The 72,089-nt window shown below is 34.1% G+C and overlaps 2 protein-coding genes across 2 annotated transcripts; both read right to left on the bottom strand.

The window, feature by feature from the left end:
* Positions 1-29,315: 29,315 nt before the first annotated feature.
* Positions 29,316-30,224, bottom strand: LOC141686198 (adenylate isopentenyltransferase 3, chloroplastic-like). Its single transcript, XM_074491248.1, has one exon. The coding sequence runs from the start codon at positions 30,222-30,224 to the stop codon at positions 29,316-29,318; it is 909 nt and encodes a 302-aa protein (XP_074347349.1).
* A 10,892-nt stretch (positions 30,225-41,116) lies between these two features.
* Positions 41,117-57,180, bottom strand: LOC141683094 (uncharacterized). Its single transcript, XM_074487792.1, has 18 exons — positions 57,060-57,180; positions 56,099-56,327; positions 55,236-55,353; positions 54,454-54,605; positions 51,573-51,656; positions 51,420-51,482; positions 49,214-49,345; positions 48,955-49,125; positions 48,146-48,265; positions 47,688-47,737; positions 44,661-44,823; positions 44,418-44,555; positions 43,849-43,971; positions 43,631-43,729; positions 42,473-42,562; positions 42,312-42,393; positions 41,923-42,053; positions 41,117-41,779 (listed from the first exon to the last, which is right to left on the bottom strand). The coding sequence occupies exons 2-18, from the start codon at positions 56,213-56,215 to the stop codon at positions 41,642-41,644; spliced, it is 1,971 nt and encodes a 656-aa protein (XP_074343893.1). The 5' UTR covers positions 56,216-56,327; positions 57,060-57,180; the 3' UTR covers positions 41,117-41,641.
* Between the last annotated feature and the right edge of the window lie 14,909 nt (positions 57,181-72,089).

Below are 72,089 nucleotides of genomic sequence, written 5' to 3'. Positions count from 1 at the left end.
TTGTGAAGTTTGTAGCTGATCCATATCTTGCAGGGTACTAACAGCAAAACCTGTGTTGTATCTCGATGTTTTAAATGAATTATGGAATAGTGCTATTCTCACCACTCATGTAGATGACAATCAAGTAATGATAGTGGTGGTGAACTACACAATTAAGGGTGTAGTTGTTGGTTTAAATACAATTGACATCAACAAAGCACTGGGCATTTCTACTGACTACATGATTGAAGCTCCTAGCTCTCAAGAACTGGTTGATTTCATGGACTTCATCAAATACAGTGAAAAGGTTTACTTGGTCAGGCTAAATAAGATAACCTAAAAAGGAAGTGGTCCTTTGTAATTGACACAATCAAAGGACTTTCACTTGCAGGAAGACAGGTTATGATAACATTTCCAGTTTGGTCCAGAAATTGGTGTACTCTATGGCTCATGACAAACACCTAGATGTTGCAAGCCTCATCTTGGGAGAACTAGGAACAAGACTAACAATGCCTTTGGTAAGTAGAGATAAAGAAATTTTCTTCCCTAGATTTATCATGTCTGTATTAAATTACAAGGTGAATGATATTCACAAAACATTATACATAGATGCAAATCAAATAGGCATTTGTAAATCAGTCTCCAAAGTTCTATTTAGAATACTAAATACATCAAATAAGGTAAAGGTAGGCCTAAACCTCACTGACTTTACGTTGGAAAAGTTTAGGACTTACCCTTACCTTATTTCTGATATGAGAAGTAGTGTCATATCTAGTGAAGCTATGGCGCCTGGTCCTGTAGCAGCACAAATATAGGAAAACCCACAGAAGCCTACCAAAGCTGAGATGACCTCTTAACAACCCTTAGATGCTAGCAAACCAACTGTTTCATCCTCTCAAAAGGGTGGAGTTAATAAAAATAGGAGAAAGTAGACTAACCTTATTGTAATAGGTGAGAGTGGAGAGGAACCTAGTGAGAATGTGTCACCCTTGATCAAGAAACCAAAGAAGAAGAAAAAGATAGAGTTGACCACTCAATTGACCACCTCTACATCTTCCCAAAAAGATGCAGTTATAAACAAAGGGACTAAACAGACTCTAATGACATCTTCTTAACAAGATGTCACTATTAAATCAAGCACTCTCCCTAGTGCAATTTATAAAGATTTTGCACCCCCTCTTGAGAATGGTGAAAGAAGAATTCTGGATGGCACATATATAAGTGAGAGTACATCAATTGAAACTCAATCTTTTACTCATGGGGAGTTTCCAATACTCAATACCGAAATCACTAAACTTATATCCCAAATTTCTTCTTCATTTACTGAAAGTATTGATTCTACTTATCAAGTATTTCCAAACTCAAGTGGCACAATTCTTAAGATTGTGATCACCACTCAGAACCCATATTTGGATGGTGAGAGGCTACATGTTGAGGTAGACCTTGATGATACCATCACAAATACAGGGGTTTCATTAGTTCTTACTGAAGACAGTGTGATTACAGATGTCAATGCACCTTCATGTGCACAATAGTCTTCACAGACTGCAAGGTTCGAGGGTATTTCCCTTAAGGGGGAGCTACTCAAATCTTCTCCTATTCTATTAGAGGCTTCTCTTGAAGAAACAACTCCCCTCAAAACCCTATCTGAAATTGTACTCATAATTGAAGCTAGGAGTCCAATTTCCAATGATCCAGTTACTGGGGAGGCAAGTACAATGGCACATTCAAGTGCCAATTCTTTGCAAGAAGAACAAGGGTTTGAGGCCATGGTACTTGACTTTGCTAGATGTATACAGGTCTCACTAGAATTTTTTAGGGCTAGAAGAGCCTCATAATTGGATATTTTAATTAACAAAGTGTTAGGGCGAAAACACGCGCTAATATTCATGCAAGTATACGCGTTCGCAAGTAATATAGAATATTTTCTAGTTCGTTCCCTCAGAGACTCAGACTAAATTATTGTCTAATTAAACTCACTCACCAATGTATGATTACTTCTCAATGTTAAGATAATAACACTTAAAATTGTTGATTAAATATTAACTATAATTAACTACTTAATTAACCACTTAACTAACACTTCAATTTATCAATAATAAAACACTCATGAGATCACAACTTCATTATTACTTCCTTCTATAGCCATTGTTATTACCTTTAGCATGTGACAGTGATGATATTAATCGAATAACACGAAATTGATAAAAGCCAACTTTCATTGTACTAATACCATTCTACCAAGCATCCACAATTAAGATAGAAGTCGAATAGTCATCAATTATGTTGAGTTCCTATATGTCTACAGAAATTGACAACACAACGATTTAAGCACAAGTTATTCCTTTTTGATTACATAGGGCAAATAAAACTGTTAGAGTTACCCACTAATCATGCACAACGTACATGAACCTGTGCTAGCATGGCAAGTTCTAAATCTCAAGATCCACCGTCGCTTCACAAGAGATTAGCACCCTATCTCATATGTTCGCGACGCATATAAGACGAATACGCACAACCAATACTAGATATCAAGCAATCATCACACACTAAAGTATTAAACAATTAACTAAAGAATTCCATAATAAATCCGTTGCAACCCCATGATCACGATTAGCCCATAATAGAACTTATCGCCATCATGGGTTCATATGAAATCATGATAAACAAACACAAGAAAATAATAACTAAACTAATTATATTAAAACAGAGTACGTCACAAGAGTAAATAAGTCAAAGCAAGAAAACTAGCATCCAACGTTACAACGAAACAAGAATCACAAGAAAATATGCTTCCTCTTCGTTGCGGTGTGCTAAATCGGTCTTCTTCCTTATCTCTTTCGCTTCTTGCGTAAAACACAATCTTCTTCTTCTTAATCCTCTGTGAAAACGTCTCAAATCTACTTATATAATAGTCCCATAAAACTCAGATTACATAGAAGTTGGAAGCCAAACAGAAGTAGAAGTCTAAATAATTCAGCAAAATTCCCGACCCTGCACGGCCGCTCAGCATAGCTGCGCGGGCGCGCAGGTTGCTGTGCGGCCGCTCAGCATAGCTGCGCGGGCGCGCAGGCCTCCACTGGAAAAAATCCAAGTTTACTCCGTTTCTCCGTTTCTTCGCTGTAATCTGCCCGTTCCTTTCCTCTCGCAATGGTGAACACATGCCAAGGCTTATTCTTGATGATTCCTCCCCCGAAATGTAACTAATACCCTGAAATGCATAAACACTAGAAAAACGCATCAAATACACAAAATACTTGATTTCAAGACACCAATTTAAGCCATTTTAAGACGTTCTAAGTGGTATAAAATGCCACTTATCACAGAGTCAACGTAATGATCCGTGAGGACACTCAGTTGCTCAAGGAACTTAGAGCAGGCCAAAAGGGAGCTTTTCATGAGGTATATCTTAAACCTGACAAAGGATTGGCCTACATCTTCCCAAATATCAAGAAATGCAGACACTTTCATATTCCTAAGCATTGTGTCATGAAGAACAAAAATATTATAATGGTGATAGAGTCAGCACTAAGGACAAAAAAAAGTGAAGACCGTAGAGGATCTTGAGATGATCACTATTCTTTCAAGATATGTGAACAATATTGATGTCGTCCAACCAAAAACCGATATAAACACAAAAGCTACTGGTCAGGATGATGATAAGAAAAACGAGAGTGAACCTAAATTTTTTGGCTCAAATCCTAGTCAATCTAGCAAAGGTAGTGGCAGTCAGAAAGATGCTTCTAAGAAAGGGGATGACAAGAAAGGAAAAGATAAAGGGAAGAAGAAGGAGAAGAGTGGAGATGTTGGAAATGAAAGCAAGAAGACACCAATAATCCAAATGCCTGCAACTCTACAACCAAAAATTCAAACATCTAGCCAACCAAAACCTCAAGCCTCTCAAAACTCAAAGCCTAAATATCTATACAAACTCACAGCCAACTCCTTGTCCAAAATAACTACTAAAACTAGCCAAACCATCTCGAAAAAAGTAACCAAGCCTACATCATTCAAATCACCAATCAAAACTCACTTCAATTTTATTGGGAAAAAATCAAAGAAAATAGAAGTTGGAATGGGTGCTTTATGGAACTACTTTAATCAAGATGATTTTCTACCATTTTCAGAAGAAATATCAGATGATGACTTTAATAATCAACTAGCTGAAGAAATAGTCAAAGTCTGTGTGGAGACTCAGGGAGAGGTGAAAATTTATTTCAAGGATGGCCCATTCAAATTACTCAACAAAGAAGTGATTGACACTAGAGCTTCAAAGAGTAATTGGTTTGATGACTAGGAAGGATGCTTTCACAAAAATGAGGAAGGTTGAATTGGCTAGGAGGTTAAAAGAAAGAGATGAAAGACATGCATGAGAGAAGGCTGAGATGGAAGCTAATACTATCAAAAAGGCTAAGGAGATAGAGATATTTGAGAAAAGATCAAATGAACTGAAAGCTAAAGGGTTGAGTAGAGTTTCTCCAGATGGTGTCTTTCTGAATATCAAAACTCACATATTCTCAAGGTACATAATCAAATATCTTGAAAGTTACTCAGTAAATGAATGGCTGAAGCTAGGTAAGCTCTCAGGGGGACTGAGATAATTGAAAAGTTTGAGTGTCTTGGCAAAATCAAGGTTTTGATTAGAGGGCAATCATGATATGAAAACTTTAGCCAATCTGTAAATCAATTCTCAATGTAACTGCAAAATGAATCTCATGTATAAAAGCTTGTACTTTGTTTATCTGTTAGTTTTTAATTTTTGGCTTGGGGTTATTCTTCTTATCATGAATTCGTGACAAGTAATCTTCTCATAAATTGGGGGAGATTGTTGTGCAAGACATGCCTCTACATAACAAGACTAAGTCACTTTGACAATCCTAAGATTTAAGTGTATGATAATCTGCTTATATTTTGTAATTGCATTTTTTAAGTCTGTAAAAGTGTTAAGGAGATTAGACTGGAAAATTTTTCTATGAACAACCATCAAGCTAAGGAATAAACTTTGGAAGAAGATTGTTGAGTGGCACTTATGTCACTTTATAACGCTCTGTAAAGCTTTGAATTGGTGTTTTATACTCAAGTTGTTGGTGTTTTTAACATGTTTTCTAGTGTTTTTACATTTCAGGCATTTAACAGGAATTCAGGTGAATTGGCATTATTTTGATGCTAATATGGTGTTAGGATGGTGTCTAAAATAAAAGCTCGTGAAAAGACCAACTCAAACCAGCAAGAAAAGAAGAATTCAGAATTTTTTCCAAAGAATCAGCGCACCCGCGCTGTAGTAGTGCGCGGCCAAGCCAAGAGTACAGAGTTGCAGCGCGCCCACGCTGGTGAAGCGCGCGGTCGCGCCGGGTCGAATTCAAAGAATCTTGTTTCTACTTTGATTTTGATCTAAAAGAATTCTAATTTGCATGGGCTTCTATAAATACATAACTTAAGGTCATTTTTCATAACAAGACGTACCAAAGCTTAAGGAGAAGGCGTAAGAAGACCGTGAGCACAATCCAACCAAGGAGAAGAGGATCTAGTTTATACTTGTGATTCTTTATTTTAAGATGTAACTTTGGATGCTAGTTTTCTTGCATGTGAACCTATACTCTTGTTCCGTACTTGGTTTATTATTTATTCAGTATAAAGACTATATTTATTATACCATGCTTTCATCGGAACCCACGTTGATGATGAGTCTGATAATGGGGTAATCGTTATCGTGGGGTTCTAACGGATTTCTTTAGTTAATTTGTTTCGATGCCTTAGTGTGTGGTGATTGTATGATAACCTAGTATTGGTTGTGCTTATTCGTCTTATGAGCGTTGCGAACTTATAAGATAGGCTGTAATCTTTAATGAAGTGAAAGTGAATTTAAGGGTTTAGAACTTGCCATGCTAGCATAGGTTCATGTATTAGTTATGCATGATTCGTAGGTAATTTTAACCATCTTACTTGTCCTATGTAATCACGATAGATAACTTGTGCATTAAACCGTTATGTTATCAAATTCTATAGACATATAGGGTCTCAATATAATTGGTGTCTATTCAGCTTCTATCTCTTTTGTGGATGTTTGGTAGTATGGTATTCGTACAACGAAAGTTAGCGTTTATCAGTTTCATGTTATCTGATTAGTGTCATCAACATTACATGCTAAGGTTAAGAACGAAAATGCTATTGAATGAAGTATTTTATGAAGTTAGAATCCCATATTTATATCATATAGTATTCAATCCTATTTATTCTCTTAGTTTATATTCTTTAGTCTAATCTCTTATTTAAGTATATTTAAAACAACCTCAATTTGTTATTCGTCTTAGCATTGGATAATAGCCATACCATTGTTGCATAAATACATTGATTGAAATTAACTTAAACCAGTCCCTGTGGGAATGAACTAGAATTAATTCTATATTACTTGCGATCACGTATACTTGCGTGAATATTAGCGGGTGTTCTAACCCTAACAAAGATCAAGCTTGATCATGCCTCCGAGAGAAGCGTAAAAGTTTGGAATTGAATAATGTTGTTTTTGGAAAAATGTTCTAAGTCATATATCGATAAGTCGCATATCAACATGTACAGAGATGCCTATCGAGAAGTCAGAATAACTTGTAGAGAAGTCACTCTACTTGTAGAGATGTCATTATACTTGTAGATAAGTTATTCTACTTGTAGAGATGTCATTCTACATGTAGAGATGTCGATAAATCAAAACTGCATGTAGAGAAGTAAAGATGTCAACAAATCAAAACTGCATCCAGAGAAGTAGAGATGTCGACAAGTCAAAAATGCATGTTGAAAAGTGGATGTCGACAAGTCAAAACTGCATGTAAATAAGTAGAGATGTCGACAAGTAAAAACTGCATGTAGAGAAGTGGAGATATCGACAAGTCAAAACTACATGTAGAGAAGTGGGGATATCGATAAGCCAAACTGCGTATAGAGAAATAAAAATATCGATAAGCCATTCTACAAATCGACATGAGACAACTCTACATAGTAAGGAAGATATCGATAACAGCTCATATTAATATAATACATACAACTTGAAGATCCAAGATTATCAGTCAACAAACTGTTTAATCACTGAAACAGAAAGTCTACAAATGCAGCTTGAAGAATACAAGATCGAGGGCCAAGATGAACTAGACAAAGGAGGGTCACAGACCTAGTGAATTCTACACAGATGTGCTACACTAGAATGAGAAATAGACAAATTAGCTTCAAAAAATGTGTTCGTATATTTTAGTGCAAGTTCCATAAACTGTGTATGTTGATCTATAAAACATGTCACGGGTCCTTTGTTTAGTAAGAAAATGAAAATAGATCTAGAAATCTTGTATTCTCTCAAGAGAAGCAGTTGACTTCTTATTTTTCAAGAACGCGGATTTGTAGTACAACTAATTTGATTTAATATAAATCAGGTGAATTTTGATAAATCGCTTGTGTCCTTTACATTGAGTTATTTATCACTGCAAATTCATAACTAGTTGTTTAAGTTCCATAGCCTAAACACAATCTGATTTTTAAGATAGTAGAAGTCAAGAAAGTCAAGAAAATACATTCATCCCTCCTGTGTTGTACTTCATACCTAACAAGAGTCTCAATCAAAACAAATAAAACCAGTTAAACTCAATAAATATCAAAATCTATACCCCCAAGAAATTCAACCAATTTCAAGTATAAAAGATACGGCAAATCATGATTATAATTCAAAATCATCCAAAAAAAGAAAACAGGACCCAATTTGGAGAAGAATACGAAAATAAACAATAATCGAAATACATGTCTTAAATCCAACATGTGGAAGCCACCCCGATATAAATCACAATCAACTTATCCCATATCGAACAAACTTAACTCTTTATAAGATGATTAAGTATAGATAAAAGGGGGGAAAGTAGGGTCTTATTATAATTCACTTTGTTCTTGATTACGATAGAAGAGGAGTTTATATAGCCAAAACAAATAATAATAAAGGAAATAATAAAGAATTTATCCAATTATAATAATAGTATATATGTTAACAATACTAAGCCACATAATCTACTGATTAAATGAAAACTGGAAATCACCTCTATATTGCTATATATAATGTTAGGTCACACACACTCAAATCGAACTTAAAGAACTTGAGTAACAGAAAACAATCTTTATTGAAACAATAAACTCTGTTATAATATAGAACTGTTACCTCTCAGTGATGAACAAATATCACGAGAGCTGCTAGGGTTATAAAGAATAATAACTTCGATAATGATAACACTTTTAGTGTAAACCCTATGCCTGTGTTTATATACTACACAGTTACAAGATAATCGCTAATTGATATGGAATATAATTCTGCTTCCTAAAATATATCAATCAGATATCTTCTATTCCAAGTATTCCATTCTTCATGGAATTCCTTCTTCATGCATATCTCTTCTTATGTTTTATCTTTATCTTCTTTCCTTTAATCAGCTACTGTCCTTATCTGATTGTCCTTCAGCACTTAAGTTCTGATATCTATCTTCTGATGATTATCTCCTGATAATATAAGTACTGATATCCTTAAGTCCTGACTTCCAGTATAAGTACTGATCAACAGTTAAGTACTGATCTATCCTATTCACACAAGATCTGAAAGCTAAACATAAAACATATTAGCCATGACATTATCAAATATATCTAACAATCTCCCCCAACTTGTAAATTAACAAAATATACAAGTTAAACAGATATTTGATGATGTCAAAAACATTAAGTACAAATGCATGAGAAATAGACTAGATAACTACAACTTACAGTCCTTAAAGTTTTACCAATTTCAACTTCTAATAACAACTTCAATCTGTATAAATATCAGAATTTAAGCAGTTGTAGATCTTCGACTTGGCTTCATTAACTTCTGATCTCTCTGATGTCAGGAGTTGTTCTGAGATAGTTCTTCAACAAACATTTCTCAGCATATCTTAGTTCATCAATCATCCTCCTTTTAACACCTTTAAGCTCTGCAGTATCTTCACCAGTTTGAAAGATTGCAGCTCTGAGATCATTAATCTTTGCTTTCCTTAACTCCTGGTCTAGTCTTATGACATAAGCTTTGTCAGATTCAAGATTGAATTCAAGTCCCTTAATACCAAGATACGTTCTGATCTGTGCAGTATTAGGCTTCATATCAACAATATCCCCATTGTGATCTCTGTACTTTGAAACATATCTGCTGTCAGACTTAACAGAATAAAGCCTTTTCTGTCTCTGAATCTGTTCTTTTAAGTAGTTTACAGCAGTCTCTGTTATTCTGTCATCCACTTGAAGTAAGAAAAGTACATGCTCCAATTCTTCAAAATACTTCAAAGGAATGGCATTTTGTCTTATATGATAAACCCTACCATCTGTCATGAAATACAACATGATGTATTCTTTCAAGTAAGTATGGTAAACCATCTGTACAGATTCTAGTTGATTCAATCTCTCAGGAGTTGCTCCAATACCTGGTTCACTCAAGGAAGTTGGATCATCGGTAGTGTTGTGTACTCTTCTTTCATCAGCACTTCCCAATCCAGTTTTATCTCTAGCTTCCTTTCCAGTAACTACTCTTGCTTCAAAACCACTTGGAGTAGTCTTCAAAGATTGAATCTGTTTTGCTTTAGTGAATCCTGGTAGGAGTGTTTTAGATCTATTTTCTGATATCAAGTTAACTTGAGCACTGTCAGAGGTTACTTGCTTCTTCTGAATATCAGAACTTACAATTTCTTGACTCTGAACAACTTGAGCCATGTCAGAGGTTGTTTTAAGAACTTTTCTTGAAGTCAGAGCAAGATCATCTTTTCCATCAGTAATTTCTTCTTCCTCAGGAGGTACATAAGGCTTGATAGGTTCACCAACCTTTTCTTTACCCTTGGATCTTGGATCTATCTGTGGTTGTGATCTAGCCAAAGTTTCTTCAGTATGTATCCTTTCTTTGATCACAATGCCTTTAGGTTTTGGAAGTAACTTTTTACCAGAAGCTTCAGATTTAGATGTGACTTTCTCTGATTTAAGTCTGGCTTCTTCTTCCTTTAAACTTTCCAAGTCCATCCCTGGATTTTCTTGAAGAAATAACTGTCTTGACATTTCCTCATCAAGATCTAGAAGTTCATCAGAACTTATCCTTTTACCAGCAGCAGAACTTATTCTTTTCCCAGTATCAGAACTTGTTCTGTGACTAGCTTGTCTTGATGTAAACCTTCTACCTTGACTATGACCACTACCCATTCCAGAGTTTCCTTGGTCATCTTTTCCATCATCCTTTCCTTGCAGTGTCTTGTTGGTTTTGCATTTGGACTTAATTACCTTCTCCCCCTTTTTGGCATCAGCAGGTAATAAAAGAGAGATAAGTAATTCCACTGAGGTCTGGATTTCAGTAAGTTGCGATTGCTGAGAAGCTTGATTTGTCAGAATTTGATCAATCTGAGCTTGTTGCTTCTCTTGAGTTTTCTCAATATAAGCAACCCTGTCAATGGTAGGTTGGAAGAACTTTTTCTTATCAATTTTCCAAACTTGTTCCTGTTTGATAAAGTTCTCCTGAATCTTGTGTAGCTCTGCATGAGTGTTGGAATGAAGACCTTGTAGATGTTTAGTACTCAATGCAGTGACTCTTAGCTGGGTTTTAAAATCATCAGAATGTAACATTTCATCAGCTTTAGTCAAGTGCTCAGCAAGATGTAAAGCATTTGGAACACATGAAACTGAGTTCCATTCCTTAGTCCACTCCTGACCTGCAGGAGTTTCACTCCAAGGTACTGGTGCATCCCTGATAACAAACTCCTTTACCAGTTCAGACTTAGGAAGAGTCAGTGGAGGAGTATGTCCTGAAGGACCTGCTTCATCAGCATCTACAGTTGTAGCAGCCTCACCAGTATCTCCAACATTTGCAGCATCAGAACTTAGAGAATCAGTATCTTCTGATAAGACAACAGTGTGAGTAGCAATGGAGGCTTCAGCATCCTCTAATTGCTGATCTGATACTAAGTTCTGATCAACAGCCACATCCTGATGCTCACCTAAAATCTGATCATCAGCATCTTGATGCAGAGAAGGTGTTAGTGATAACTCAGGAGTTTGAACAGCATCAGTAACAGGTGTTGTGGAAGGATTATTTGCTGTTGGAGCTTCTAAGAAAAGTATTTCAGGCACAACCAGGTTCTGAATATCAATTTCAGCACTTGTGCCTGGATCAACAAGAGACACAGAAGGTGAATTAGCCTTGTCAGATACAGGTTCCTGAGATGGAGTTGATGGAGAAGAAGTGACTGGAGCAAATTCCTTGTCTTGTGAGATCAGAGATTCCTGATCCCCTTCCTTAGTTGCTTCCTCCTCATCATCTGAAACTGGCCTTTGTGCCCTCTGTTTCTTGTACTTCCTTGTTGATTTGGATTCCTTGGGAGTTTCAGGAACCGTCATACGTCTAAGCCTCTTGAGAAGCCTAGAACCCCCAATTGCAGAATCCTTCTGAGAAGTTGCCTTCTCAGCTTCATCTACCACAGGTTCTGAAGAAGGAATCTGATCCTCAGAATCTGATTCATCTCTCAAAGTAATTCTCCTCCTCTTTTGAGGTGTTTGAGGAACAGTCTTTGTTCTCTTTGGCTTAGAGGATGTAGGCTTCACAGTAGGTGCTGAAAAAGAAGGTTGACCAGTCTATGAAGTGGAGAGATAGGATTTGAGATAAGTTCTGAGGGTAGGTTGAGTAGAATGAGAGGTAGGTACTGAGGTTGATGGATTTTGGTTATGGTGAGTTGGTTGAACATTTGAGTAAACAGATTTGTAAGTAGCTGGATCAGCATTTACCAGAATCTGTTTCACAGACTGAGGAATCTGTAATTGTCTCACCATTGATTTCTTTGTGTCAGCATTTATCAGGTTGTTAAAGTACCTTTTTGCAACCTTAAAAGGTGGGGTTTGAGTGCTGACTAACTGAGGTTCATCAGTACAATAAGTGTAAATAAGTTGACAGAATCTAGCAAAATAAACAACATCTCGATCCTCTATCATCCTATCCCCAATAAAACCAATTAAAGCAGTTACAAAGTCAAAATGAGTTTGATTGATAATTGCATACCCGATGTGCTGACTCATAATGGGAATAGCATCAAAATTTGAACACTTGTTGCCAAAAGCCTTGGTGATGCAATAGAAGAAGAAACTCCATTCTCTTCTGATATTAGCCCGTTTCAACTGTCCAAGTTTCGTCAGACTCTTTTCATATCCCAAATCAGTCATTAACCCCCGAAGTTCTGATTCCTCTGGTATAGAGAAGGTACAATCTTCTGGAAGATGTAATGCTCTTCGTACTGTACCAGGAGTGACCACATAGGATGAATCACCCACTTGGAAGATAATACTGGGAGTTCCTCGTTTACCACCAACATCAAAAACTCCAGTCCTCCAGAACCGCAGAACTTGTTGACTTGAAAATAATTCAGGCTGAGTTAAGGCGTACCCAACCTCACTATGTGCAAGAAGATCTTGCACAAAGTGCAATTCAGATGGAGCTTCAGCATGATCAAGAATTGCAGCAAAGTTGTTTGGAACAAACTTTGCTCCATCAATGATAAAATCCTTTGGTGCCATGTGAAAAATATTGAGAGTCAAGTATGCTTGTTAGGTGTATGAGATAATGTCTGTATGAAAAACCAACGTGAGAAAGAATGAGAAATAGAGTAAAAGTAAGAAGAGAGATAAAGTATAAAGAAAATAAAAGATTAAAGAAATCTTCTCTCTGTTGTTCTTATACTCTGAAACAAAATGTTACCGTTGGACACCTGTCAGACATGCAGTAATAACGGATAGTTACTGGGCTCGAGAAAACAGGAATGATTACTTACCCAGTTGCCTTGTTTCAAGGAAAAACCGTTCCATTTACCAAGAGACACAGTTTTAATTCAAAATTTAAACCGTTAGCACTGATTGAATTATTTTTCACTGCAATATTAATATTCTGAAAATGAATCATGTTAAAAATGACCGAGATAATTTCGATGAATAAGTGCTGACAGAGAATCAGAACTTAAATAAAGACAAAATTTAAATGGTCATCAGAATATTAAGCAGGATTTAACAACACAAGATAAAATAACTCATAGATAAAATCTTGAAGTAAAAACAGTTTTCATTAATATATCAAGTCAATACATATATGAAATAGAAATTACATCAATACAAGATTTTCCCTAAGCTTCTAATCCTAACGTCAACAGCTTTAGTCCTAGCTAAGAAGCCTGACAAAGCTGAGGATGAAGAAGAACAGGAAGAAGACGAGATTAAGTCATCTTCCTCTTCCTATCTTCGACGAACAAGATGGCGAGTCGTATGATTCGCTCTTGCTGACGGATAGCTTCCCGCCTTTCCTCCTCCAGGCGCTCCAGATGGCGATGATAATCCATCTCGAAGAATAGAAGGTGAGTCAGCACCTCCTGTGGGACAGAGTCCCAGATCTCCTCAGGAATGGCTGTTATATGCCACTCCTGCTGCCAGTCGGCACAACTGAGCTCCATTGTGAAGGTTTGTGTGTTCAAAAACATGTTGTATCGAACCATTGTGTTTTTGACAGAAGAAGGAGGATAAGTGTGTGAGAAGAATGGGATGGAGAGACTGATGTGAAGTGGTTGTTTATATAGGCAAAAGAATGCCAAGAGACGCAAAGATATTTAATGCTGACAGGTAGAATTAATTCTACCTCGTCTCCCTAGACTTTGAAAAAGAATAACAGTCATTGGAAAGAGGAATCATGGTCTAGACCGCACAAGACACAAGAAACAGTGGACTGTTCAAGTACAAAACCATTAATCCTAATTATAGTGACTATTAATCTTCCACTGCAACATATACGAGTACAAACTGAGACTGTTATTAAATTTCATTCAAAGATAAGCCAAGTAAAGTATTAGACTGAGAAATCAGAACTTAGACCTATACCAGAACTTAACAATCATCAGAACATAATTTCTTAACTCGAAAAAGGAATGCTCATCTTAGTAAATACTCATACAAGTTCTGAGTTATGAATGTCAGAACTTAATCATCAGAACGTGTAACTTAGAACTTGTCCTCAGAATTTGTGCAATAATGACACAATGACTGTTTATCTAAAATAACATAGACCACCACAGAAATTTTCATCATTCAGATGGAGTGATTAGTGTGTGCATTAAGCTAAATAACAGACAAAGAGTAAAGTCTGATTCACTTCAGTACATCTTAGAAATAAGGCATAACTAAAATTTTGCTAAAGATCTGTCATGGTCCTGAAACCTACTGAAGAATGAGTTTATGCTTGAGTCCACCTCAACTGTTTTGTGTTAATTTTATGCATCTTTTGAAATTCTATTTTACAGTGGCTTCTCAGTGTAAGTGAGTCACAACTGTTTATCAGAATTTATGCTATTATCAGAGTATTTCTCTAGTAATCATAGAGTGTGAAAAGTCACCAAGAAAATATTTTGCTTTTCTAATGCATATTTACTTAATACCAGCAATGCACTTGGGTCGTCCCTTCCACATTTTTACTCTAGATCTCAAAGGAGTACCTGATTTTATTCTTTGATCTTTTTGCTTTTTCTTTTGATAAGAGAGGTTTATCAGCACTTAGTACATTCAGCAGTTTTACTAGTATCAGAACTTAACAGATGAGTAGCATTATTCTAATTTGTGACTTAGTAATAAGATATACAAAGTAAACTTAACTAAGCTCAGTTATCAGAATTTGCTAGTGTCATAAGATTTCCACTGAAATAATTACTTCTTCCATGGAATCATTTGTTTATTGAAGATTACTCGGTCAGTATCTAGCACAGTTATCCTCATAGGATTGAATAATTACTGAAACAGACATATCACTTATCAGAGTTTAGAAACATATATCAGACAACAGTCAGTACTTAAAGACATTTATCAATTAAGCACAGAATACACAATGAGATTAATTCTGTAAATACTGAGCATAAAGTCTGATAACACAGAGCAAGTCTAAGCAGATTTAGAGAAAGAACCTGAAACCATTCCAAGTTCATTTACCAATCTTGTAAAAGTAGCTTCACATAATGGTTTTGTGAAGATATCTGCCAACTGTTGATCTGTGGGAACAAAATGCAATTCCACTGTACCTTCATCCACATGTTCCCTGATGAAGTGGTACCTGATGCTGATGTGCTTTGTCATTGAGTGTTGAACTGGATTACCTGTCATAGCAATAGCACTTTGATTATCACAGTAAATAGGGATTTTGAAATATGTTAACCCATAATCCAGTAACTGATTCTTCATCCAAAGAATCTGTGCACAACAGCTTCCTGCAGCAATATACTCTGCTTCTGCAGTTGATGTGGAAATTGACTTTTGTTTCTTGCTGTACCAAGAAACCAATCTGCCTCCAAGAAATTGGCAGCTTCCACTTGTGCTTTTCCTGTCAATTTTGCAACCTGCAAAATCTGCATCTGAGTAACCTATTAGTTTAAAATCTGATTCTCTAGGATACCATAATCCCAGAGCAGCTGTTCCTTTAAGATACTTAAAGATTCTTTTTACAGCTGTCAAGTGAGGTTCTCTTGGATCTGCTTGAAATCTTGCCCAAAGACAGGTAGCATACATGATATCAGGTCTACTAGCAGTTAGATAGAGTAGAGAGCCAATCATACCTCTGTAGTCAGTAATATCTACTGATTTACCGGTATCCTTATCCAGTTTTGTTGCAGTGGCCATTGGAGTGGATGCACTTGAACAATCTTGCATTCCAAATTTCTTTAGCAAGTTTCTGGTGTACTTGGTTTGACAAATAAAAGTGCCTTCCTTATTCTGCTTGACTTGAAGGCCCAGAAAATAGCTAAGTTCCCCCATCATACTCATCTGATATCTTGACTGCATTAGTTTGGCAAACTTCTTGCAAAGTTTGTCATTTGTAGATCCAAAAATGATATCATCAACATAAATTTGGACCAGAAGTAAGTCCTTTCCATGGTTGAGGTAGAACAGTGTTTTGTCTATTGTCCCTTTGTTGAATCCACTTTCCAGAAGAAACTGAGCTAAAGTCTCATACCATGCTCTAGGAGCTTGCTTAAGTCCATAAAGTGCTTTATCAAGCCTGTAGAAATAATCTGAATGTTTGGTATCTACAAAACCTGGAGGTTGTTCAACATATACCTCTTCCTCCAATTCTCCATTGAGAAAAGCACTTTTCACATCCATTTAAAAGACAGTAAACTTTTTGTGAGCAGCATAAGCCAAAAATATCCTTATGGCTTCTAACCTAGCAACTGGTGCTAATGTTTCATCATAATCAATTCCCTCCTGTTGAGAATATCCTTTTGCAACCAGCCTTGCCTTATTCCTTGTAATTATGCCATCACTGTCAGTTTTGTTTCTAAATACCCACTTTGTACCAACAACAGATCTATTCTTTGGTCTTGGCACTAGGGTCCAGACTTTGTTTCTTTCAAATTCATTCAACTCTTCCTGCATTGCTTGCACCCAATCAGCATCTTGAAGAGCTTCTTCAACTTTCTTTGGCTCAGTCTGAGAGAGAAAAGAATTGTATAGACACTCATTTGAAGTACCTGTTCTAATTCTGACACCTGCATCAGGATTTCCAATTATCAAATCAGGTGTATGTGATTTTGTCCACTTCCTTGCAGATGGAATGTTTTCTCTAGAACTGGATGCTCCCCCATGATCCATGCTATCTTCATTTTCATTTTCTGATGCTCCCCCTGAAACTATGCTCTCTGAGTTGGATTCTTCAGTATTTAGATTTTCAGCACTATCAGAACTTGGCTTATCAGAACTTGACGAATCAGAACTTGAAGAGCCAGATACATGTTCTGATGTTTCTTGAGATGTGGTAGGATCTTGAGTATGCTCCCCCTGCATAGGTGCATCTTCCTTTAACGTAGTCACCACAGTTTCAATAACATCAGAGTTTAATCCGTCAGAGTTTGTAGTATCAGGACTTAGACTGTCAGGTTTTTCAGTATTAGAATATGAGTCTTCATTTTCAAATCTCAGCTGATCATGGTCAACGAAATCTTTAAGACCAGTGATCTTCTTGTCATCAAAAGAGACATTGATAGATTCCATGACCACTTTTGTTCTCAAATTATAGACTCTGAAGGCTTTTGTGGAAAGTGGATATCTAACAAAGATTCCTTCATCATCTTTTAGATCAAACTTTGATAGTTGTTCAGGATGAGTCTTGAGAACAAAACACTTGCATCCAAATACATGAAAATATTTCAGATTTGGCTTCTTTTTCTTCACCATCTCATATGGTGTTTTTCCATGCTTGTTAATGAGTGTTGCATTTTGAGTAAAACAAGCAGTCTGCACAGCTTCAGCCCAGAAATAGGTTGGAAGCTTTGCTTCTTCAAGCATTGTACGTGCAGCTTCAATGAGAGTTCTATTCTTCCTTTCAACAACTCCATTTTGCTGTGGAGTTCCAGGAGCAGAAAATTCCTGCTTTATTCCATGGCTTTTGCAGAACTCTTCCATTATCAAATTCTTGAACTCAGTGCCATTATCACTCCTTAAAATTTTCACAGAATCTTTGACCATTTTATCCAGCTGTTTGACATGATCAATCAAGATAGATGCAGTTTCACTTTTTGTGTGCAAGAAATACACCCATGTGTATCTGGTGAACTCATCCACTGTGACCAACGCATACTTCTTCTTTGCAATAGACATGACATTTACTGGACCAAATAGATCAACATGTATTAGATGATAAGGCTCAAGAATTGATGATTCAGTCTTGCTCTTGAATGAAGATTTTCTTTGTTTGGCTTTCTGACATGAATCACAAAGACCATCAGGAGCAAATACTGTGTTTGGCAATCCTCTCACAAGATCTTTCTTGACCAGTTCATTTATATTGTTGAAATTTAAATGAGAGAGTTTCTTATGCCAATCCCAGCTTTCTTCAATTGATGCTCTACTTAACAGACAAATTGCAGAGCCATCAGTACTTGTTGAAAGCTTAGCTTCATAAATGTTACCACGTCTATATCCTTTCAGAACAACTTTGCCTTTGGATTTACTCACAATTTCACAGTGTTCTTCAAAGAAATCAACATGATAACCTCTGTCACAGATTTGACTTATACTCAGAAGGTTGTGTTTAAGTCCTGAGACCAGAGCTACTTCTTTAATGATGACATTCCCAAGATTGATATTGCCATATCCCAATGTTTTTCCAATGTTGCCATCTCCATAAGAAACACTTGGGCCAGCTTTCTCCACAAAGTCTGATAGCAGGGCCTTATTTTCAGTCATATGACCTGAACATCCACTGTCCAGAACTAGAATATTTTTCCTGTTGCCCTGCAATCATAAAGACCACTAATTATTAGTTTTAAGGACCCAGACTTGCTTGGATCCTTTGGTCTTATTAAGTTTGTTAACATTTGCATCGGATTTAGCATCAGAGTTTATGTTAACATTTTTCTTATCAGAATTTACATTATCAGACTTTGAATCAGAATTTATACTAGAAGGAACAATGGAAACTTTCTTCAAAGAAGGTTTTATTTGATAATAATCATAGTACAGACTATGATATTCCTTACAAGTATAAATGGAATGCCATAAACTACCACAATGAAAACAAGGATTTTGTGGTTTGTATCTAACTGACTGACTCTTAACTCCTGATTTCGAAGGTAAGGAGTTAATATTCTTATTTTTCCTGCAAAAAGAAGCCAGATGGTTAGAACTTCCACAATTATGACATGTTTTCCTAGGTGCATCAGGAACAGGTTTATAATCATTGCTTTTATTCACACCTTCCTTTCCATTCCTATTTTTCCTAGGTGATTTTACCTTGTTTGCATTCTTGACATCTTTCAGCTTATGCTTAAGCTGCTTCTTTGTCATTAAGCCTATGTTTACTTCAGCTGTCTTTTCCTGTTTTAGTTTGTCAGAAGTTAATTCCTCTTTAACTTCTGATTTCTCATTATCAGACTTTACAGTTTCAAACTTAACAGGTTTTAACTTTGGCTTTTGCTTAACAACAGGCTTAATTTCTTCAGTTCCTTTATCATTCTTATTTTCTCCATAACCTAAGCCCTCTTTCCAATTTTCACTACTTAGCAAATTTTGAGTTGTTCTGCCAGAGTTAGTCCAAGTCCTGATTATCTCTTTTTCCTTTTCTAACTCAGTTTTTAGAGATTCATTCATTTTTAGCACTTCATCCCTAACATAAAAAGCGTCATCTCTATCCTTCTGAGTTTGATGGAATATGACTAACTCTTTTTCTAAGAAATCATTTCTTTTCTTATATGCAAGATTTTCAGAAGTTAATCTTTCACATGTTAAAGTTTGATCTCTATAGCTAACAAACATGGTTTTAAGATATCTTCTCAACTCATTAATATCACCAGTATGAAAAGCATAAGTAGTCTGAGGTACCTTTGTTTCAGCAGCTTCAGAACTGCTCTCAGCACTTTCTTTATCAGCATTTGCCATTAATGCATAGTTTTTCTCACTTTCAGAGTCTGAGGTGTCTGTCCAGCTTTTCTGCTTTGTGACAAGAGCCTTGCCTTTGTCACCCTTTACCTTCTTGCAGTCAGGAGATATGTGGCCTTTCTCACCACAGTTATAGCATTTAACATTGGTGTAATCTCCTCTGTCAGACTTTCCTCCTCTTCCTTCAGATCTTCTGAAATTCTTCTTATCAGAACTTATGCTTTTCCTGGGAAACTTCTTTCCCTTCCTGAACTTCCTGTATGCAATCTTTGTGATTCCTTTCACCATAAGAGCACATAGTTTCATCATCTCCTCATCAGCATCAGTCTTAGGCAAGCTTTCAGAATCTGAGTCATCATCACTCTCAGAACTTGATGACTCAGTATCAGACTTTATGAAAAGAGCTTTACCCTTGTCTTTCTTTGAGGAAGCTGCTTTGGGAAATTCTTCTTCAGCCTTAAGAGCAACTGTCCTTGACTTTCCTCCTTTCCTCTTGCTTCTTTGTTCCATCTCCAGCTCGTGTGTCTTGAGCATTCCATAGATTTCGTCAAGAGTTGTTTCATCAAGATTGTAGTTGTCTCTTATTGTCGTTGCCTTCAAATCCCAGCATTCAGGAAGAGCTAACAGGAACTTAAGGTTTGAATCTTCAAGATCATACTCTTTATCAACCAATGTCAAATCATTCAAAAGTTTGACAAATCTATCATATAAATCATTCAATGACTCATTAGTCTTTGAGTCAAAGTGTTCATACTCTTGAGTGAGTATTGTCTTCCTGTTCTTCTTAATTGTGTCAGTTCCCTGACATCTTATTTCCAGAGCATCCCATATCTCCTTAGCAGTCTTGCAGTTGATTACCCTGTTTGATATTACATTATCAATGGCACTATGCAGTAAGTGTCGTACCTTAGCATCCTTAGCAATTGATGCTATGTCCTCAGCTGTATAATCATTCTTCTCCTTTGGTACGGTCATTGCTGCTTCACCTGCAACTACAACAGCGAGTTTGGTTGGTTTGTGAGGACCTTCCTTGATTCTATCCAGGTATTCTGGATCTGTTGCTTCCAGGAACATGGTCATCCTTACCTTCCATATGGGATATTCAGATGGTCTCAGTATGGGGACTCTGATGGTCTCATACCGACTCTGAATTTGTGTCTTTGGTGGTTCCTCAGTTGTGGTAGGCTTAGTTGGAGTTTCTGTGTCCGACATGATTGTGTTTGGATCTTTAACTGTATGTAAGTTAACAGATTAGCTCTGATACCAATTGTTAGGTCACACACACTCAAATCGAACTTAAAGAACTTGAGTAACAGAAAACAATCTTTATTGAAACAATAAACTCTGTTACAATATAGAACTGTTACCTCTCAGTGATGAACAAATATCACGAGAGCTGCTAGGGTTATAAAGAATAATAACTTCGATAATGATAACACTTTTAGTGTAAACCCTATGCCTGTGTTTATATACTACACAGTTACAAGATAATCGCTAATTGATATGGAATATAATTCTGCTTCCTAAAATATATCAATCAGATATCTTCTATTCCAAGTATTCCATTCTTCACGGAATTCCTTCTTCATGCATATCTCTTCTTATGTTTTATCTTTATCTTATTTCCTTTAATCAGCTACTGTCCTTATCTGATTGTCCTTCAGCACTTAAGTTCTGATATCTATCTTCTGATGATTATCTCCTGATAATATAAGTACTGATATCCTTAAGTCCTGACTTCCAGTATAAGTACTGATCAACAGTTAAGTACTGATCTATCCTGTTCACACAAGATCTGAAAGCTAAACATAAAACATATTAGCCATGACATTATCAAATATATCTAACATATAAGTCACCTCAAAGCTCAATATTAAGCTTTGTTGCACCTCTATGTTGTTATATACAAGTGACCTCAAAGCCCAATTTAAGCTTTGTTGATAATTCTTTAATTTAAATTAAGCCAAACACGATATTTAGTAAACAAGATCGAGTTGTCTTATAAACGAGCCGAGTCGAACTGCTCGTTTAAGTTAAACAAGGTCAAAACTTTGACAAAATGAACTTATTTAATGAACGAGTCGAATTTAATTATGATCCAAACAAGTCGAGTTTCAACAAACTGAGATGGATTTGCTCACCAGATTAACAAAATAAAAACATTTTAAATATAAAACAAAATAACTATTTTTTATATATTTTTAAAAATAATAGTAAATTTTAAAAATCATTTATTTGAAATTATAATCAAGTTTCGAGTCGAGTTTACAAGTTCGTGTCGAGTTCTAATCAAACGGCACATACTTGACTCGTCTCGTTTAACTAATCGACTTTGGAACGAAGTACGAGTTCATTACAAGCTCGGCGCGTATACGAGATCGACTCAAGTCGAGCCTGATTAGATAGGTTTGAGTCCGAGCTACTCAAGAGTAGCCCGACTTGAATTATTGACCTACCCTAAATCTAACAATTCAACCAAATACACACCCTTACAAATTCATAATGATACCCTGATGAGTGACCATACGCTGATGACCCCCTTGTGTGTGGTGTACAGTGACTTGTAAGAGTAGGGCTGAGCATTCGGTCGGTTCGGTCGAAAACCGAACCGAACCGAAATAACCGAAAACTGAAATTCTAAATTTTTCTTAATCGAACCGGACCGAAATAGCAATTCGGACCGGTCCAAAACCGAACCGAAATATTTCGATTTATTCGGTTCGGTTCCTGTAAACCGAATTTTTATAAACCAAAGAAATTTTGCAGAGTATAAATTTTTTAAAAAACCAAAGAAAATTTGCATTACAGATTCGTAAATGAAAAGCAAGTTCTGCAAGTCGCTAATTGGCATATGCCATTTTACAAAATATTAGTAAAAAGTAGCAGTAGCACAGCCACATGTGCTCAGCAACATAGACTCCTAATCAATTATACCGGTTTAGTGTTGGCTGAAGACTTTGTTTGAAAAAGAATCTGAAGAGTAGTTTAATATAGGTATGGAAGAAGAATTTAGTCGTTGGTGTTCAAATTGAATCGGACATCGATGGGATGAATGACGATGATGACTGAAGGCTGAAGCTGCTGAAGAGTGAATTAGCCAATTTGGTCATCTAGTCTATTGCTGTCTAATTTTGTTTGATATTTATGTTTTACTAAATTATTATATACTATATAAAATAATATATACGTATATATATTTCAGTTATTTCGGTTAAACCGAATTAATAGTCTGAAAAACCGAACCAAACCATTTTAATTTCGGTTTTAACCGAAAAACCGAATTGACCGGAATTTTTTAAAAAAATGAAACCAAACCGAACCGAAATGTCTCAGGTCGGTTCGGTTTTTCGGTTTCGGTTCGGTTTTGCTCAGCCCTATGTAAGAGTGCTTCACACATGTATATTTTACGCATGCGCGCCTTAGACCCGTACTAGCTATTTTGAAGGCCTGAGCTAAATTAAAATACATTACACACCATAAACGGCGATCCGGTGACCTAATATTTAGATCATGCTTTTGCTTATAAATATATAATTCAATTCAACAAAAATATTTTAGATTACAATGGATATTGCAAAATCTTAATACAAATTTAAATTTGTATGAATCAGACATTTAAATTCAAAATTTAGTATTCGAATTCAAATTCTTCTAGTTTCCATTCATATTGGATTTTCAAAGTGTCCAAAATAAAAAAAACATGTAGCTAAATTTTAAAATAATTAGTACACGTCAACAAAAATAATTATATTTTATAATACCAAAAACAAGAATAATTAAATTAAGGAGTTAGTCGGATATGACTTATCGCAAAAATTGATTTGTATTATGTATGACAAGTCGTTCTTTCATTGGGTTCACATTCTTTAATTGTAACACCCCTTTTTAAAATAGAAGTAGATATTACTTAAAATCCATAAACCTGCAAACAGTGCACTAACATACTCCCTAAATAAAAATTAAACAGTCTAAAAAAAATCTCCAAAAATAATATTAAATCTCCCATCTCATCTAAATAATTAAGTATAGATAATGATAGAGTCCAAAATCCTAATCAATAAATGGGGTAGCTCTCCATCACACATTCTCAGATCCCCCTAAGTACCTGCAAAAAAAAAGGAATATGGCATGAGCCAAACACCCAGTACGAATTTGGAGTACAGTTATAAAACTAAGAGATTAGAAATACAATCTGCAATTTATAATAAAACAAAAATTTTAAAAATATGAAAGGCTGAAGCAACGAGGGGTTAGGATATTTTATACCGAGATCAGAACAGATACAAATACACACATCATAATGTACTTAATGTGTGCAACAGAATGGATAACGTGTACGGCATATACAACGTTACCGTAAATCAAATCACAAATCAAACTCTGGGTGCACTCACGTATCCTGAACAAATATCAAATGCGCAAAAACTCCTCCCAAAAGCTAACAGAAGGATACGCCGTGACCAATCACACTGTCACGAAAGTGTCATACCACTGGTATCGTAATTATATGGTTGTAGTACCCCTACAGCTGGTTAACTCGGTATACCCTAAATTACATTAAGGGTCCAAATGAAAAATAATATTTCTCGCAAAAATTAAAATCACCTGAGACAAATAATTCAGATTTCCAAAATAGAGGGTGTCATAAATAATTTTAAAAAACTGCATAAACAGATATCTAAAATTTTTAAAACAATTTTGGAAGTAAGATCGGTCAAAGCAAATATTAACGGAACGAACAAAAAATAGAACAGAACGAATCAAATAAATATAATGGACAAAAAGAGTAGCGCTGAATAAAAAGGGGATAGAATCCGTAATTCAAGTATAATAACTAAAATACTACCAAAATCTGCAACGATTCTCAAACTCCCCAACCCGTGATCTAAATACAAAATTTATGATTTATTATTAACACAAGTTCTTTTATTTTATTAAATCAAGGAAACAATCACTCCCCGTTACCGAAAAGAGACTAACACGGAATAACATTAGCATGCTCAAAGTCCCTAACTTTTATTTATATAACACATTATGAACATGATCACTCACTCGGTGCTATAAATAAAATATAAGAATCATGAAATGAACATTCATTTAACAACTTATTCTATACATGTGACCACTCATGTGCTCTACTAACCATGCATATATATCCCAACTACACACATGTCCCTGTCCCATTTAACAACTTATTCTATACATGTGACCACTCATGTGCTTACTAACCATGCATATATATCCCAACTACACACCTGTCCCTGTCCCAGGAGGAGACCAATCCTAGGAGGAGATCAATTATATTACACTAGTTTAATAAAACCAAATACATGAATATAATAAAATTATAAAATAAATGGACATATCCCTTGTACCATAATACTAACCACGTGACCATATACTAAATAATGGTGTTAAACTTCAAAATCAAAACCAGCCTAATTGGCCTACATTGTTAAATTATAAATACCAATTATTTAAATTTTACGGTTTATACTAACACACATGCAAAAATCATATTTATATATATGTATTGATATCGAGTAATGCACATTGACACGTTCTCATGTAGCTAATTTTAAGTAATCAAAATAAAATATTTAGTAATTATCCTTAATTAACAAGATAATAATTATACCATTATACAACAAAGAAAGGAGGCAAATTGCATATTCGTTGAACACAAATCAGAAGACATGGCATATATAGATTGTTAATAGTAACCTCGGCTGGTTAACAAAATATTCATCTAAATTTATAATTGTAAAATAAATAAAAATAATACGCTAATACAAGGTCATTAAAATATTAAACAAATAATCACAAGCAATATTAATATACAGAGCACACAATCATGGTTTTTTTTGCCCCGACTTGCACAGACAATAATATATAATTATCTAACTCAAGATACTATATTAAATTTTGAAAATAGGTTGCATGGTTATAAATTCCTTGTACAAATTGAGGCCCCGCAAGCAAATCACATCTTATCCCATACGACTATATAATAATACAACAACATAACAAGTTTCTAAAGTGGATTCATAACTAGCAAGCTATATCTATAAGTATAAAGTAATTACGACTGAAAAGGAAGGTACCTCGAAACAAAAAGAAGGAACTCTAGCATCGGTCTCATTGCTTAAAGAGTTTCATTGTCGAATTTTTCTCATCCCAATACTAAAGCCTCTGCCTTTCCTTTCTCATCCGGCCACCTAGTATATTTTAGGGTTTGGATAATAATGTTTGATTGATGATTAGGAAGTGGTTCGATTATATATATATATATAATGTATAACTCCTCTAATTTAACTACTAACTCAAAACAAATTATTTTATAAATTTTATTCTAATTTAAATCAATTTCATCACTACCTATTATTATTATTATTATCTAAAATTACGGATATTATATTAATATTATATTGCAATAGTCGTCATATTAACATTTAATGTCAACACATATTTACATTTAATATTAATACATTTAGATGAAGTTTAAGTGCGGCTAGGATATTTTATATTCTTGGGAAAACGAGGGGTTCATCTACACCATTAATAAAGTTTGGAAGACTGAGATTGATCCTGAAAGGAAATTAATGAAAAAATAGCAGTTGGATCAACGAAGGGTTTTAAAAATATTTCATTCTTTTCCAATCGTTATAATTCGATGTGTTTATTTATGAAAGATCACGTAATCGTAATAGTTTTGTTTCATGTGTCAATGTGTTATCCTTTTTTTTGTTTTCTTGCATGTAGATATCCGAACTTTGTAGGCCTGGTGGGACCTGGCAGGCTATGTAGATTTTACGGTTATTGTTAATCTTGTAGGTTTTGTTTCGTGTTTGGAACGACAGTTGCTTGTAAATAAAATGCAGCCTCAAATACTATAAAAAACAATTTTAATTATTTTTTTAATAAAAGGTAAGAAAAAAGTTGTATTTGGTTATAAATTCTTTCTTTTTTTTCTAAATAATTTCAGAAGATGAAAATATCGTAATTTATTTTTAACAAAGTAGATAGAAAGAATAGTAAACAACAAACAACCGTCTTAACCCAACAACTAATTTTTGAAATAATTCTGAGTATGATCGTTTTGCTTGGCATATGTGTGTGTTGCGTATGGGAGATTGGGAGTTCTTTGATTTTCTATCTCTATTTGTGTTTGTTCGAATCTCTTTCGGCCTCACTCTCTATCTCTGATCAAACCCACATAAACACACCCCGCACACACATTTACACAATAGACCCACATCAAAATCTTCATCTTTTCCCATTTCTTCCAATTCAAACGAGTTTTACAAAGTTTAATGGTTTTAGATGCCTGCCAGAATTTTGTTTGATGGTTAGCGTGCGGTTATTTAGAGACTTCACAGTTAGGATCGCGCAACACAAACTTTTACTTAATCATCCATTTATGCACCAGATGTTAACTTCCTGCATCAACCCTTGAACCCCCAAATCAGACAAATTCAAATCTCCCAAAGTTTTTGAAAATTCGGACCCTAATTTCTTTAGCCCTAATTCAAAATTACTTGAACCGAGAAACTACACCATTATTTTCTATCATCGATTTTGAAGTACTTGGGATTTATGGTTCATTTTTCAATCTTCAAAGCAGTTATCTTCTTCCCCATATTACAGTTATTTTCGGGTATTTGAGATATGTTAATTGTATTTGGCATTAGTTAAGTCCTACGTGAATAATACCATAGGTTCAGGTTTGTCTCGGCCTTTTTTTTAATTTATGCCATCAAATTTTATTATTTTTATTTTTTAGTTGAAATTTTACACTTTTTTATATATTGCGCACATACACACACAAGTCCAAGGGTCTTTCGAAAACAGTCTCTTCATTCTTATGAATAAGGGAAAAACCGCGTAAACCTTAACCTCCCCAGACTGCGAAAGCGGGATAAACTCGGTATGTATGGTTTGGTTTGGTTAGATAGAAAGAATAGTCTATTCCTACCGAAGATTTTTTTGATAATTTCCATATCTTATATACTAGCACAAAGAAAAAAGTTCATGTACAATAAAGAAAATTAAAAATATAATAATAAAATCTTAGATCAGTGATGAGAAATAATAATTTATAGAATAAGTATTTCCCATTGGTGTTAAAATCATAAAATAAATAAATATGACTGATATGTATTACATCTAAAATATTATTTACATCGAATATAACATTATATTAATTGTGAATTAGATTGCAAATTTTGGTTCTTGTATCGATTCATTACAACTGTAATCACTCATATACAAACTATTTTGGGTTAAAATCTAAGTAAAATTTTGAAATTTAATATTAAAATTTGAATCAAATATCTGTAAGAACATATTAATTTATCACTCATATATCACTTTTTCAAAACTTTAATATTTATATTTATGTATACATTTCCCTTCTCTTATACTTTTCTCAACCGAATCTAGAAATAAAAAATTAAATTTTTTCGTACACCATATATTTTTCATTAAAACCAAAAGAATTATATTAATATCACATAAATAATTAAAGGGTTGACTCGGTTGATTAAATAGTGTATAACTATCATGTTGATCACAGGTTCGAATTAATGGGAGGAGAAACGTGATTTGCAAGCTATTACGTGAGCCCGTAGGATTTACCCGGTACGTACCCAAAGGATAGCGACTGCGGGTTATCTACGAGGTTATCTACGATAAAAAAAGTAATATTTAAAATTTTAATAATAAGTTAATAATCTTCCTTTTAATTTTTTTTATACGGTGATTAGTGTTTATTTATGCACTACTACTGATGGAAATTTCAATATTTCCTTTTATCAATTATAATTTTAAATTCAAATTTCATCTTTTTATTTTTCAATTATAATTTTATGTAAAATTGACATTTATAAAAGAATGTGATTTTTTTTATGTCCATCAAGCTGAATTATTCAATTAGAACGGTCAATTTCAGGTTACCGGTGTCGGGTCATATTTTTAGGTCGAATTTTAGGTTCGACACTAACCCGACTCAGGAAAATTTTGATCCGCAAAATTTTGACACTAAACCGACCCGTTAATTAAACGGGTCACCCGACCCAACCCGCTAATTCATTTATTCGACAATCATTTTATCTACTAATGATATAGTTATTTAAATTATTTAATAAATTTAATTGATTATTATATTTATCAAACCATTAAACTTGATAATTTTTTAAATTGTGTAGTATATTGAACAAAATATATTTTAAGTTTAAAATACTATTTTTGTGTTACAAAATTATTCATGTCGTAATACTTAATTATAATTCATGTATACATTTCGTTCAAAATATAAAAAAAATAATCAAAAAATGATTTAATAGTTATAAGTTTATGTTTAAATGATCAATGATATTAGTAGTTTATTATATATATGGTTGTAAATTCGGAGATCGGGTCTAGTCGGTTGACGTACCGATTAGAGATTAATTAGCAAATCAGGGATTAGTCGGAAGGATTAATCGGAAGGATTAATCGGAATATATATTTAATATTAATTTTTGAATATTATAAAAAATACACACATGTATACAAAAAGACAAATAATAATCGGGTATAATTATATGTTAATAAGTTTTAATACTTTATTTTTATTAAAATTATAAACAATAAAAATGAAAAATAAAAAACATATTAATGTAGAGGTCGTGAAGCTAGCAATGTATTAAACAAAATTAGATTGCGAAAGAAAAACGTTTTGGTTGAGATGGTGCAGTTTTAGAGAGCCCTGATTGCATATAATTCCTCTCGTCTTTTATTACAAAAAATTAAAATAAAGGGAAGGTTGCACAAAGAAATTTAGTTGAGATGGTGCAGTGTTCGAGAGCCATGACTCGCAGCATTATCTAATTATTGAGAAACTGATTGATGATCTCCATGCTTGGCCTCAAAACCAGCTCCTCCCATGCCTTACTGGACTTCTTGCCACGCTTTGGGAATACGTTGGTTGCGTCAAGCCTGTGAATGTTCCATCCATTGTCATTTTTCAGAGCTAGAATCTTCTCTACTTGGCGACGAGCCAATTTGCAAGAGTTGATCCTCATTTCATCTAAAGCTTCTTTCAGCAGCCTTGCTCGAGTTTCGTCATCTGCAGATGCCTCCACTCGAAAGTAATGATCAAGTTCTCGTCCGCCAATGGTTCTCAGCACCCCCTTTGAATAATCAGCATTTGGTTTGAACATTTTTCTACCCTCCTCAACCAATCCCTTCTCGACCATCTGATCAACACGATGCGAAAGGACTTGACAGAGCACAGACATTGAAACATCAACCCAAAGATAACAGCATTCATACTTGGACCGAAATCCATAAATTTCATCCTCAATGAGAGCTTTGATGTAACTATTCGAGCATCCAGCAATGATGGGAAGACGACGTCGAGCTACAATGTCATCCATTTTATCGTTAACCATGTAACAAAAATCAGCGTGCGTGAAATCTGCATGGGAAGGTAGTATTCCAATGAGATAGTGCGGTACATCATTCATCTCTTCCTCAGTAATCTTGTTTGCGGCTATGTCTAATCCTTCATAAACTTGCATTTTGTCAGAACTAATGATCTCTCCGTTAAATCGAGTAGCGAGATCAACAGAGAGTTTGGTCTTGCCTGTACCAGTCGCTCCCATAACAAACACAACCTTCTCTTTTGGTTTCGATGTTGTCCGAGAATTGGGCAATGGCAAACCCAAGCTGGTGGCTCGGATGTGGACTGATGGATGAGTTTGTGTGCCAATAAGCATGGACATCATCGCCATATTTCTGCACGTAATTGGATAATTGAAACAGGTTATAGCAAACGAGTTTTTTTTAAATCACTACTGGCACATGAATTGAGCATAAGAAAAAAATGGGCAATTTCGTAACATGAAAATTATGAGTTTGATTTGACAATTTCCATACATAAACACTAAAGTATATTAAATAAATAAATATTAAAACAAATTTATTAAAAATATATGGATATATATCTTAAAATAATAGTTTACATATGATTTTTATAAAAGATAAATACAAAATATATTCAAATTTAAATTTCCCAGATACTTGCCCACACTTAATTCTATTTGACTTTTTTTGATAAGACTCACTCGTAAAAGTTTAATATTTAAATAATTTCTTATTTTATTTTTAATTTAAAATTACAGGCAACACCACACAAAACGTACACGAAATAAAAAAATATGCATGAACATGACGAAATGAAATGAATCTTAACGGGTCGATTGACTTTAGGTTAAGCATGGCTACTACTCTACGAAAAAATAATAAATTTATGATACAAAATACGAAAATACACGAAACCCAAATGAATTAACGTTTATATGAAAAAAAAGGTGTAAAAAACGAACCAAGACAACTTATAATAAGTCAATATAAAACTAAACAATCAAAACAAAGAACAATGAAGAAAATTAGTTACAAAATTAACAGACATACCTGCAAACTTGGCTTGGGACAACGTTTTGTTACTCCAAATTATTTGTTGCTCTTTAGAAAGGTTTATTTCTGATGACCAAGATGAGTATTTATATGCTCTTCTCTATTTGTTGTAAACATGCCATGTATATTGAATGAATCTTTCAAGATATCTTTAAGAAATGAAATATTTTATTCACCAATCGATAGGATTACATTTATTTTTTTCGTAATCTTGGAATCCCCAGATAATATTTGTGGTCTTGTGATTGTATTCATATGATCATTATTTATCTTTCTGAATTTTAAAAATATCCATGGGCATCTAATTGGTATATCTATCAAATTTATTTAATATTTAGTAGCATTGATTTTCGAATTTAAATTTTAGAAATAAACACACAAATTTGGGGTTCAAATCTAGTTATCTCCGTATTAAATTTAAACTTAAGAGAAATTATTAAAAATATTTGTTTTATTTTTTTTGCGTTTTTTCTTTTTTCCCAAAATATTTATAAAATACGATTTGCAACCAAAAGAACCAGAACCAGAAGCAACTTTTTTCGTGTTTTATTGATATACAATTTAGGTTACTTTGTTTTACATTCGAGATTGCACTTAATTGCAAAATCGTATTATTTAGAAAAATTAAAAAATATATTTTTACAAATTAATTTAAAAATTCGTACTTTTGAAAACATTATAAAATTAATTGTTTTTCTGAAATACATTATAAAATTAATTATACTTACAACTATCATTATACGTATGGAATTTCGTAATGTGATTCGAAGTGCAGACCAAACTTTTACAGATCATTAATAATGTTATTATATATTTTTTAAATAATTAGCTCTTAAGATAGTAAATTGTATATGAAATGATTACTAAATTTAAATGTATAAAAAGAAGGTTATAAGATAAGTATTAATAATACGTACATATAAAACATATTATTATGACGCATCATGTAAACATTGAAAAAATGATGCACATCAACGAAATTATAAAATTTAATTTATAAGCGCAAAACTAATTGATAAATCTTATTTTAAAAACTTAATTGATAAATCTTAGAAGTCACCTGAGTTTTTGGTTTAACGATTGAAAATAAATAGTACTCTTCAAATTTTAATCCAATCAATTAACATTTGAACCCAATAATCCCAAATTTGTAAATTTAGAGGTTATATTCAATTGGGATTTTAAAGAATTTTTTTGGATTTGGAGAATCCGAGGATATTCAATTTGAATTATAAAAAATTCTTTAAAATTTGATGGTATTCAATTGGGATTGAAAAAAGTCTTTTAAAATCTGTGGTATTCAGTTTAGATTTTAAAATGTTCATTAGAATCTGGTGGTATTCAATTTGAATTTTAAAAAAATCCATTTAAATCTGGTGGTATTCAAAAGTCCATGGATTTTTTTTATTATTTTATAAAATTGTATATTTTGGTGAATTTGCTGGTGTATATTATGTTTTCAAAATTTTAGCAAAATCAAAAAGATTTTGATGGATTTGTAGAAATCACTATTCAAATCAGCAATACTCTACGAGATTTATTCAACAACTCCGTTAAAATTCGCTACAATTAAAATCAGCCAAAATCAGAAATAATCATTCAAAATCAATGAATTGATATAAATCCTCTAAGAAGGCTCACACTACTAATTTTATGGATGCTCTCAAAGGTACTCTCAACGGCTCTTCAATTTTTTCAAATGGAGGCAGGAAGCAGTCAACTCAGGACAAGGATTTCGATGCAAAGAGGAAGGAGAGGTCTTCTACTAAAGCTGGGTCGTCGAGGGCAAACTACGAGGATGGTGAGCAAATTCTTAGAGACTTTGTTTGGGCGCATAAAGATTTAGTGGATCCAAAAATCAGTGAGAACTTCTTCAGAGGCAAAAAATAAGCAATTACGGAAGTTTTGAATCAAATTCATTGGAGGAGTCTGCGTGCTCGGGGAGGTTTGGATTGGATGGAGAAAATGAAGGTTCCAGTTGCTCATAAGGATATCTCGGATGTTGAGAATGTTGTCCGGACTTATGTTCAAGTATTGGCTCCTAATATGGAGCAAGCGCAGTTAGAGCAGGGTGGAAAATGGCAATTAGTTCAGGGTAAGAGGAATAAGCAAAAAGGGGATTCTAAGGAGTATTTCACTATTTTTCTTTACAATATTCCAGATAATCTTGAATCAAAGGCTATTTGGGACAGCTTTAAGTCAGCGGGTAAGATATTGGATATAATTTTACCCAGGAAAAGAGATAGGAAAGGCAAGAGGATTGGTTTTGTGAAGACCTCTTCTGAATTGGAAGTTGGCACAATAATATTAAATGTTAAAGAGTAAGGGGGGTTTGTTCTAAGATTAGAATGAGTATTAATAGTAAGTTTCAAGGCTCTAACGATGGCATAAGGAAGAGGATGTTAAATTCTTGGGGTAAAGATAAACTTACTGGGCTTCGGGATCTTACAGCTAGGAGTGCTGAGTTTAGCGATAAACAGAAGATGAGTAATAGTCCAGATAAGCTGAAGGGGGATGATAGTTTAGGAGTTGAAATGTTTGAGTATATTGAAGCGGTGGTGGACAAGGAGGTTGAGGAAGGGATTTTCTCTACTAAGGTTGCTTTTGCTAAAGTGGATGAATCAGCATGGTCTTTGCAGTCAAAAATTCAGGCAGAAGGTATCCTTCAGGTAAATGTAATTGGTTAAACACTCGAAAGTTCTTATTAGCCAATTTGGGTGAAAAGAGTTGGGAGGATTTGGGAGATAAGATCTTCAAAAAATGGTTTAGCTACCTTAGGAATTTTAAGGATAAGGATTTGATAATGCCTAGAACGGTTTGGCTACAATCCTCGGGTATTCCTATGAATGCTTGGGTTGAGGAGAATCTAAAAGGGTACACAAAGTGGATGGGTGACTGGGTTATGTGGTCCTGTCAAAAAGATGGGGATAGTGAATTTTTTGACCCAATCATATGTGTTTCTACAACTAGACAGGAACAGATTATTGAGAAAATGAATATCTTAGTTTCTGGCAAAACTTTTCCTGTGAAGTTTGAGGAAATTGTGGATCTGAATGTCTTGAAGGGGAAAATTGAGCCTATGTGTGTATTCAGTGTTGGTTTTAATTCTGTTATGCAGGAGGAGAGTGTGCAGCATGTCTCTAATCTTAAGGAGTCTGTCAGTTTGGAGGATAATGTCAAGAGTGTTGATGTCTCATTAACAAGTAATGGAAGTAAGCAAATGGATAAGGCTGAATTAGTCATAAGCAACTATCTTCAAAATCAATTTGTAGGTCCTCTGGTGACTTATAAGGACAAGGATGTTGGAGATAAGGCCTCTGATTCTCAGTCTATAGAGGCAACTTCTCTTGAGGAACATAAAAAAGTGGAGGACCCTAAAGATCTAGTTGTCCTTAATTATAGGAGGAGCCAGGAGCAGAGTTCTTCATCCCCAATTTATGAAAGGGAGAGTAATAAATCTGTTAGTAGGGAGACTGAAGGAACTTTGGTTGACTCTCATAAGACATTATGCAATGGTCTTGTTAAACTGAAAGTCAAAGGAGCTGGTAGGCCTAGAAAGGGTAGTAGTAAGGTCAGAAATCCTTTTGACTTTAAGCTCAAATATGGACTAGGGTGCAGTAGTAAATCTTCCAGAAGAAAGAGGCTTGGTTCTTACTTTATCTCTAATCCAAAATTAGATGTTATTAAGGAAAAGGTTGATTGTGAGGTTGAGGAGGCTGCTAAGGACATCATTGATTGTGCAGAGCTATTAGGGTTGCAACTGGTTGGTGATAAGGAGAGTGTTTTAGGAAATGTGGTAGATAAATTGAAGAAGGGTGATTTATAATTTTTGGACATCCTTTGAGTAGGGGCTTGAAATTTTTGAATTCAAATATCTATGGATAATACAAAAGTAATCTCTTGGAATTGTAGGGGTATCAGTAATAATTTAACTAGGAGGTTGATAAAGGATTTAATCAACCAGGAAAAGGTTAATATCTTGTGCTTGCAGGAAACTAAAAGTTTGGATTGGAACAAATTCTGGGAAAACTCAATTTGGTCCAGTGATCAGGTGGGTTGGTTAGTTCAGAACTCAGAAGGGCTTTCAGGAGGTCTGCTAATGGCTTGGGATGAAATATATGTTCAGAGTTTGGGAATGGCTTCCTGTAGAAATTGGCAGTGGGTGCAGTTTCAAATTCAATCTTCTAAGATCATATTTCATGTTATCAATGTCTATGGTCCTCTGAGCATGCATGGTAAAAGACAACTTTGGAAGGAGCTATCTGATATAATTTCCTTGGTAAATAATGAGATGGTATGTTTAGTGGGGGACTTCAACAGTATTAAAAGTAATAATGAGAGTGCTAATTGCAGCTACAGAAGATTGGATGTGCAGGGGTTTGATTCTTTTATTAAAAGTAATAATATGTGTGATGTAGGATTGATTAATGACTCATTTACTTGGTTTGATCCATAAGGCAAGTGCAGTAGATTGGATAGATATCTGTTAAATGATCTCTGATTCTCAGATGGACTTTGGGAGGTCAGGGCTCTGCATAGATTGCTTTCTGATCATAAACCATTGGTTTTATACTTCAAAAAATATAAAGGTGGTTTAGTTCCTTTCAAGGCTTTTAATTGGTGGTTAAAGGATGAAAGAATAAGAGATGACATGAATAAATTTTGGAGCCATTCCCAACAATTTGGATCAAGGGATAACATTCAAGTTATGCTCAAGAAATTTAAATTAGGATTGAAGAAGTGGAGTCAGGGAGCCAAGGATAATTTGGATTTGGAATTGATGCATTAAAGTCCAAAATAGTTTATTTGGATAGGAATCATATCTTTGGGAGTGAATTAGTGGACTGCAACACAAAGCTCGCTTCGTGCCTAATAGCAAGAGACTCAATGCTAAGGCAAAAGGCTAGAGCTCTTTGGTGTGCTGAAGGAGACAGAAACACAAAGTTCTTCCATAAAGTCATACAGAGGAGAAGGTGTTCCAATAAGATTGACAAAATATCAGCAGGGGATGTTTGGCTTGTTAAGCAGGAGGAAATTCAAAAGGCTTTCTACAGTTACTTTAAAGGTATTTATAATAAAGGGCAAATGAAGTTTTTTCAAATAAATTCCTTGTTGAGTAAGAAACTAAGTGATGTAGAAGCTAGTCAGTTGGAAAGGGAGTTTTGCATAGAAGAATTGGAATTTATTTTGAAGACTTTTAACAGTGATAAGGCTCCTGATCCTGATGGGATTAATATGAGGTACATTAAAGAATTTTGGTTGTATCTGAAAGACAAAATTCTGGAAGGGGTCACCCTTTTTTCTAGTTCTGGAGTGCTTCCTCCAGGTTGTAACTCCTCTTTCATAGCACTTGTTCCTAAATTAAGGAATCCAATCTTATTGAAGGACTTCAGGCCAATCAGTCTAATTAATAGTGTTACCAAATTGCTTACTAAGGTGTTGGCATTAAGGCTTAGTAAGTATCTTGATAAACTAATCGATGTTAGTCAGTGTGGTTTTGTTAAGGGCAAACAAGCTTCAGAGAGCATAATGGTAGTCAATGAGGTATTTCATACTATGAAGTCTTCCAAGGGCCATGGTTTGATTTTAAAGCTGGATTTTGAGAAAGCTTTTGATAGTGTTAATTGGAATTTTCTGCTGAAAACCATGGAATGTTTGGGCTTTGGTAACAAGTGGATTGACTGGATGAAAGATTTTTTTAATACTATTAGAATATCTGTTTTGGTCAATGGTTGCCCCACTAAGGAATTCAGCATTTCTAATGGATTAAGGCAGGGGGGTCCTCTTTCTCCAATGTTGTTCAATTTGGCAGGAGAAGTCTTAAATCAAATGCTTATCAAAGCAACTGAACTGAGTATGATTAAGGGTTTTACATTCAGTAGAGGTAATGGGGTTATAACTCATTTGCAGTTTACAGATAATATAATTATATTCCTTGAAGGAAGTCTGAAGTATGTCAAAGGTGTTAAGAGAATCTTGCAATGCTTCCAGTTGTTATCTGGGTTAAAAATTAACTTTCAGAAGAGTAACTTATACTCTTTTCATTTACCAGAACAGGAGTTAAAACTGTTTGCAGATTTCCTGGGTTGTAAGGTGGGGAAGTGGCCTTTGATTTATTTGGGAAGTCAGATTGGTGTTAGTTCAAGAAAATTTGTGTTCTGGAAACCATTAGTTGAGAAATTCAAGTATAAACTAGCCAACTGGAAAAGAGATAGTCTCAATCAGGCTGGTAGACTGACTCTGATTAAGTCTACCTTGGATAGTTTGCCCATTTACTGGTTTTCTCTACATAAGGTCCCTATTAAAGTGTGTAATCTTTTGGAAAAAATAAGGAGGGATTTCTTTTGGGGGAATTTTGTTGAGGAGGGGGAGGTAAAGGTCAAAAAAATGCATCTTTTGGCCTGGGATAAAGTTTGTAAGCCTAAATATTTAGGTGACTTGTCTAAGCATTTGCAACAGAGGAATTTAATTTTACTGTGTAAGTGGTGGTTTAAATGGAATGCACAGAGACAACTTAAGTGGAATGTCTGGTTCAAAGAAAAATATGGTAAGTTATTTTGGAGCAAGCTTGATCACAGAAACTCTGTTAGATCTTGTTCAACAACTGTGAAGGATGTTTTGTCAGTAGTTGCTTCATTATCTGAGATGTGCTCCTTGGGGCCAGATTCTCTTAAGTGGGAGTTAGGTGATGGGGAGACAGCTTTATTTTGGGAAGATTTTTGGAGTCAAGACAAGCCTTTGTGTGAGAAGTTTAAGAAGCTTTATAGCTTATCTAAGTTAAAGTTTATGGATATTAGTACTTTTAAAGTGTCATGGGAATGCTATGATAAAGAAGGTGAGGTCTTCTGGTCAAGAAAACTCAGAAATTGGGAGTTAGAGAATCTAAAGGAACTGGATAAGATACTGAGTCTTGTGCAATTGAAAAGTGCGGCTGATACCTGAATTTGGATTCCTCTGGGTGATAGTTTCAACTATAAGGAAGCCTATAAACTTTTCTTTGGGCAACCAGTTCAAGCAGAGCCTTATTGGGAAGTTATATGGAGGAGTAAGGTACCAGAGAATGTGAAGTTATTTTTATGGAAACTTCAGTCTAAGGTTATTCCTACTAAGGTGTGGTTGGCATATAAAATTAGAGGTTTCAGTAAAAATACAATTTGTTCTTCGTGTAATTTGGAGGAAGAGTCATTAGAACATATGTTCTAGGATTGTGAGTTTGCTAAGAAGGTATGGGGGTTTGTTCTTAACTGGTGGGGAATTGTTAATAAAGCTTGTATGGCAAACTTGGAGAACATGTGGAGAACTAAGCTTCTTTTTCATAAGGAGAGCATTAAGCAAGTGTGGATCATGGTGATCAGTTCCACTGTATGGACAATGTGGCTTCATAGGAATGAAAGGATTTTCCAGAATGCTTCTAGTAGTTTAGAAAAGGTAATTTTTTTGGTACAACATAGGGCATTGGAATAGGGAGTGGCAAATGGTATGATAAGTTTGAATAGAAAGCAGTGGTGGATAATCAATCCTGTTGGGGTGATTACTGCAAGTGATTATGATTTTTGGTGGAGGATAATTTCTAATGGAGATCATGAGATTGTAACTTTTATAGATGGTAGCTTCATCTTGGAAAGGAAAGGATTAAGGGTTGCTGAAATTAGTGGAGTGGTTTATAATAAATTAGGGCATATTTTGTTCAATTTTGCTGGGCCTTCTCTAGCCACCAATGCTTTTGAAGTGGAATGATTTGCTCTAGAAACTCTACTCAATGTTGTTAGAGATAGCAATTGGCAAAAGGAAAAAATCTTGATATTATCAGATTGCAAGCAGCTAGTAATGCAATTGGACGTGAGTGAGATTCAGTATAAGTTGTGGAATGAGATGGTTCTTGATGTGCAAGTTAGGCATGTTATGAGGTCCAAAAATGAAGTTGCCAATTTTAATGCAAGGAGGGGTACGTATTTAAGCAGTCTGGAATTTTTTTGAGTATAAATTTAGAGGTTCATTCGGATTATTATTAATATGTAGTTATTTTGGGAGGGAATCTTTCATATCTCTGATTGTTTTAAAGTTATTAGGGGATTAGGCATTATTAGACAAGTTATATAGTGTCATTATGACATCTTGGGGAGGTGAAAAGATCCCATAAAGTGTCTGGGAAATCTAATAGTTTTCTTGGAAGCGTGTATCTAGAGTTTTTAGGGTCATAATGTGCTCTCAAGAGTCTCTTCACTGTTGTATAAATGCCACTCTTCTGGCACCCTTTGGGATCATTTGAGAGTGTTTTTCTGAGAGGAAATAGTTAGGGTTTTGAAGCAGTTGGCAATGGAGGTCGAGTTGGTTAACGTTAATGCAAGGTGGCGTATGCCTGAAAAGGGAGTTGTGAAATGCAATGTTCACATCTTCTTTTCTCAAGAACCACTTGCTAATGGGCGTCGTTCTGGGATTGGAGTTGTTTTTAGGAATAGAAGTGGGGTGATCTTGCACATGACTGCAGGGTCACTAGGTTTTGAAGATTCTGGGTTAAATGAGTTGCATGCTCTTCTGGAAGGGATGAAAAAGGCCTATTACAAGAAGTTCAAGAAGATTATTCTGGAAATAGATCATGAGGGGACTTTTTGGGAGCTTTTTAATTTCATGGAACTTGGTGCTAGGCTAGAGCATGCGCATGTTCTGTGGCAGCTTAATCAGAGAAAGGCTGATCGTAACTATCAGTGTGAATTAAGGTTGATAGATCAAGAAGCTAATGCAATGGCGGCTTACTTGTCTCAGTATGGTGCCCATCATTGGGATCGAATGGTCATTGTGGAGGAAGGTTTTGGCAGGATTGAGGAGCTGTGGTATCTTGATATGGGCCTGGGGAGTATTGAGCCTAGGTTTAGGGCTGTGAGACAAGGGGAGTTGGAGCTTTATGTTTTGGCTGAAGAAATTCTGGATCCTCGGGATGATGGGTTGCTTGCAGATGTAGGCAATGTTGCAGAGGAGGATGTTGAAGCTGGCCTTGAAGTTGCTCAGGGGGAGGCAGATGCTCTGGATGGTGAAGGGTTGTAGGTAGTGATTGGGCTTCTGGCTGGTCTGGCAGAGCATGAAGTTCCAAGTGATGCCCAGGATGATGAGGAGATGGAGCTCTGATGCAGCACTGCAGTTAGGAAGATGAAAAGTTGGAATGGTTCTTTTGGGCTTATTTATTCTAGTATTTTGTTATTTTACTTTATGTTTGGTTAATTAGTAGTTTATTTGGACTGATGTTAGTTTGGAAGTGATATTTGTTTGGGTTGGCCTGTTTAATGGGCTCGTAAGGATGATATGGGTTTGGCTCATTATTTCTAATATATGCTTCTGCTGTTCAAAAAAAAGATATAAATCCTCTAAAATCTGAATTGAATACACCCTCTTAATAAATTCAGTCCAATATTATTCGAGACTTTTCTCCAAAGTATGAGTAACATAAAGGGCTTCTTTGAAAAAAAATGATTTTAAAGTTATTTTCGCCAAAAACATATATTCTTTATTTTAAGTTCAAATATACGCTTTTTCAAACTTTTTTTACAAAAATATAATTTTAAAACTCAGACAACCAGATATAAAAAAATATGATTTTAATATTATATTTTACTACAATTTAGGGTTCGAATTTCTAGTGGAGTTGAGATCATGCAAAGAATCGAATTTGAGTTTTGATAATAAGTTCAAACTTAGTACTGCCTAATTCCAAAAAAAATCATAATGTTCTTGTTCTTCATCTCCGCTCAAAGTATCAGTCGAATATATACAGTAAGACTGTCTTCTAAAAAAAAAAATTAAACATGCAGGTGTTGATTCATAAGTATCTAAGGCAATCAGCAAACAAACGTATCTGTAACTATTGTCCTCTTTTTTCGTTGGCAAAATCCAGTTGATTTGTTATTTCCTTGCTAGGTGTTCTAAATTTTTTAAAAAATTCTTGAATAATTTCCAATTAAATTTTAAAAAGAAATTGGCCAATTAATTTTTAAAATCCGATTAATATTTATAAATTATTTTTGAATTATATATTTCCTAATAAATAAGATAAATATATTTAATATTTAATATTATTAGAATAATTAAATATATTCTCAAAATTTGCCGATTAATCCCTAATGATACTTACAAAATTTTATAACCACGCCAGTTGTATACAATTCAAAACCCCAAACTTCTCAAAGTATAGACTATAAAGCGCACCAATAGCAGCTATAATTTAAACAAATATGTCACGATATTACTTTCTATTCTTTTTTTTGAAGTAAAGATGTTACTTGAACTATGAATAAATGTTATGGTATATAACTTCATCTTCATATCTAATCTATCAATTCCTGACTTCTTGAAACAAAAGACCTATCAGTGTGTATTCAACAATCAAATTGCTATAGTGCTTTTCAATATACAAACCTTATCAGGTGTTGACCTATACCTTCCCTAGAACAGAAACTTCAGGATATTCCTTGCTTAACATTAAGCAGTTTCTAAAAGAGAAGGTGGACAGATACCCTTTTGGTCTATCAAATTTTCCCCACCTCTAAAATGAAGTCTAGTCAAGTAAGGTGTGAGCTTTGTAAGAGCTAAAAAGTTATAAATCTCCACTCTTTACCGAAAACTGATTTTGATATCTCACCTTAGCTACTTTTGGATATTTGCTTTAAGTAATTTATGTTCTGGTGTTGTGCTGCTGACTGTAACTCTGTATGAAACATCATGGTGGGTTCCGAGGTACTAGTCATTTGCGTGGGGCTGTTTTAACAAATGCCCGGCAATCCTTGCGTATCCTCTCGGCATACATCGGAAGACGAACAATCTCGCTTATATCGTTCAACACAACTTCCTCTGTGATATTATCATTTATGCTCCTCATGACCTGTGAATTATTTGAAACAACTTGTAAAAATTGTATTACTATAGTTTAAAAGATGGAGGTTGAAGAAACCCTACTAAAAAGTTTCCCTCTCCCATTAACAGAATAAAGGACCAACTAATATATGGCATATGCACAAGATATACCTTCTTGAAGGTATTAAATTCATTTGGAGTTGATTTGTCCACCCTTATTCTCATAAAGATCCAAACCCTATCCTCCGGATTCCAGGAACACTCTATAATCTTGCCCGAAAATGAAGATAATTCTAATTCATCTGCAAAACATTCATATGGTCAAAGATTACAAATTAAAACAAGCTGGCAGACTGAAGAATGACATGAACTAGTGCTAAAACTATATCTTCAATGAATATACGTCAGATAAGACATAACATATTCTGGTCAATCGCATTCAGCACTAAATGAAAAATATTTTATTAAATACTTGAAGAAAAGAATAGAATAAAATGGTTCTCATGACACTCCTACACATGATATTAAACAGCAATCACAACAGGAAACTCGCATTTAACCTTTAAAAACAACTCTATGTCCATTCATTAGCTTCTTCTTCCCACGTTCATTTAGGAAAAGTAAACAACGGTTATTCTCTACCTGTCAAAATTATTTACATTTAGATGCTTATATAATAAGTGAAAATGAAGCATCTGAATTAATTACAATAAAATATAACCTCAAAGAGGAAGTCAACTGAGTTCATCTCCGGAAATTTCCATTTCAAAAGGCCTTCATGTGTCCTGGGTACGTAAGGATCATCCCATCCCTGTCAGTCAGAACCGTCAGACTACATATCATATTGACTGTTCATTAAAACCTAAAGATAAGTAATAGTATGCCTAATGAATCCACCTGAGTCCAGAACCCTTCACCTAGATTTTTAATGTATAGGAAGCTCAAAGTTTGTTCTTTTCAGTAAGAAGTTCATTTAAAAAACTCTTCAATATATATAAAAGTAATCCTCCTGGTCAATATCTAGCTTGAACTAGAACATAGAATATGTTTGAGTTTGACAAATCACTATTTAATAACAGAATACAACGGCCAAGCTTTAAACCAACATATTTAAGGACTTGTACAAAAGTCACGGCCATAATTAGTACGTTAAAGCCTTATACTGAGTCGCAAATGCCTTGCCTGAGGCACTGTCCCTCGACCAACATTTGGTATCTACCACAAAAAAAGATGTGATGATCTGAAAAATACATGCTTGGGCAAAGCTGAACTCAGCTAGAAAGCTGGAACAAACTTTAACACTTAGCACAGACATATTAACTGTATTTTCTTCGAACATTAACTGCCACCAAAAAGAATCTACACAAGTTGTTGTGACCAATATTTGCTTTACCACAACATCTTAAGATATCATGACTGTGATATTTAGTTAAGCTTTAATATTTTCACATCACTTCCCCATTTCTACTTTTTCCAGATTAACAAACAGCTACGGAGTCTGGACATTAGAAACTAGATTGGCAAATAGTCAGAATGACAGATAGAAACACTGAGATATGTTGCTTACCAAGTAAGAAATTGTGGCCGACACAATTTCTTTAAACATGACAGTCAAGTGGCTACATACTTCAAGATTAAAAAAGTGCCTACTGTAATGGCCACTACACCTCAGTTCTAAACACTAGAATGTACATTCCCAAGTTTTTGAAAACCATAACATGAAAAGGAGGATAATAGTAATGTAGAAGAAAACTCAGATTACTAGGGTTAAACCATCTAATTTTAATACATATGTTCATGCCAGATAATCAGCTTCAACATAGCATTTCAAACTACAAATCGGAAAGGAGTTGCCATTCAGATTCAGTATCCCTGGTACCTGAAAGATCAAACCATCAGCTTCATGTGAAAGCTTTGGAATGAACTCCCGCAGAAGCTTGTTGACAGCAGAGAGAAGATAAAAGTCCTTCCTTCTTACCTGGAATATGTATATACATACATGTTATTTACCTAAGCAATACCAAGCATGAAATCGCCACTCGGGGATGAATTGAATCCCGGTAAAAAAAACATAAGTAAAGGTATCAAAGCACATACTCTAAAGGGTTCCAAGTCGTATCTGTAATAAGGATTCCTGCTCCTGTACAACATATCCCGCTCATGATTTCGGGGTTTTATCACTTCATTCTCAAGTATCATCCACCTCTCATGGAAAGGCCGCTGCAAAATAAAAAATTGATAATTATATAAATCTCCTTAGAATATAAGACTACATGGAATAAACAAACATGCAAAAAGGTAGAGAAGCATAAACCTCAAATCAAGTGAGTAAGAAATTTTTAATGTATTATGAATCTAGAAGACCTCAACTGTCACCACAATTAACGGGGACGTAAAGAAGAATATAAATAATAAAGATTAGAACAGGTCCATGAACTGAGCATAAAAGACTAATAAGATGACCTGGGGAAATGAGTAAAACTTAATATTTGCATTGATAAAGTAACTGAATTTATTGTAATTTTGGTATACTTGATTGTATTAGCTACCAGATTTAAGTTGTAATATATCATTCCTCATAGACTTGTAAATGCCCAAATACATAAACTATGGATTAAATCTTAGAGCTTTTATGCACAAATCTATGTATACAGTTTATATCTAACCTCTACGAGAGAGACGTTATTGATTGCCATTAGATCATAAATGAGATATCTTCTTTCCTGTTTCTTTGTACTTGGCTCGGTGTCAATAACCATCTCTCCGTCAAGTAAAGTATAATGATGAGTAGTCCCATCTACACCCTAAGACACAAACACACACATATCAGAAAAAAGGTCATCCTACGAAATGTATTGTGTAGTTTATGTTTTTTGAAACAAATTTCTCATCAATCTGGGACGCAATACCTCATTTACATTTTTACATGGAAACCGCAACTGGACCTTCCGAAAGTAAAAATTTCTATCAATTAAGTAACAACCATCCCAAGTTATTAGCATCAGATATCGCGTTCCATCAGCTTTCCATGTGGCATAGTAATACCTCTGTCTCAAGAGCTGTAAGTTATCCCTGCAGTAAAAAACCACAAAGTTTGATTTGAAATATTATCAAAACTAAAACTGAATGAACTATACTGTGGAGAGGGGGGATCTGAACTAAACAGAAAGCTCAACATTACAACTACAACACTTTAGTGTAAGAAACTAACCCACGATAGTGCACGGATATTTCGAACTTCATATTCCTAAACATTGCAGCAATATAAAGAGTTTCAGGAACTCGACTTCATAACATCCATGTCTCTACGTATTCTTCTCGCATCTCCCTTGGCATCTCTTTTACTATTACTGTTCTTCCAGCTCGCACTTGAATCATGCTTCAATCATTACCAAAACGGGTCCATGCATCTTTTCTTATTTCTCTTTCTATAGAGATCTCGACGAAAAATGTCAATTAACCGTTTACATGACATCCATATCTTGATCGGTTTTGATAGGCATTTGGGTTACTAACTTTGGATGCTTCTCCAGGTAGTGTCATAATAGCTAACTGAAACTTCTCTTGCACAAGGATGGATTCTCTCAAGGATTGGATATATTACTATTGCTATGTTACTTCGACTACAACTACAACTTTAGGGCTAAAATTAACCCACAATAGTGCACAGATACTTAAATTCTCTCACTCTTAAACATTGCAACAATATAAAGAGTTTAAGGAACTCTACGTAACATCTATGTCTCTACTTCTTTTATCTCGCTTCTCCCTTGGCTTCTCTTTTACTATGACTGTTCTTCCACCTCCGCACTCTAACCATGCTTCAATCACAACCAAGACAGGTCTATGCATCTTCTCTTATTTCTCTTTCTATAAAGATCTAGACTAAAAATATTATTTAAAAATATACATGCATCCATATCCCATATCTAGATCGGATTTAGTCGGTGTTTGGGATTACTAATCTTTTCTTAAATGCTTCTCCAGCTGATACTTCTTGCACAATATGGATATTCTCCAGGATTGGTTATATTGGCCTGCTGCTATGTTCCTTCGACTCTTCGATTTTAAATGCCATGCCCATCTTCGGCACGGCATTTATCCCATGAAAAATCCTTTGATCGAAATGTGGGCATATGACCGAGTAAGAATTGAGAGGAAGAGAAGACGCTTAATTTGCAAAGTCCTTTACAAAATCATACCAATTTGAGTTTCATTGTTAATTTTATCTATTATACTTGCTTATCACTTATGCCATATCCAGAAATTGCAAAGAGTCATCATGTTCCAGCTTACAAAAAATTCAAGCCCGACACTTGGTTATTTGTTTTGTCCGATACTCCGCAGCTCGAGTACAATAAGGTTGCTGCGATCCTTTTAGATCTATAAAATTTCTTCCATTTTAACTTTCCTTTTGGTTTCCTTGGTTCTCTCATAAGTTTGTATTTACGAGTTCCTATCAATTAAATGTCTTCTATGCAAACCGACTTCTTTGCACAGATTTCTCCTACTGACCTTAAGGTGTATAGTCATTTCAATTGGTGAATGGCCTTATAGTCCTTTGACAAAGGACCAACATCTCTATAGCACGGCTCATGACGTGCACCTCTTGCAGTAGGGTTCCAAGCCTCGCCTCATTTTGGTGGCATGCAATGTGTTTTCCCTCTTTATTCCAAAGTAAAGTGTCAGTAAGACGAATTACGTTGTATGTTGTAGTGCCTAACCTAGACCAATCATGATATCGGTTTCCTAGGGCTACATCGCTGATATACCGTCATGATGACATATTGACAAGTCCCCTAGGAAGAATGGTATTTAGCAACATACTATACAGTTAACATCAAACTAGCTGAGGCATGAAGCCAGAAAACTGTCTGGAAGCAGTAAGGCGTGCACAAAGGTGCCGTGAGGCGCTCAACTATATTTAGGCACATATAAATTGGGCAGGAAAGATTTGATCGTCTTTAACAATTAAATAAATATGAAATTATTTTATTTCATAAAATTTCTGAAAGTATCAACTTTTTTGCAAAAGAAACTGAGACTGCTATTTGTAATTTAAATAGGTTCAATTTGCAGTAGCTCACTCGTATTATTGAGAATGCTAAAAGATACACTGCAAACAAAATAAAACAAAGGGGAATTGTTTAATAGGAAGATCCTAAATTATAGAAGAACACCTAATAGCCGCTTAGACACCAGAATCCAAAAGGCAGGGCCTAAAAGATGCATTGCAAATGATTTAAAGCAAGTGAAATTGTATAATAGGAAAACACTAAATTATAGATGAACACCTATCCAAAAAGGTGGGCTGTATGTTACTCATAGCATCAGAAACTCTTATGAGACTTATTTTGCTCTAAAATCTCTTAAAATTCTACCTCTAAATCTGCAGTTCCCAACAAAATAGAAGGTATCATCATAAAATTACAGAATGGTGTTTCATTACTTCGCAACTGGAATCACAATAAAGTAGGTTCTGAAGTTGGTTAATGGCTCTAAAAATATGTTGTTCAAATGGAAGGATGGAGAAATGGAACAGATTTAGGATGTGCATATCTAATACCTTGTTCTTTGTCTGGGACTAATCCTATATCCAGGCAGTCTGTTACTTCGGTAATTCTCCTGCGTCTGCAGCCTTTATTTGGATAGATGTGTATCATCTTTATGAAATTTCACTCCACATACAACTCTTTAGGCAATATGCACTGTAAACTAAAATTCCGCAGTTTCTTTCCAATAAGGTTAAAGCCTAAAAGATTTCCTACACTCCAAATCTGTCAACCAAAGACTTGGTTTTCTCTATATATATATATATATATAAAATAAAGGAAACTTCAACAGAAGCACTAAAGCACATATACTACATAGTACAGCACATGAAGAAAATATAGAAAAAATAACTCTAAATGCTAACAGGAATATAATAACTGGACCTGCTGAGAGAGACGGGGTGTGACCCAGGAAATTGTGGCTTTCCTCTGCCCTGAAGAACAAAAAAAATGTTATTTCAAAGAAGACATTGCAAACAACCATGAGGACTATTGAGAACTTGGAAAAATGACCAGCTACCTTTCCGAGTTTTTTACAATGTTAAATGATCATAGCCTGGTAAGATCCACTAAAGTAAAAAAAACAAAAACTTGTTTTGGAATTTATTGAACTATTTTTGTGGGGAAGAGCGTGTGGGGGAGGTTGAAACTGCGGAGAACAGATATGCCATTTATAATCAGAACGGAAGAGCAATAGGATTAAACTGCTCCAAGTGTTCATCAGGATAACCAGAAAATTATATAAACAACCAACTGCAACATTATCTATGAAAATTGCTACTAACTAATGCCTAGACATATAATTACACAAATGAATAACAGAGAAGTCAACAAGTGTATACCTGCACATTTAATTTCAGTGCTTGCAGGCAAAATTGCCTCAATGATTCTATCTGATTGGAAGGTACGGAATCTCCAAGAACATCATCATTCGTCATCTTCTTTGATGCCATTACAGAGTCCTGCAGAAAGATTGAGCTACGGAATTGAGAGCTATAGCCATTATATCTCATAATACACACACTGCAATAACCAAACACCATATTTATGCTAGTTTAGTCTATGCAGTGCTGACACTTAATTACTTGAAACCTTAAGAACGACATTGATATCATTTCCATGATTCAAAATTTGTTGCTTCGGCACGAAAACACAACTAGCATAAACAAATGTTTAGATAAAAATGAAAAGGAGTAGCAAAAATGATTAATTTAAGTTCAAATCATATTGTATGATGATTTATTACAATACCAGAAATTATACTATCTCTGAAGTACTACAAGACATCATAGATTGAACCAACATGATACAGAATATCTAGATTTGTTACTCATGTTAATTACAAACTTAATTGTAACAAGCATCGCTATATTTCATGTACTCTTGCTTTCTAGAAATATTGACTCTGTCTATATTTTTTTCTGGTGGATAATTAAATAATAAATCTCAGGAATATAAATGAAACACACTCTTAAGTTGAAGATATGCTTAAGGGATAGCTCCTGGATAATATTTGTCTGATCATTGGTCCTAAAAATTAAATATTTATAGTTAATAGTAAAATGTTCCGTCAATCACATATCAAATACACCTCTGATTATCATCAAAAATAAGTATAACACTTTTGGAGGATAGACAATAGAGAACATACTTGCAAATGAGCAGCTCCATTATCCTCCTGGTCAGAGAATTTCTTCCACTCTGGAGTTTGGGGACAAACAAGAGATTGAGGCTTCCTTTCTTGATAAAAGTTGTATAGATCATCTATATAGTCCAGTTTGTAAATGCCCGGCGGGCGGGCTCTAGCAAATTTATCTACTGCCTACATGAAAGACAGACCAACATATAGGAATAAAATGGTCGTTGTATGCAAACAATAATTTATCAAAAAGGGAAACTGAAGTACCTACCTCAGTGACAGATATAGACAAAGTATCTACAAGAAAACGAACAATCATGTAGCCTGTGCGGTTATACCCATGCGTACAGTGGACAAGGACAAACTTATCTGCCAGAGTCTCATAGGACCTAAATTGCATCACCTAAAAAAGGCACTTAGAAGTCAAATTAAACCTTCTAATACAATCATAATTGGCTTAAAATTCACGTAAAGCACATGCATACTGTTACGTGCATGACACTACATTACAAAATTTATAATAATATAAAAATGAAATTCTCAAACAGACAAATGCTAGAGGATTCCTGTTAGTGGTTGTCACGTCGATAAGTCGAGTCGAGTCGATAGCGGTCCAGCTTGTCGACTAGTCAAGAAAATTTATAATAAAAAAAAATAACTAATATATCTTACATACGTGATTTCTCTCATCAGAGGTCAAACTTTCCATGTGTGTATTTTTGTTAATGACAACCATCTCCTTTGTAATCCCTTCCATGTACACGCAGACACACACACATATAGAAAGCGTATACATTTATATATGCACATACATAAAAAAATCATAATAATAATAATAAATATATAATTATATCATATATACATGAATTCTCTCAACAGAGGTCAAACATTCACATATGTGTATTTTGTTAATTACGAACATCTCTTCATTAATCCCATCCATATAGACGCATACACACACACATACATACACACCTTGCTATGTATGTTAATATAAATAGACTAAACATACATGTATATGTTAAGTAACCAGCTCATCTAAAAACCTTAACGTGTTAGAGAAAGGCTCCAATAGGATCATATATTTAACACTCCCCTCACTCGAAAGCCCATTTATGGGTCGAAGAGTGGAACATCGGCGCCCATATTTGGGGCATTAATTGCCTTTAGTGTCCACATTAAATTGTGAGAATGTTGGGGGTGGCTAAGAATCGAACCTTAGTCCTCCCGTCAGCCTAAGCTCTGAAACCTTAAGGTGTTAAAGGAAGGCCCCAATAGGATCATATATTTAACAGTATACTCGATTTTAATCAATTTATACATACATAAACACACACAATCTCATATATAAGTTTAAATTTAGGGGAGAATAAAAGTGAGGAGGAAAACAAAGTCTAGCATGCTGCATGTTGTTGCTGTTAGAGTAGGATTTTAGAAAATTCTCTTTTTTTCATTTTAAATATTGACCGCAAATTATGCTAGGCAACCAAAATGTCGACCAAGTCAACCAACTAGCCGATAATTCACAAGTCGACCTCTACCTTAAACCCTCTCAAACCGACTAGTCACGCGCCGTGACAACTATGCCTCTATTAAAGCTCACAATCAAATAAAGAAAAATTGAAAAGGTTTCTTGATAAATTAGTATCATATCACTCATCACTAATATATCAAGGTAAAAAACTTAATTTGGTTGAACGAAGAAAGACGGAACCTAAATAGAAGGGTCGAGGGGGAGGATATAACACTTTTATATACCAAAAATGTATAAATAATATACATATACTTTTGATGATTTGAGAAAGTCGCAAACTCAACAAATCTATAAATATACTCTACACCTTACGTTTACATTCATATAAATTATTAATCTTGTTAGTTCTATTTCTATTAACTTATGCATCTATTCTTCACATATATACCACTAATGGAGTATTGTAGGGCCAAAATAATATTCACAAATATTACATGACAATTACAAAATTCATAACACAATATACAAATCTTGATATTTATTTAATTAAAGTTTCGGAGTTTGAGGGTGTCCCACCCTTAAGAAATAGAAGAAATGCATTAGAGAAGCAAATCAACATTTTTCCAAATTCAAAAATAATGTGATCCATTTTAATGTGCATATATCTGTATGTTTATGTTATTTTCACCATATATTGATTATAATTAGCAAAGAGTTAGGTTGATATTCAAAAAATCAAATTTGTTAAAAAGAGTACATAATAATGATGCAAGGACTAACCAACCAGTGTTTGTGTGTTAGAGTGTTAGAGAGGGGGGTGCATATTATGTTCTCATAAAGAGTAAATAAAATCCTAAGTACTCTTCTGAGATTCTAAAGAATCACGTTGGTAAGGAGAAACTTTACTATTCACAAACATTAAACCATATTACTCAAGAACGAAGTCAAATATAATTACACTGAATTTATAAGGCTGTGGAATAAAAATAGACTACGAGCATACCTCCTGAATGAATCTATCAACAGAATCACTGTCTGGCACAGCATCCCTTCCCTGACATCTGATCTGAATCAAATTAAAAGTGTCATACTGCTTAGAATAAACATCTTCTATTTTTCAGCTTTAGAACAGTATGAGTTTTGCCAGAATTCTTACTTTAGCATATTTGATTCCTGCATTTAACCAGTCTGATTCTGGATAATAACGGTTAGTGTTTGTGAGATCAATCACTAAACCTAGCTGGAGAAACATTAAGCAGTTATATTAGCTATATATATATATATATATATCAAGTTTGAGCTTGTCAAATGTGAAATCCACTTTTGAGCAGATTTTACATACCAATTAACAGCTTACGCTAGAAGATAACCAAATGTGCTGGACATGGACAGACATAATGTAAAATTTCTAACACTAATCTAAGTAGTAAACATAAAAGTTGGTCACCGATTATCAACTAGTTACAGGGAATATGATTTGAGCACAAAGATAAGCAAGAAAACAGTCATATAATTAAGCATGCCTGCAATGATAAAAATCATAATGGGATGTTAATTTATATATTATTTAATTTTCAACATTCTTGAAATTTCTAAAGCTTGATACCATAAAAATAGGCCACTGCTTTCCACTCTCAAATCTCAACTGAATGCTGACCAAACTCTCTTTTGTGCTCCAATCACAACCAAGCTATATAAATATGGTATGTGTCAAAGAGAAGGACGTGTGTGTTTGTGTGTGTGTGTAATAATATATGGTGTGTGTTAAAGAGAAGGCCCTGCAAATGTACATGGAGAAATCAAATAAAGCAAATCTCTATCGGTCTAGACCAAAGTTATATTAAATACAGACAGAAGAAAAGTAGGTGCAATCCTATAGCAAATGCAAAAATTCAGTGGTTTTCATAAATTCAAGCGTGTATGTGACATGTGCTTGTATTTCCTTGTAAACAGCTTTCATACAAATATTGGAAAAGTGAATAATTTACTCTTTCCACTTGAGGTAGATTTAATATGGCCAAGGATATAGAGTAGCAAATAAGCAAGAGTGAGACTGGGTGTGGGAGTGCATTAAGAAGTGATTATTTGCATGTATTTCATGTTATAATAGAGAAGCAAATTTAATTTATTATAAAGTTTATCTATATAGTACAAAATAGTTCCTTAGGAACTTTCCCAGATGACCTATCTCTAGGGGTGGCCAACTGTGCGGGTTTGAACAGCCCGCTCGGAACCGGCTCGCATACAACCCTGATTTTATTCGGCCCGAACCGGTCCGGTTCAAACCCGCACAGCTCGTTAAAATTAGAGTGCCGATTACGAATATGAAAACAAAAATTCGGGACCGAACCCGGCCCGCACAAGCAGCGACCCGCTCAGCCCGCACATCCTTAAAACATACAAGCTGTTTTTTACATATAAAGTCATGGCTCTTGATGCTTTGTCAAACTTGAACAAACTTTTTAAATATAGATATTCTACTTCATGTAATATTTCATTCAATACCAAGAACTATTTAACCCCCAAATCCACTACAAGGCAAAGAGTTGTAGAAACGTTGCCAACTATTTTTATATTAGCTCAACAAATCTTGTACTTCAATATTAAACTGGTTACCAACCACATGTTGCAGTAATTATTAAAGAATCAAACCACGCAAGTAGTCCGCAAGCCCGCACAACCCGCCAATGCACACACAACAGGCTCAAATCAGTAGTGCCGGTTAAGAATTCAATTTTCACGGCACGGCCCGAGCCCGACACAGCCCGTTTCACTTTCGGGCCGATTACGAGTTCAAAGATCCGGACACTAACCCGTCTTCAACCCGGTCCGTCCCGCACGGCCCGCACAGATGGCCACCTCTACCTATCTCCCTTGCTACCATTTTTCACTAGTGTGGACAATGCAATAACTATGTCAAACTCTTGAAAAATGATTTGAATCAATTCCTCCCGGAAGCAAGTGTGCCTAGCACAAATGGAGACTTAAATTCAAAGACTTTAATCCCCCCCCCCTTTATACAATGCTCTTTTACTTCCTTGTGTCCTTTCTATATTGCTTTTATTGCTTCTTGTAGTTAATGTTATTGCTTTCACTTCATGTTGCTTCTACTTTTAATGCACAATGCTTCTATCGCTTACTATTACTGAATTGCTTTAGTGCTTTTGTTTTGTTATATTCATACAGGGGGTGACGCGAAAACAACTATACACATATCACCATGGTTATTACAGCGTCAAATCAAACCTAACCTGAGCACTTTCAAGAAGAGTAATCAACAAGTAGCTCGACTAGTCGTAAAAAATCGAAAAGTTATTCAATCTATATAAAATAAATAAATTAAGTATATAATACAACTAAGAACATCAGTTTCATAATTTAAATTAGAAGCTATATAAATAAGTTTAAGTTAAGCATAGTCACTACATAATAACTTCCCAAGTACCAAAAAACAAACATGTCCAAGCATATAAAAACATAACTGATGAAATATATCAAGCAAAGTCATCCATTTCAATATCATGTTCATCTCCTTGAGTGTAGTCATTGGTTGGATCAAGCAATGCAGTACGAGCAGACACACCGCCACACCCTACTATTGGACAGGATACACCGGGTTCAGGTGCATAAGATGTTTATATTCCAGTACATCTAGGCTTTATTATACGAACATTAAGGTTATGTTTACTTATATACATACACTAAAAGTTGATTAAATATTATCAATTTGGGGATTCAGCTGGGTAAAGATTTTCTGCAGTTCAGTCTCCTCAGGTTATTTAATTCAAGTGTTGTCCAGCCTCATGCATTGTTTTCATTATATTATTTGACTGAGGCTTGGGCTGGGCCCTATGTTACTTCTATTTTAATCAATATAAATGAAAATTATCCAAACAGGTCATCTATAAACATAATAAAAACACAATTAGGTCAAATGACTTGATAAAGTCATGGAGTAATGATAATAGAGTAACTAGCTTAGCTAAATAATGAATGTAAACACTGTAGTGTAAGAAGAACTGACTCTCCAAACCAACCTCTCTTCCCATGCGCCTTTGTTCATGAATCACATCTCTTGGAGTGTATCTTTTGCCAGGGCTAATCCGTTCTTTGAAAGAGTCGCCAAGGGGAACTTTTGAAGGAACGAAGAATTCTATTTCATCGCCATAAGAAGGGCAATCCAACCAGCCTGCAATATAGAGTTTAAAAGTAAAACTTCAAAAGATGTCAAACCAAATTAAATCACAACAATTTGGCTGACAGGCTGTAGAGATACTTCAAACACAAGCATAAATGCAAGATATGAACAGATCTGGGAACTTTTTGGATATAACTTCAAGTACACAAAGTGATCATTAATAATTCTGTTAATAAGTAGATATTTATAATGATTTGATATTTTGAGCCTATATAAATTTTATACTTCAACTAGATATTCTAAATTATCTGATAAATGTTAATTGCTACTTCAACATCAGCTACATATCTTAATTACGTAAGACCCCTGTATGAAACCAGAGGCAGTTACTGCTTCTATCCTTTATGAAAGTAACTTACCCGATTACAATTGAATTGGCTAGCCCTCGAATCTATTATCCCTTAAAAAGTCAATTCCACCTAATCTTTTTAAACTTGAGAATTTGCATTAACTTTATTATCAGTACCCATTCATTGCTTATTCAGTTCAAGTATGCACCACGGAAAAAAATGGAAAAAAGAGAGTGGAATCAACAATTATTTGTATGAAAAAATCTATAATCTTTAAAATACATGAATATAAAATAATCTAATAACAATGAACATATGTTTAAAAACTTACCTGACGGTAGGCTATACCTATCATATCCCTCATTCGTTTTCCTAATACTTTGAGAAACTTGAATAGAATTATCATATGGATACTTTCTTTTTGGTTTAGGATGTCTGCCATCTGCAACCTGATGAATAGAGCACCTGCATTAATTAATGGAACACCAAAAGCTGTGGAACACAATCTGACATGTTTTTCAAAGACAAATTACTGCAAAATACTTTGACAAGTTCCTCTGCCTATATATAATTTTTATTAACAAGTATAATAAAGTAAAGCACACATAGATGATTAAAAGTATTTGAAAAAAATGCATTCTATGTATTTCTTTGTCTTTTAATAATACTTGTTAAAGATAATGCAAAGTTGGTTGGATATTATTTTGAATCAGTTATAAAATTACTATATCGTTATCTAGTAGTTAGTAGGATAATAGAAGTTTGTTATGATAATTGATAATGTTAGTTTTCACTTTTCATAGTTAAGCCTATATAAAGGCTTATTACTTGCATTATTAGATATGTAATAAATATGCAGAGTTTTATTTGTACTCTACCAATGTTTCTCCATTTTCTTCTGCTCTTTATTCCATTAAAAAAAACAACAATGGTCGATTACAAATTTAAATATTTCAAACCTTGGAAATCTACATTTCATGCAATCTGTTCAGAGTGCAAAAAAAAGAAGTCATTTTGATTTTTTAATACCTAAAACAAGATCCTTTGGGTCCATCATTACAATTACAAGAATCAAGTAGTAGTAGATCCCTATTAACAGTGAGGGGAAACAACTTTACATGCACGTTAACCATTTTAGTTATGTCTGGTTAAAGCATATGGGAACCGTTGCTACAACTCAAGTGAAAATAATACCCGGTGATTCGTTTCAGACGTTGTCGTCCTCGTCTCTATCCGGGTTGAATTTTCACTGAAATCCTCATTGTACATCGCTTCATTTCCTTCAGGTATTGGAGGGGCATTTAGGTCCATGACAGAAATTTACCCCGCATCGACAGCTACACTTGGCAATACAGATATCGAAAATATCAAGAGAGAACTTCCTATAGTCACAATCCCAATACCAAACTATCGAACAACTTAACTGCAGAGCAAAACAGAGTCATATGAAAAATAGCAATCTACGAGTTCGAGGAAAAAAGCATGATACATACAATAACAGCATCATAAGCACAAGGCAACATTTTATACAGCACGAGATAGGCATTATAACACTGCCTAACATGTGAGATGCCTCACAAAATATTTCTAGTTAATCAGGTGGAATCATTTTCAAAATTAACTCAAATCAGACAAAAAAATATCGACTCTGATCTCTTCAAGTCAATCAGCGAAATCATTTTCAAAACACACAGCCACACCAATAAATCGATCATCAATATGTTATAGTCATGTAGTTCAAATACTAACAAAATGCTTCTTCTAATTTTCCGCTGACAACACAACTTCCTCACAATAAAACTGAAAACATCATCCTAAACTGCATTTTTTTAATCTTTTACGCAATTTAGCGACAAATTTTGATATCAGAGCTACTAAACACTTCAATATATTTCAAACAAAATCACATGACAATTAGCCCTAATTCAACAACATAAATTTTACATTAAATAAAATTACAGCAAAGCAAATCCGTACAAACATCTTATCTCTCCTACTTTTCAAGCAGCTGGTGGATACAAAGCAGATATACATATGCCAATATATAAATTTAATAACGAAATAAATGTAATCGAATGATAAAAAGTGAAATTAATGGCATGTATTAATATGATATGTTGGTGAATTGAAATGAATTAAGACATTGAAGGCGTACTTGACTTGGGAGACCGATTTAGGGTTTTGCATCTTGGAGTTTGGGAAAATGAATGTGACGCTAAATGTCAATCGCCTATTTATACTCCGTGTTTTGATTTTCCTATAAAACTGCGTTTAGCGGCTAACTAAAGTAGTTTGAATATTATTATATTACTAGCATAAATACCGTACGATTTCCATTAATATTTTAAATTTTTATTTATTAAGTTATATTATATTTTTAAAATATTTATATAAATATATAATGATGATAAATTTATAATAAAAATAATAAAATAATATGTGGTCGTAATTTAGTAGAATAAATAGACTATTTCTAGTAGTTTAACAATTTAGTAGTTTAGCATATATGTAACACTATTATTTATATCTTTTAATAATATGATAAGTTGTATTCGTAGTTTAGTAGGATAAGTATACTATATTTAGTAGCAGTTTAATAATTTAGTAGTTTATTAGATATATAACACTATTTATCTATTTTGTAATAATCAAAATTAGGGAATTATCGTTGAACCAAACCGTTGAACCAAATTATCTTTATTCCGGCTATTATTATATAGTATAGATTTGCATTCAATAATATAACTCACTTTTATGATTACTAGTTTTACGACGCATGCGATCTTCATTAATATTTTTATATTATTTAAAATTATAAAAAAATTCTTTTTTGGATTATTTTTTTTAATATATTTATAAATAATAATATAAATATTTGTTGTTGGCGACATTTGAACTTGAATCTCGGGTAGTGTATAAAGAATAATATAAATATTTGATGTTTGTGGAGTTCGAACCTGAGAGTTTTAGTAGTGTATAAATAATAATATAAATATTTGTTATTAGCGGGATTCAAACATGAGAGCTTGACTTCTGTATATTCTTTTAGTATTTGAATCTTACGATCCTCATTATTTGATTAAAAAGATCTGACGGTCATAAATGGAGATAACAAAACCAACAAAAAAAACATATCAAATTATATCTCGTTCTGGCTAGTATATTATAAATATTATAGATTGTGAGTATAAAATCTTGGAAGTGTTAAAGTTAGCATGTAAATGTTACCGACCCAATATGACTCCAAAACTGTCATATTTGGTTCAAACTCGATTAAAAAATTTAGAGTTGAGCTTCAATTCGAGTTCGATCCAATTCGTAAGTAAAAAGTTATATAGACTTGATTTCGACTCAAAACTTCAAAACGGTATCACCAAATATTGACAAAAAACTCAAAATTTGATCGGTTTGACTCAAATTTGATTCAATTAAATACATAATTTAAATGCAATATTGAATATTTATATTAAAATATGTTTAAAATAAAAAAAATAAAAATCATAGAGACTCGACATGACTCATGAACCTTATAAGCCAAATAATTTGAAGATCGAGCTATCCTCGGTAAAGAATTCGAATAACTCGAGTTCGGCTCAATTATTACCGAGATTAATTCAAATATTTTACGAGTCAATTTCGAGTAACTCAACATTTTGGTTAATTTATAACCCACACAAGGTTGATAATTTGTAAGATGTTTGTTAAATTTTATAAATTTAAAATTGTAACCTTAAAATTTTTAGAATTATTATCAAAATAATTTCGAATGTTAAGTTAGCATGATATAATTATGTGTATATTACAGTGAAGAGAAAACGCGCGCTACATTAATTAAAATGTGACATTTGATAATTAAAAATAATTTTAAAATTTATTTATGTTCACTAACATAACTTGGAATATCAAAAAATCAGGAGGAAAAAAAACTGTGAAATAAGGAGAGACTTACATATAAAAAAATGAATAAGTAGAAAAGAAAATTTATATAATTTCATTTAAATATAACAAATAGTGAAAAGTTAGAAAAGAAATCAAAATCAAAATTTAAATTTATACTTTTATTTAGAAAAATAAAATTTTAAATAAAATTAGTAGAACTATTTTTTTTATTCACCTATAAATCTCATGTTCTCAATTAGCAGCCAGGCATATTATTATCAAATTCTTGCAATTCGTTTCATTCTCTACTGATCGGTACCTTCAATTGCGCGTTTCGTTGATCTAATCAATTCATTTCGGATCTTATTTTTACTCATCAGATCTGACGGTGTGGTTTAGAGTTACTTTTACCATTAATTGCAAATCAAGCAACTAGAAAAGAAAGCAGCATCATACAAAAATATATTTTTTGGGTCATAAATTTAAAGAATAGATGAAGAGTTTCGCGGTATAGATGGGTCCTATGTGAACACAATCATGGGTTAACATATGAATCATATACTCAAATTCATGTTGATTAAGTTCTTACATTACATATTTTAATGTATCATTATTTATCATTTTTAACCTGTAACACACATCTACGTGCACACACAAACTAGGGGTCTTTGCCGAAAATATCATCTTCAATCTTTTGACTGAAGGTAAAACTGCGTACATTATACCCTCCCCAGACACTCTTCATGTGGAATTTACTAGATTTGCTTGGTTGGTTGGTTGGCATATAGTGAAAAGTTGTCACGTACAGTAAAACCTCTATACAGTATTATTCTCAGGACCGAGAAAAAATTATTATTATTATAGAGAGGTTATTCTCAAGCAGAGATTAAAATATAAATTTAAAATTTAAAAAATAAATGAAAAATTATGTAATTAAAGAATTTCATTACACTAACAAGATGGATATCAATAAATTTCTCAAATATGCTATAAGCGACAAGTGGTTTATGTCTCAACCGAAAAAGAAATCATCGCAAGAATCAAGTAAGAAGCCCAATATAATAATCAGGATAATAGTGTACGAAAAGGCTCAGAGTCAAGAAATTTTACAAATGCTTGAAAAAATGGAAACATTGGGATACAATAAGATGGTGACTATGGTGATGAATATTGTTCTAGATGACCAAGTCATTATCATAAACAACTTAAGAAAAATATTTTAAGTCGTCTTAAATATTTATGTAATAAGAGAATATTTACAGGATATATATAAATATATTTAACTAATTTTAAGAGGTTTTATTCTGATATGGAGGAATATTAATAAAGGATGAACTTAAACAAAGTATAGAATATTGCAATCTGAAATTTATTCTTAATTATAATCGGGCCAAGTTGGGACTATAAGTTTTGATTACAATACGGAACTTATTAATATACAGAGTATTATTATACAAGGGTTCTACTGTACTTGTGTTTTTTGACACATAGTCAAGTAAATTAATAAAAAGCATGTGTCTAATTTCATCGGGGGTGAAAAACCAAAATACTCATCATTTGTGGAGATTTGCCCAAAATGCCTATTGTTGGGATGTTCCGCCCTTTTTATCCACTGAATAGGCATATGGGGGATGTGGATTCAGATTTTAAAAATTTAACAAATGATACGCATGTTCAACATGCGTAATCACTTTTTGTTTTTTTTTGAATACGCATGTTCAACGTGCGTATCCTTTGTTAAATTTTTAAAGGTTGAATACGCATCCTTTAAATGCGTATTTTGCAAAAATAATAAAATAAAAGTACTTACTTTTGTAAATAAATTTTTTGCAAAATACGATTTTGCAATTTGATGCAAACTCAAATGCGACTAAAAATAATTTCAGCTATTATTCATAAAATATAATAAAAGTTACATATCTGATTATTTTATGTTTCAAATGCCAAAAATACTTGAACAAAGTAGTATTTTTTCTAATTTCTCTTTTTAAAATTCAACTGTAGAATGATAAGCAAGTAATAGTTAATATTTTATTATTTTATTAATTATATAATTTGGAGTATGGTGAAAGATGAACATGAAAATAAAACTAATTTGTATATTATGTGTTTGTATTTTTACGTAAGATAATAAAAAGGTAAATATAAATATTAAAATTTGTATTACTATCCTAAACACAACATTTAATTTAAGTCATATTTGTATATTTTACACATAAACATTAAATTTATGTATTAATATTTTTTACCATAAATATGGGTGTAGTTTTTGTTGGACTCCTCGCAATTTGAACTCGTTTAATTAAGTACGGTTCACTTTGAACTCGAAAATTTTCTAAACTCGAACACATATTGGAATTCATTTATTTCAAAGAAGCGGTCGGAGTACATACCGAACTCGATTATAACTTGACCCGAACTCGAAAATTTCGCTCGGTCTTGAACTCGTTTAAAAATTTGCTTATAAATTATTTTTAAAAAACTAATCAATCAATTAGATTGTAATTAAATGTATTAAATTTATTGAATTTTATATATTTAATTGTTGAGCTCACAAGTAAAATCGACTTGTCTTGTATAAACCTGACACGTGAGTAAATTCGACTTGAATCGTCTTCTTCGAGTTTGATCAAGGATTTAAGATATTGTAACTTACATTTACAATTTAATTTGTTGCAAAATATCAAAATTTGAAATTGTTTATCAAATAGTTAGCTTGAATCACTTCTGATTACGGCCTATGATAACTTAATTGTAATCTAACCGAGTCACTTCTGATTTCACCTTATGAAAATTCTACGTGTAATCTACTGGCCAAACAAATAAATAATCGAAACTTCTTACCAAATGACCAACATAATTTATACTGGAATTATCGGTCAATAAATATTACGCGGTGTCAAGATCATATTTACTTCCAACACATTTAATTGAAATTGATAATAAAAGATAACATGATATATACGTGGCCTTGAGTAAGGATGCCCAACATTAAAACAAAATCACTATACGCATGGAAATATACTAGTAGACCCGGTAATTTGAAACATAACACAAAACGACACAACACGACATAAAAGTGTTAGCCAAAATGTCACCATTTATGGGAGAATGATCCTTGTTGTGCAAGACATGCATGTATCATAACAAGACTAAGTCAAATTGACAGCCCTAAGAATTAGTTGTATGATAATCTAAATTTGTATTTTGTATTGTATTACTTGAGTATGTAAAAATGTGAAAGATTAGACTGGAGTATTTTTCTGTGAACAGTCTCAAGCCTAAGAATAAACTCTGGAAAAAAATCATGCCTCAGAGAAATTGTAAAGAAACTTGGAGTTGAATAAATCTGTTTTAAGAAAAATATTATAAGTCGAGATATCTTCAAGTCACAGATCAAGTCATATAGAGAAGTCATTCGAGAACTCCAGAATGACTTATCGAGAAGTCCAAAATAGCTTATAGAGAATTCTCAGAGATATCGACAAGCCAAATGAAGACATGAAAATTGGAGATATCGACAAATCAGATTATCATTAGAGATCTCAGAAATATCTGCAAGTCAAAATGTATATAGAGATCCCTGAGTTGTCGACAAGTCATTCCTGCATTAGAGAACTCAGATATATCGACAAGTCAAAATAAAAATATAAAAATTGGAGATATCGACAAGTCAAATTATCATTAGAGATCTCAGAGATATCTACAAGTCAAAATGTATATAGATATCTCTAAGATATCGACAAGTCATTCCTACATGCAGAAATTTGGAAAACTCGACAAGCCAAGTTCACTTATAGATAACTCAGAGACCTTGACAAGTCAAAGACACTTATAGAGAACTCAGAGACCTCGATAAGCCATTATACTTATCGAGATGTCAGTTCTCTATAGATCAAACTGGAGATCTCGATATGAACCTCAAGTACGGAATGTAGAAAATTTAAAGATCCAAGATTATCAATCAACGAACGATCTAATCAATCAGATTGACAAGTCTACAAAAGCAGTTTGAAGTGTGTAAGATCAAATGCCAAGATTAACTGATAAAGGAAAGTCACGTACCTACACGATCTGCAAAGATACACTAAACCAGAAATAGAAAGTTTTAGAGATAACTTAAAGTAGGGTTTAGTACATCTTATTGCATATTGTTTAAACCTGTATTTACTATTCTATAAAGTAAACAATGGTCCTTTATTTTAAGTGGTAACAAACAGATCTAGTTTTTCTTGTACTCTCTCAAGGAAGAAGTTGAGTTCTTTACTTACAAAGAACCCAGGATTAAGTGAGTTCTGAAATACTATGTGCATTGTTTTATTTCAGCTAACACAATACTTCATTTCTAATCTGCCTTGCTAACCAAGTAACAAACATTCAAAAAGCCTTAAAAATATCCAAAACACATTCACCCCTCTCCTCTGTGTTGTATTCATTACCTAACAATCCTTTAGGGAAAAATGACCCCAAAAGTCACTCCAAAACGAAATTTCGGTTCCAGTTTTTGTTATTAAGAAAAAACACAATTGTGTGTGACTTTTATTTTTTTTATTTTTTTAAATCGAAAAATGCAATTTCAGTTAATGTTTTTTGAAGCGATATTTCATGTCTTGTTTTCATGGTAAACGCAAAACGCATCATATTTTTTTTACTTTTTTACCCAAAATACTCGATAATGTTAAATTTTCAAGGTCAGACCTTTATTCTAAGGCTGTCTTGTTCTTATTTTATTCATATTTATAAATATTTTAATATTTTAAAATCCAAATTGAGAATTGGCAAACCTTAAAATATTAAAAACTATTAATAATTAGAGTTTGGTTAATAGGGTTTAGGGCCTAAATTAGGTATTAGGCTCTAGGTACCTAAACCCTAAATCTATGTATATTTTATTAATTTATATTTTAATATTTCTAAAACCCAAAAAGAGATTGGTGAACCATAAAATGTTAAAAATCGTTAAATTATATGTATTTTTCATTCAATTTTTTAATATTTCTAAAACGCAAAAGTGATTATTGAACCCTTTAAATTAAAAGTTGTTGAATAAGGGCCCACACTTGGATTTTTAAAATTTAATTTAAATTTAGTATTTTTAAAACCCAATAAAAAGGTATGAAAATATAAAATATTTATTAAAAATAAATGAAAACGTATTTTTAAGTTCTGTTTTTTTAGGTCACACAACACTATATGAGGGGGTTGAATATAGTGTTTATACAATCAAATCAATTTAGAACACAAGTATGTAACAGTAATCAAGTTTATTCAATATAATAAGCTCTGTTACAAAGTAGGTTAAACTACTCTCTCAGTGATGAACAATATCACTAAGAGCTACTAGGTTACAATTAATAATGTTCTCGTGAATGATAACACTTATAGTGTAAACCCTACGCTGTGTTTATGTAGTACACAGTTACAAGATATCTTCTAATTGATATGGAATATAATTCTGTCTCCTAAAATATATCAATCAGATATTATCTTCTACAAGTCTTCTAGCTGTCCAACTCTTCATGCATATCTTCCTTTGTTTTAGTCTAGATCCTCTCCTGTAAATCAGCTACATTCCGTATCTGAAGTACCCACACTTAAGTCCTGATATAAACCCTGACGGCCTTAAGTTCTGATATAAGTTCTGACTTCAGTAAGTTCTGATTTCCAGTAAGTCCTGATATTAAGTTTTGAAACTAAACATAAATCAGATTAAACATGACATCACAAAATATCTAACATGTTTTATTTTCAAAAACGTAATATTAAATGTTGTTCAGGGTCTCCAAACGTGAATTAAAGTTATATGATAAATTAAAGGAAAAAAGAAGAAAAAATGTTGAGAAACGTTAAACGAGCTTCTGTTTTTGTTTTTGTTGAAAACGCAAAACTAGTATGAGTTATAAAGAGACATTTAGGTTCATAATTATAAAAAGTGACGATAAGGGCCATTTGTCCAAAATAGTGACATTGAGGGCACTTTTTCAAAGTTTAGCATCTGTATTTGCATTTAGGTACGCGTAAATGAAAGTGTGTGATAAAGATTTAACGTCAGTTTTGTATATACACTATGAGTAAAGACATGGTACAAAGTATAATGCAAAAATATATAATATAATAAAAAAACTTTAAAATTGTGACAACCTGAGTCAAATCCCAAATATTTTTTGAAAACCAGTCAAGTCCCGATCTGAGTCTGGAATCAGCCGAATCCAACTATCTCAAATACAATCAACTTGGGTAAACGACAAGCCTACCACAGGTCCCCCAAAAATTTTGATTTGTTGTTGTACATGATAGTAATACCGTTGGCGGAGGAATTTCGTAGCAACAAAGTCTGATGTTCGTAGCCGGAAATAAGATCTATGACGGTGGTTCTTCGTCGGAAAATGTGAACAGTGTTCATCGGGAAACATGAACAGTGTTCATCGGGAAACATGAATAATGTTTGTCGGGAAACATGAACAGTGTTTGGTGGTGGTGATTATTGGTGGCTGAGATTGCTTAGGGTTAGTGGTGGCTCCTTTGCGCTCTCGCTTCTGACCTCTTGCAATTTGCCTACGTATCCTTATTTATAGGTAATCAAGCCAACGTAGTTCTTGGGGAACAAGAAACCTAATGGGCTTAAATCTCTTGTCCCGAGGCCTAGTAGGAAACAGACTAGAAATCGTCTTCTACTAGCTTTAGGAATGTCCGCCGATGAGGCCCAACCACAAAGGCCCAAAGCTCATCTGCGGCTTCAAGACTTCACGAATAAGGCATCTCCCTGGCCAGGGATAACCCTCCGCTACCAACTGTTTCTCTAATTCGTGGATGCTGGTATAGCCGCGGTTCACCCCAAATGTTGGACGCATTCTTGTCCCCCGGATAAGGAGCCCCTACCAGATTGCAGGATAAGTGATTCCAAGCTTTTGGGTGCAAAGTGCAGGATACTCCAAAGTCTCCCAATGAGGACACCCGTTGCCTAAAAAGACAAAGCTCCCAAATCACACACCAAAGTTTACCCAATATCCCCAATAAGGACACTCATTGACTACAGAAGGAGGCCTTTCGTCTAGGCATACCCTGGAGGTCTCTGACCACGGACACCACCTTCCTGTGGTTGCATTACAGAAAGGAGTTCTTCAATAGAGTACCTGCAAAAAATATGTTAGTAATAATCTTCCATTGTCCTCTTGAAGTATCCAAAGAGTTCGTCCAAGTAGCATGTCAAAGTTGCATTCTGTGCCAAGTAAAAGCTAAGGGTGCGCCCAAATATTTATGTATGTTGGCACAGTTCTGTGTTATCAGCCTTCGATCTCTTCTTTTATCATTCTACATTATAGGGTGCGCCCTAACTTATTCAATGGTTCAAGCTCGCCTTAACCCCCGTCCATGGAAACCCTAGGTATGAATCTGTCAAAGTAATCATGTCCGAGTAATCCGTCCAAGGAATCTGTCAATCAAACATTTAGGGTTTGCCCTAACTTGTCCAAAGGTAAGGGTTGCCCTGACCTATCCAAGTGTTTTGGCGTGCCAACCTGTCCAAGGGTTTTGGCTTGTGCCAAGCTTTCCAAGGGGTTTGGCTCGCGCCAACCCGTAAGCGAAAACCCATTACCTTGGCATCCGCCCAAATTGAGTTATGTTGACCCAACTTTGACCCGAATATTGCTTGTACCAAATTTTGGGCATAACAACTACCCCCAAAATTCTATATGTCATTGGAAATGAGATTGAAATTTTTAACTTCCTCGGCTTCAAAATATTTGTACGCATCTTTCTCTTAATAAGGCGCGCCTATATCGTTTAGCTTTCAGGGCGTAGCTAAAGAATTTTAACTGATTAATACGTTGACCGTGAAAGATATATATCCCCATAATCTTTAAGCTTATGCAAGAATTTGTGTCATCCTTAACCATGAGGGCGCGTCCTCTGCAAGAAGAGAATCTACCTAGAAAATATTTTTCATTGTTGTAGGGCGCATCCTCTGAGAGATGAGCATCTACCTCGACAAGGTTTTCATCCTTGGAGGGCGCGTCCTATGTAAGAGGATAATCAACCTTGATAAGGTTTTCATCCTTGGATAACGCATTTTCTATAAGAGGAACTTCTATCCTAACAAGGTTGTTCATTCTTGGAGGGCGCATCTTATTTAAGAGGAGCATCTACCTAGACAAGGTCTTTTTTAAAATTTTCATGTAGCAAGACTTCATAAAATATCTCTAAATTTAATTTGGAGGGATTTTAAACCAACCTCAACAAAATACAAGAGATGTGGAAACCATATTTTGAAGAAGTATCTTTCAAAGGGACATGTTTCTTAAAAGAGTTTTCTTGAAGTTGAGTATTTCCTTGAGTTTAGACACTTTCCTAAATTAGGGCGTTCCCTAAACTTTGAAAACAATCCATCTAACCTCCACTAGTGGCATTACATGATGTCATGTGAATAATAATAGGTATCATACCCCCCGAGTGTGAGCCCCAATTGAATACCTTAAGTAATCTATTGCTCCTTCCTCCTGAATCATTATTTTTCACGCCGCTGAAAACCATCGTTAACTTTATAATATCTCACAAGATTGATTTTTTTGGTTTAGAAAGACGCAACCACTTTATTTTTCTTCATAGTAGTATTACATTACTTTTCTCCATATTGAAGAGATTTAACTATTTTATTCTCTGGAGAGGTTGTAGTCAAGCTCAATTGTTAGCTTCTTTTTCTTCCTTTGTAGCAAGGTGCGCCCAAAGTATTAATAAAAAACTTTCCTCCCTCATTTTCCCTTGTTCCGTGCTTTAAGCTCCACATTGCCGCCACCATGACTTTCACTTCAATCTTTTCTTCGCATATAATAATGATTATTGTGTACCATTTCTTGAGCACCACCATTTCCCACATGTCTTTTTCTTGTACATCATTTATCATAGGGCGCATCCTTGAGTATTCAGATACATCTGCTTAATTCCAAGAACTCGTGAGGATAAATTGAATTGTCACGTGTATATAATTTTGTTCCTGGTTTGTGATCCCACCACTTTGATTATGCTATTCAAAAACTTCTCCTTATTCGGTTAACTTTTATTTTATGTTATGTATTATTTTTGTTTTACTTTCCTTCAATAATTATGGTCTCCGCCATTAAGCCTTTAATGATCAACCATTAATCCATATTTCTTATTCCATCTTTTTTTTCTCCCCAGTCCTCACGAATGTGTGACTTCAATTTCCTTCTCTTTTAATTCTTCAAGTGAAACCCACCTTGTTTTAACTCTTCATAATTAATGAGTCTATAATATAGTACATGCTAATTAAGGCATGTATATATTACAAGCTCATAAATCCTCTTTTTTTCCTTAACCCATTCACCCTCAGTGCAACGCAACATGCTTCACTTGCATTACATATGTGTATTAATAACTCTATTTAATTCATAATGAGCTCTGCCCATAATTTCTTTTCAAGAATTTCACTCCCCCATCATTCATTACATTTTTTAAGTACCAAGGACTCTCACTTCATCTTTTTTATGTACTTCCTCACGTGCATTAACCAAACACTTTAATTTAATAATAATTCTTCCACATTACTCACCAATTAATAGTGACAATTCTTTTTTTGTCAACTTGATGTGAGTAATATATACAATTTCTTTTGTCTTTGTGATAATCCCATTGAGTGCACACAAGTCAAGCGTCACCAATTCTTTCACTTTGATCTTCGATATTTATCCAACTGTTGTGAAAATAAATTATCTACTGATTTCACAATAATGGAAACATCATATGTCGAGGCTGCTAATTCTCATTAAAATACATGTGAATTGTCTTACACTATCATTGCTTTTCTCTTACACCACCATTCAAGTATGTACTTTATTTTATAATCCATCATGTTAATCCTTATCGGTCCCGCTTTATCTTTCCACATACATACTTACAAGCTTTATCTTTCCTTAAAATGATTCGCGGACCCAACTTCGATACTTTCATCTCAATAGTGACCAGCACACTACATTACGAGCTCATCACCTCATTTGCTTCTCTTTTATTTGTGCAATAGAGGACGCTCCTTTATATTGTTTACCAAACTGAACTGTATGTAAGAGATTCAATTTTATATCACTTTAGTTTTCTTTCCATGTAGCTCCAACAATCGAACCCATCTTCTGTCATTTCCTAAGATGTGTGATGTTTCTTTTTCCTCAATAAAGTCAGCTATTTTTTATGCATGTAGTCAACCAAAACCATTATACTCATTCATATTACTTTATTTTTTCACACAGGGCGCGCCCACTTAAGTAAGCCAACATATTTTCTTGTTGATTCTGGAATCTCTCCATTTTGATCTACCAACCTTGAATACATGTATGTACAGATCTTCAACTGTATTACTATTTTATAAATCTATGTGTCCCGTGATTTTTATTTCCAAACATTCATCCCGTTTACATGTTCACATGATCAAAAGCAAGGTAAGTTCATCTTTACTGTTTCTTTGTTGAACATGCGAGGACATGCCTAGTGCATTTTCCATGTTCTTTTAGTAGCTCTTTTAGTAGCTATATATTTAAAATCATGAAATATATTTCTCCTTCATAATCATCAAAGCTTATTTACTTCTTCATATATTACTAATGATTCCCTGCTTTTCCATGCCAAGCAGTCTTCTTAGGTCAACACCCAATATCATTCTTAGCAAGCCAAGTAAAGATACAATTCTTTTTTCGTGTTATCCCTTAGTACCGTGAGGGCGCACCCTCTCTGTGTTCCTCCCATTCATTCACTGATTCATTGCACTGGGTCTTCAATTTTAGCTATCAACCAGCACCATGTTTTAGCAAGGTCAAAATAACACCAAGAACGCGCCTTGTTTGTATCATTGCGGCACGATCTTCAGATCACACCATAACACCTTTGTGCAGGACTTCTTCCGAGATCCTTCTTTTTAATTATTCAAAGATTCCTGCACACAATCTTCAAAGCTCATGCAACATATAGAAATATAAAATTATACCTTCAACAAGGCAAACACTCGTCAACATTCATATTTATAGAGGGGCTCTCACAGAAATATGGGTATCTCACCTTTATACTATTACTAAAAAGTAAAAGGGGTTCTCTCAAATAATTATGGAGTCGCATACACATTGTAATTATCTACTATCTATTTTTGTCAAGACGTGCCCTTCTTCATATTCTCTTTCCTCACATCTCAACATCTGTCACTTTCTTTTTACTCAATATACTAAACAAGTCTACACATTGATTTGACTTTGATGTGCCATAGGCTCCACTCTACATATTTAATGTTCCTAGGGATTGATATCTTTAATACTAGTGGGTTAGTCACCATCCTTTACTATCGTGAGTTGGCCAAAATATATCAACCCACCTTGGAGAAGTTATGATTTAATATGGGTCCTCATATTTATTCATCCTTATATGCTATGCATGCATTCTCTTCAAACACGAGTTAAACTAGATCATGTGCTTTGAATACAACTCCACTCTTCTTAGACCAAATGACAATTTACATATTCACCCTGTGTATGCATTTATCTAACGTGTTTTGTATAATCCATCATTTATGACCGTAAATCTCACGCAAATTAACACACGTGAAGTGCTGAGTTTTTCCTTTTTCGATACTTTATATGACTTCCTCCAATAATTTGGACTCCTTTACTTCATCATTGCACATTAATCAGTATTAACATGCTACTTGACGCGCCCTTACTAAGCTGTTATCCCCCTTTTTTTCGAACTTCCCCTGAGATCCTACTTTTAGAAGCTCATTTATATATGTTAATTTCACTCAACTCCTTGCATTTTGCTGTGTAGATTATATACAATAAAAAGCAGCTTCTCTTCCCTTTTCGTATAAAACTAGTCAACCAACAATTTACTAAGCACGTAGGATCCGCCACCTTTACTTTCACATTTACTCAAAACAATCATGCTTCACAAGTGTCAGTGCTCCAACTTATTGTTTTAAATAAGTAATTTTGCATGTGTTTGAACACATCTAAGCGCAAATGCATAGACTGTTCTTGGTACATATTTTTACTTTGCCCAGGGCGCGCTCCATCTTCTTTCGTAGAAATATGGAGTCCCGCGCTCTGATGTCATGCAAGAGGGGCTCTTCGCATTATTTTCAAGGTTGCACCTCCTTCAAGCTCACAGATAAACTTTCCACAAAATTCTCATTTTTGTTGCGTCCTTCTGGTATATTGATAATCTAGTCACGATGTACATCAAGTAATTAACCAACTACATGCCCATAACTTGATGCCCTCGTCTATCTTGATTTGTACACGCAGGCTTTCCGTAGTTCTCAAGATGCTCCAATTCTTCTTAAACTTCTTTGTTATTATCAGGCAAGCCGATACCCCTTATTTTAGTTGCTGGATTCTTTAATACTACTCTGTGTCTGTTACTTCTCCCAGCTTTAACATTTGCAGGATGCATGTTTTATATAGGTGACACACAATACTTTTAAGGCGCGTCCTTATATATTGTCGGCAAAATTGATTTAACTTGTATCATGTCACGGCTTGGTCATGTTACTTTAAATTCATAAGTCCTTTCACTCTATTTTCTTTTATGTAATCCTCTGTGAAGCCAAGTAAAAGCCATGCACCAAATATATAATATTATAAATGTATCAATAATTTCTCACTTAGACAATATTATGCGCCGATATGTTATAGAGGGGCTCAAACGGGAATACGAGGTCACATCTTTATTAAACATGGGGCTCTATACATTATTCCCAGAGTCGTGACTCATTCAAGCTCTTTATTACCATGTTTTTTGGCCAACACGATTTTGCAGCATCGTGTAAAAGTTCATGTAGCCATGTACATTAAACCATTAACCACACGCATATCTCAAGTGCCAATGTGCTAGCATCACTCATTCACCTTTTGTTTATTTCCTTGTGTATGTCCAAGTGAACCACCCTCTGTGGGATCACAATTCGCAAGCCAAGATCTTACTTTCATCATGTACGTGCCTCATCTGTAAATGTTTTTTCTCATATCATGTATGTATGTATGCTTTGTGTACAAATCACCACTCTTTATTTATTCATATTAATGACAAGTCCTTCCATTAATATATAAAACTTTTTGTATTGAATTTAATCACCACATGCTAGCCCCTACCATCTTCTTTTATTTTCTAAAAGTAACTTCTTCCTACTTTTTTGTCAAGTCACCAAGCGTAACTTCAAATTACCTTGGTTAAATGGCGTGGGCTCCACCATAACCAAATTTGCTTTTATCATGATGTAGATGACTAGGTGCTTATACTTTTATGCACGTATAGGGTA

The sequence above is a fragment of the Apium graveolens genome, chromosome 9 (assembly GCF_009905375.1).
Source record: "Apium graveolens cultivar Ventura chromosome 9, ASM990537v1, whole genome shotgun sequence".
Lineage (NCBI taxonomy): Eukaryota > Viridiplantae > Streptophyta > Magnoliopsida > Apiales > Apiaceae > Apium > Apium graveolens.
This window is presented reverse-complemented; position numbering and strand designations above follow the sequence as displayed.

Excerpts from the sequence above, each read along its gene's own strand:
- LOC141683094 (XM_074487792.1), bottom strand. The coding sequence starts at position 56,215 with ATGGACCTAAATGCCCCTCCAATACCTGAAGGAAATGAAGCGATGTAC. Across the intron at positions 44,824-47,687 it reads CACCCCGTCTCTCTCAGCAG|GGATAACTTACAGCTCTTGA; the intron begins GTCCAGTTATTA and ends TTTTTACTGCAG. Across the intron at positions 44,556-44,660 it reads CATGTAAAAATGTAAATGAG|GGTGTAGATGGGACTACTCA; the intron begins GTATTGCGTCCC and ends TTTGTGTCTTAG.
- LOC141686198 (XM_074491248.1), bottom strand. The coding sequence starts at position 30,224 with ATGGCGATGATGTCCATGCTTATTGGCACACAAACTCATCCATCAGTC.